Source organism: Centrocercus urophasianus, unplaced genomic scaffold (assembly GCF_019232065.1).
Source record: "Centrocercus urophasianus isolate 14NV4802_14NV808 unplaced genomic scaffold, USGS_Curo_1.0 seq_32, whole genome shotgun sequence".
Taxonomy (NCBI): Eukaryota; Metazoa; Chordata; class Aves; order Galliformes; family Phasianidae; genus Centrocercus; species Centrocercus urophasianus.
Window position 1 is genome coordinate 9,616,779 of NW_024884889.1, and position 53,260 is coordinate 9,670,038.

The following is a 53,260-nucleotide window of genomic DNA, read 5'->3' on the forward strand; positions in this document are numbered from 1 at the left end:
ATGAAAACATGGGCAAGGAGCTTTACGCACTCTTAACTGGCACATTTTTAAGGGACTGGAGAAAGGGTCCAGGTTAAAAACACTAATATCACGATAAAGAGCCTCAGCCACTGGGTGATGGCCATAGGGGCTGGTCCAGACACGTAGCACTGTGACACAGCCACAGGTTTTCAGAAACTCCACTTTAAGTCCTGGCACAGAATCATTCATCTCTCCCTCCTGAAAGCACAAATGTTCCACCTTGAGGCTCCCTCCATCCAGCCCCACTGTCTCAAGGCTCCCTCTTCCCAGAATGGCCAAAGGAGTGCCTGCATGATCTCTGTTGAAGGAAGTGTAATCCTTCAGAGCTACAGTTCAGATCTCTCTCCCACCCAGCACAAGAGAGAGGAAATTCAGCTGAACTCCCTGGCAGAAACAGACATTTCCTAACTAGATCTTTTACTTGGAGACATCCTTTGTCTGCCTTCTTAATATCCACGAGCTTTAATCCCCCAAATCCCCATTTCAAGTCAGGATGAAACTGAAGAAGAATCATCAAGAGACTCAAAGCCTTGCTACAGGGAAGGGTTTCAAAGGAATTAAGGTGACAGGTGTGCCATTATGCAGCGGTCACTTCCTCATCCCCTCATACCAAAGCACTAACAAGCTTTGTCTCTCCCTCCCCCTGAAACCACTCAATTTCAGAGTCTGAAGCCCCAAAGGAACAAGTACAGAAGGCATCACACAGATGGCAGATGTGTGGAACGGCTTCAATCCACACACAACTCACGTACGTGGTGGCAGCAAGTGAAAACCGTCCTGATAATAATACCTTGAAACTGCTGTGAGCAGAACACTCAGTACAACACCACACTCATCTCTGAAATCAACTCTTCACACTTTGGAACGGCAAACCTGCAGGCCATCAATACAGTCAGCCATCTTTTTCAAACTGCCACCAAACAAAACAAAATTTTGGTATGTAATTATTTTTCCCTCTGCTCAAATGGGAAAAGAAAGAACGAAAATCTTTTCGTCAGAGATGGCTAAACTGAAGGCTTACTTTGTGCCTCAAATTAAGCCTCCAATAACTTATTTCCCATCTTCCTGGATCACTTTCGTGTAATAACTTTTAGAACTTTAATAGATTAAATTGCCCCAAAGCTGGCAAGATCACTTTGAAATATTAAATATGATGCAGCAAATGAAGTACTTGTTTGGACTGTTACCTGCTACGGAATAATTATTTCATGGCAGACCCCATGATCTGCTTTTGAGAGCTACAAGAGATGCAGTAATAAAGCTGAAGGAGGTGAAAGAATGCAGCCTCTGTTTTGTATTGCAGATGAGCCACGGCACAAAAAATTCCCAGGTAAGAGGTGTCAGCCAGCTTCCATTACACTGAAAACCCAGCACATTAGATGGGTCCTTACTTTTAGGGTTTGAGTCAGTGCTGTTTCCATCCTGCCCTCACAGCTAACATATGGGAAGAGGCAGGAAAGAAAGGCAGTTGGAAGTGCAAGTTCTTGCCTACATAAGGAACAGCCCTGCTTTGCAGAATGTATTTGGTAACTGAAGTTAAGCCAATGCTAACGGCACACACGCTCACAGATTAACAACCAAATGCAGCTTTAACAAGCTTTCAGGTCAGCTGTGATTGCTGGAACAAAAACAAATTCATGAATTCAGAACACGTTAAGGAGGATAAAATCTTTGGACAGAGATTTCTGAGAGTATCTTCTGCAAGGAAAGCACCCGATGGGCAATGCCATGTGCTTTACACTGAAACATAACGCACAGAAAATGCATTTGTGAGGGATGCATCCAAACGGGGTAATTCCAGAGGTACAAAATAACCCCTTTGTACTCCCATATCCAGTCCCTTTGAAGAGTTCTTTTAAGCAAATTACAGCCTCCTCTGGAGAGCTCTAAGTGCCAAACTCTACAGAAGTGCATTGTTTTGTGATTCTGTGATTTGCTCGTTCCATTTTTGTATCAAACAAAGGCAAAGCACAGAGAAGACAAACTCTGATGGAAGAGGGGAACCAACAAGACAAAGCATGAAACTGCAGGTAAGTGAAACAACCCAAAGCAAAGACTTTTAAGAACTTCTGAAATAAGTATCACAGTTTTCCAGAAGCAGCAGCAACTTAAAATGACTCTAACAAATTTATACTTAGAAATGTATACTTTAATTCCAAAATAGCTGCGTACACATTTACAGTCACTTAAGCAGCACACTGAACAAACTGCATATATTCACCATTGCCTTTCTCATCTCCGCAGGTTTGCTACTGAGGTCTATCAGCTTTTTATTTTTAATTTCCTCTCAATACGTTTGTGTATTTTGCTGGGGTAAAAGGCTTCCAGATTATTAACAACAGTTTTCTAAATGAGCAATGAATGTAAACATGAAAATCAGCAGAAACATATGAAGTTGCACGCTTTTCTGCAACGAAGTAACGATCCATTTCTCAGAACATCTTCCATGAACCGTGTTACACAGGTAGCATCTACAGCTGGCTAATGTGTTGAGATGGATAAAGCTCTTGCTTATAACTTCAAGTTAAAGCCACAGAAAAGGGGGGAACAATTTGTTGTATAATCCTCATTAGCAAGCAAGGGGGCTAGGAAATTAGTAATAATGGTAGCACAGTGTGAGATTTGGGAAAGCAGTTCAGTGAAGTTCATCAAATACTTATTTTCATCATTTTTCTTATACTATTAGTACAGTCTTCCCAAAATAAAAGGGAAGATTCATTTCTGAAATGTTGGAATGTGCAGAGTAATATTTGCATGGCTTCTGCAGAAGAAACAGAGCTAATTTTTGGGCCAGAATTTCTATCCTGACAGTGCCACAGGAACTGACATAGATCTTGGGGGTCTCCGCTTAATCAAGTGAAAAAGTTCTCAGTACCCTAATTTGGATAGACTAGTAATATATTGCAGCAGGGGAAAAGGGTGGATGGGGAAAGGGAAATGCAGAGGTGATAACTGGAGTCGGGACAGAGACAAGAGAGCGCTTCATTGGTTAGTCCTTTTCAACTGATAGATGGACTTGGCAGGGAGGCTGGAGCTCGAGGATCTTGAAGGTCCCTTCCAACCTAAGCCATTCATTAGAAAGATGCTGGAAGTAATAGATAAATCTGTCATTAATTGGACAAAGAGCTGGAAAGTTGATGGATCGCCACCAAAGGGCTGCATTTACTACTGGTCGCTACACAGTAGTCACAATTACTAAACTTCTTCACAGCCCATTAGGGAAAGCTGTTCTCCAGTGCCAGGCAGTGCTAACTTCATGGTGATGCACAGCAGGTTGTCTAGCTTCACTCTACACACAGGGCAAAGACTGCTGAAAGGAGCTCAACTATACTGGTCTATTTAATTTTCAAATAAAGATTTAGAGAAGGAAAAGAGATGAATGGAACAGGAGGTAATTTTCATCTTGGAACAAAGACTGTATCTTGTCTCATAATTAAATGTTACGTTGCAATTTGTTTAATTCTATTTTACAGGAAATAAATTAATTCTCCATCAAATGTTATTAGTCACAGACGGAGCTATAAGTCTGGCATGACTCAAAGCAGTTATTAATTTGTACCATATAGCAAAGCCTCAGAGAGAGAACTGTCGCTGATTTTCTGCGGTGACTTTTAAGTCTGACTCTTGGAAAGGGTAGATAACAGTAGGACAAGGGGAAATGGTTTTAAGAGGGAGGGAAGATTGAGGTTGGATGTCAGAGGGAAGTTCTTTACTATGAGAGCGGTGAGGTGCTGGAACAGCTGCCCAGAGAGGCTGTGGATGCCCCGTCCATCCCTGGAGGTGTTCAAGGCCAGGTTGGATGGGGCCCTGGGCAGCCTGGGCTGGCAATAAATGTGAAGGTTGGTGGCCCTGCATGTGGCAGGGGGGGTGGAGATTCATGATCCTTGGGGTCCCTTCCAACCCCGTCCATTCTGTGATTCTGTGACTCAAAAACCCAGTTCTTCCTTATGACATTTTTATATTACTCAAAAGTGTTACAAAAACATATGTATCAAGCACCTGTTACTCTATCAATGATTTTAAATCAGGAACATTTTTAATCTGGAAATCCAGCAGCATCTGCCCAAGTGCTTTGCCCTGTAAGGAAAAAAAACCAACAACCACTTACTATCTAAATATACAGTCTTTGTAAATTAAAACTGTATAATATGGATATATATAGATCTTTAATCAGTATAAGTTTTATCATCAGTGTAAAAATTGAGCACGGTCAGTATGTTTAATGTGTATCACTATATATCCTTAGAGATTTCAAGTGAGTTTTCAATCAAGATCTGGATCATAGGTTTACTCGAATTGTACTTTTCCATAATTAATATTGCTCTCTTTCATTTAATTGCCTCACTTGTGAATTAATGTAGTCAAGCATGAAAAAACATTTACTCCTAAACAGATTGAGTAGTTTGTTGTATTTGTTACCTACTGGTAAAATAAACTTGAGTTCAGCTCTGCTACCCAATTCATACCTAGCATCATCCTACTCTGTGAACAGTCCCACAGCTAACAACAAATTACTGGGAAAACAGTGGAATATTCAGTTACAAAAGATAAATGCATTACATCAATACATGCCTGTGGGTCACTCCTTAGGGATGCTACACCACCACCACCAAGGGAATTCCTCAAAACAAAATTTAATGCATGGATTCCTGGCAATTCATATCTGTAAGATAAAATACACATTCTTGTTGTTACACCTCTCCACCCGAGATTTTGGACAAAAACTCATTTTTGTCATTTACAGAACAGAAGTAAAAAGACTGTGCAGAAACCAATGTGCTTCTGACAGCAACCTCTACTGGTCAATCAAGCCTAGGAGTTAAACTGAAGGTTAACCTTTCCTACTTTCTTATTTCTCACCCTTACACCCACTTGTCAGCCCTTAATAGTTCTAAAGGAGGATCATAAAGTATAACTCTCCTCCAATGTCAAAATTCATAGATTGCTAATAAGCCACTTTTCTCATTTCCATCACTCCAGCCATTTAGAAAGCTCTATAGGCATTTATTTCAAATCCAGTGTGATTTAAGAAAACACAACAGACAGAGGGAAGTATTTTTAATATTTCCTAGTTCTGATACTGAAAAAAATAATCACATAATCCCCAGAACTCACTTTTGCTGACACTGTCTGCCAGCTGATTTGGAAGTCATGCTCACTATTACTGAGAAATAACCATGACTCACTAGCTCAAACTCTTGCAACTATGGAGAATTTTTAATAAATTACAAGTAAAGCTACATTTCAACACTTCACTGGAGCCATGTGCTTCGTTAAGATAAAACAATTTTATTTTAGTATGACAGACCCATTTTCCTGTTCCACTGCCACTGTATGCTTTTTTTCACCCTTGCTTTTGGCTGCTGCATTTCCAATTTGGAAACTTTTCTGGAAGTCTGGCAAATGGCTTCATGATTTCCTAGCAAAGCTATTTCAAATTCCATAAATAGGTCTATAGCATATTTCCATTTGCCATTCCATAGTTTTCCAGTGCTTTGTCTCCTTCTGTGTACTCTTCCAGTGCTCCTTGGTTTTTTGTTTTCCTCCATTGCTTCCTTTATCTAAGGACTTGATGGCTTTCCTTTTTTTTTTTTTTCCTTCCCTCTTAGGAAAGAATTTCATCACAACATCAGCAAGACACAATGAATAACTGAAAAAGACCTTATTCAGCTCTTGCTGTGTCTCCAGATGTTTCACTGCTACAGTTTAAATCACATTTCCTCCAGCGTTGCCTGTTTCTCTTTAGTCATTTATCTGATCTTCATCTGTTTGCAACAAATTCTTCAAATCTGTTCTCTAAAAAAGCTGGAATTTCTTGCAGTACTCTTCTGTGGTTGAGGTTTATCTTCTCCAGTCCCTTTCAGCATTGTAAAAATGAGGGCTGCTGTTGATACTAATCAGCATTCGACAGGAATGAGTAGAATAAAGTAATTTAAGAAATGTCATCTATGTAACTGACTAATAATGTAATCAGCAAGGATTAGAGAACCTCACAACATTTCCAATTTTTTTTTTTGCAAACTCTGCAAATTCCAAGTGACCACATACCATGTCCATCAATACGCCACACTGCAAGCTTTACCCTAAATGAAATCTCCCAAAACTTCCAGGTAAGAAACAATTTCACCACTGGTACATCCCTGCATCAGAATCAGAATAATGGAACACGTGTTTAGAAGCTAAGACCTTAGCTCCTCAAAGAAGTTCCATGAAAATCAGCCATTCAAATAATCAGGAGAGAACCTGGACAGCAACAAGCAAACGAGGAGTGGAACACTTTAAATTTCACCCTCCTCAACAATTCTGGAAGCACGCAATGTGAGCTGTGGATCTTAATTTAGAACATCAAAGAGAAGCACGTTAGCTTCACACATCTTCAATAACTATTTAGAGTAAGATGTTCTAGCTAGAACTAGATTTACAGAAGCAATATTCAGAGGCAGCATTTTCAATACATTCAGACCTATCCGAAGCATCTGAACATCCTAAATCTTTCTGCACAAAAAATACACTCCTACACAAATATAAAAAACTTTAGCAGAACCATCATAGCAGTCTTAAGCAGCAACAATATATGAATTACATGTGGTCATGCATTTGACCAGCACAATTAAACAATTTATGTTAAACTAAGACCTAAAGTAAGAAAAACTTTCGATTGAACTGCACTAGGTCATGCTTAAGAGCTGCTTTTAAAAGTGCAGAAAACAAATCGACTCTTCAAAGAATATTAAGGCTGTGATGGAAACCAATGAAAGAAGGAAAATTCACTGCTGTAGCTCAACTCCTATGCTTATGCACAATGGGGTGCCTCCTTAACTACTTCCTTAAAGTGCTGTCCATACCTGTTCAAAGAAGCCAGGTTTCCCTGTAAATTTCCTGTTAGAAACGTATGGAAATAATAACGTTATAAAATTTGTTTATCGCGTTGGTATCAAGGAAAAGACAGCATTCTTCCTGTCAAGGGAAAGCAGCTGCTAGAAGAGATGTTTGCAATAAAACACATTGTAGAGAGGTACATGAGTCTGTTTTTTCCCCATAATAAATGTATATGCAAAAGCAATTTAAAAGTTTTGCTATCTGCCAAAAATTCAGTGTTTTGTTCCTCAGTTCTTCACAGCAAGAAATCCTTAAAAAAAATGCCCTCATGGATACAGTTCTAATAGAAATGCAATTCTCTGTTATAGAAATAGGTAACTGCAGAAATAATACTGAAAGATGTTGCAGCAGAAATGCTAAGTCACTTTTTGAACCAGTGGTTGAGCACCTGGTGGGGAGGCAGGGCCAACCCAGGGGAGCTGGGGGGCACACAATGCAACGCAATGCAGTGCAATCCCAGCTCTCATCTAAGGAATCTTTTGCTGCTGTGTTGCCTACATTCTGCAAGCTTCTGAGTTTACAACACTCTCTATTGAGAATAATCCCATCATTTTTTGTTTATTTCATTAGCCTTAAGGAGAAAGAATTAAAAGCAACCAGCTGACAATCTCTGTTATGTATTGAAGCAGAACCACAGTTGGTATGTTTTTAATAGCAAAAATAATGTCTATTGCTTAACAACTCACATTTAAAATGAAGGAAAATAAGACAGCCTTTCTTATGACAGTAAAATCTAAAAATAAATGAGTAATTTAACAGCAATCTGAAGCACACAAGCATAATAATAATCCTAAAGAGTTCCACATATGGATCTATTCTTTTTCCCACAGAGTTTTTTCAGTTGTCTCAAATAGCTCCATTATCACATCATTAAAAGAAACCAAACCCAGGAACAGATAATCTAATTAATCAAATTTAATTGGCTTTACCCAGACACAGCAAATTGGAACTTTTATTTATGAACGTAAACACCGTTAAGGAACCACAATGAATCCATTTCTATAGGTATCATTAGAAGGCCTGACATTTTTTATTTTTTTCCCCCTTTCTCTGGTCTGTTTCAGAGGAAATGTATTTACTTTCTAGATATTAGAATTTCTTAGATCTGTAGATTTGTTAGCACTTATGAAACGGTGGGTTCTGCGTAGATCAGTTCATCACGATGCTCAAAGACCAGGAGTTAAAATAGCTCCAAGTTCTCTGGGCTTTGAGCTGCACCTTTCTGACTCATGCTCTTTGACCAAGCAAAAAGACACTTATTTCTTGGCAGCCACAAAAAGATGTAAAGATTTTGGCAAAATGTCCATTGTGGTGGAACAAATAATGTTATATCAAAACAGGTTCTAGAAGGGTAAAGAGTTTGTTGCAGTATCAAAGCACTTGTTTTTAGTGAGACACAGCAGGCTTAAAACCTCTTATCTGCTTTACTGGGCACACTCAGGAGAATGAGCACTACTTCCTCACTCTGCAAGAACAGGATGTCTCATTTGCCAGGGATTTCCAATTCCTCGTCATGTAGTGACTTGGATGCTTGGGAAGCTTCAGTTACTAAGGCTCCTGCAGTTTCAAGACTAGGAATATGTTTCTCAAAAGTAGACTACAAGTTATTACTGTTTTGTAGACATTCTTCATTAGAACAGAACAAAAAATGCAGTGCAACTTGTTTTTACTTAAAAATGCAAAGAAAGATACATTAAAGAAAAAAAAGTTGAATACAGATAGGTCTGCAATACTCTATTTAGTTTAAAACACCTTCTGACACCATCACAAATCTATCGTACAACTGTACTGCACAAGTTCCTTACTACTCACCTTGATACCAGCTCTTCTTCAGGTTTTTCTCGCTCTAAAAGGTGTTCAAAGTAGTTCTCCAAGGCTTGAGCAGTTAAAGTTTTCTTTAGATATGGATAATACAAAGGATGCCGTGCTATGACACCTGTTAGGTAAAATTAATGATAGTTGAAATATGAGCTATTGAAACCTATTTGTAATTATCCTTTCAAAACTGATTTGAGGTCATCCTCTCAACTGAAAATGTACGTATAGATACTCTTTAATGAACACCTGAATAAAGGAGCAGGACAGCCTTTCCTCTGTCAGTAGAGAGGCAGTGTGGTGCATGACATGGAAGAAGGCTACCGAAGTACATGATATTAACAATTTCATTCTTCTAGCTGCAAGTGGACCCTGCCACTGGAAAACACCTGAAGAAAAACAAAATACCACCCCCCCCCAAAAAAAAACCAAACAAACAAAAAAAAACCAGCAAAAGAAACAATACATGAAGTTATCTTCCCCTAAAGGGTGTGCAGGACTTAGAAAAGTAATTGTAGCTGACCATTAACAAAGCATGATCAGATCAGTAGTGGGTTTGTTTTTGGTTCTAACGCTCACTAACTGCAAGAAATGACAGTTTTTTATTGCTGTAAGTATGCATTGATAAACTCCAGGTAACTTTATGCTGAAGCCAATGTTCCACAGCAGGATCAGGAAAGCAGGTTCATGTCACAGATCTCTTTATCTAGGGACTTAAAATTAATTTCACCTCATAAGTAGTTTGTTGTTCATTTAACAAAGCAATAGTTTCTTTATATCTGAGGAAGCCCACTGGCAGTGCACACACAATTCATGACCTGACAATGCTATATTGTATTAATAGTCAACCACAGATGGAACAAATAAAATAATTTAAAATAATAATAATAATAATAATTAAAAAAAAAAATCAACACCTCTTCACTCTTCAACACAAAGAAAAGCTTCACAAAGAAGGACAAGAAAACCTTTTCCTTAAATATAAACAAAATCCATCAGTCTTAGCACGACAGCTAATAGCAAATCAAATCCCAAACGCACCTTTAATTCATACTGAGCTTTGAACACCACACGCTCTCATCTTCGAACAAGTTAGAGAGCCAATTGTTGCATGCAGAAGTAAGGAACAGAGGGAATTATTAATCAATACAAGAAGCAGCATAATCAACGTAAAGCCTGCACACTGAAACATACCACTTGGATTTACAATATAATTAAAAACATTCTCTTACTTTCAAGAACAACTTTGGTATTTCCTAACAATATTTTAGCCATCTACATGACACAAAATTAACATACAGAAATAGTACACACCTTCAGACAACCAAGAAATTATATTATATAATAGACAGACACGAAGAAGTAATAACAGATGTGCAGAAGAAACCCTAAAAATATGTTTCTTAATTTTGGGGTGCTTACTCTTCGCAACCGTAAACAAAGCTTTATATTATAAGACATTCAAGTGTTTTTCTTAATACCTCAGATTTCAAACAGCTGCTGAACACTGACGTACAGACACTGCATTAGTTAAATACTGTTTCATATGGATTGTTTCATTTGAGAAATAATAAAAGAAATAATCAAGTTATGTTAAGAGATTTCCCAAAAATTAAGGAGAGCATTTGGTGCCTCTTAGCTGGGAGACTTAAACCACCTTGAGAAGAAAGATAAATACCTATGTTTGCAGAGTTGCCTTTGTCTCCACTTCTAGTGTAGGCAAGATCCTCTAGGCGGTAGGTATGGTGACCACTTGGCAGATCTGTGCAAGGTAAAAATGAATGCACTGTAATGACAGCTACACACAATGGTACATTTTGAAGAAGTAACTGTCTTTACAGTCTTCCTGTTTGTCTGTAGTACTCTCACAAACAACGTCAAAATTTTCTTACCACAGATACCAGAGAAGAAGTTGTGAGGGTGGGGGCAAAACCACAAAATTGACTGTTTCTGTCCTGATGTGTATTTATAAAGGCAAATCAGCTTTACTTTTACATAGCTGAATGCTGTGCCACACGTCCCCTGTTCTGCCACCTCTGCATATGAAAATTCATCTCCATCATAGCAGTGCAGTACCTCTGAAGGAGGCTTAGCAGACATGTGGTATTTCTTGACCAGCTGTTTTCCAGTTAACATATAGATTTCTCTGCTTCCAGTGTGGGTAGAAAATACATTTATTTACTGATAATTTGTTGTCCGTAGAAAGCAGATTTAAAACTCTGTTTGAAGACTCTGCATCTCTCTTGCTTTCCTACATGCTGCTATAAGGGTTATTTTTTGCAAATATTTTAGTGTCATCTGGAAAAGGCATTTCATGGTCATAATTGCATTTGCTATCAGAAGCTAGTCAGTTTTTTAACTTGTCTGGAATACTGGATTTTCAAGTCTTCATGAACATTATTACTATTACACTCCATAGAACAAGAAATATTATTTTTATCTACTTATAAATTAAAAAAAAAAAAAAGCAGCCCCACTCCTTCCCAAATCCAGAAGTCCAATCCTGTTGAAGCCACAGAGTTTATAAACAAGGTTGGATTGTTTAGACATACATCACAGACCTCTTGCAATTCTTCAATAGTAAGCAGCAGGCAGCCACCAGCTAGCTGCTCCTCTGAAGGAGAGATGAAGTGCTCACCTTGCCACCACATCTCAGTTATCCAGTGACAGAAGCCTAACACTTAAACTTGAAGTACAATTTATATCCTTTTTTTTTGGGCAGAGAGAATCCAGTCATTTCAAGCCTGTTGTGCTTCTAACCCAACTTCCCTCTGGACATATTAGCTCTCCTAGCATCCCTGGCTTCAGTGCCAGCATCTCAAACTTATCCACCTATCTGCCTTGCATTTAGAATTCCCATCCTTCATCCTTTCCTATAACCCCTTCCTGTGATTTTCTATCTTCCTGCACATGAGTGGGCAGGTTATATCCTCTCTCTGCTCCTTGAACCCAATAAAAGGAACATTCATGGTATAGAAGTGACATTTTTCCTGCTTTCTGGTGTGACACCAGGTGGCATCAGCCACAGGAAACAACTGACAAACAACTGACAAAAAAATTGACAAAAAAAAAAGGTTTGGTTTTTTTTCCCCTTTCTTTTAGAAAAATAATTCAGCCTAGAGCACATTGTCAGTCTAACGTGTTAAAAACTCAAACTTGTATTGAAGAGAAGGTCTTGTAAATCAAATGTCAGATAACCTCCAATAGAGGAAACCATTAGCAGGGAACAATCTGGGGCTGACCACAGCAAACATTTTCCGATCTAGCTGCACCAAAAAAGGACATTACTCACATCCTAAAGGAAAATCTAGAAATTAGTTATGGGTTAGTCTAGTATAATAATACTTCACTGGCAATAAACAGAACTTGAAGTGTGGAAAATACATGACAGAAGAGTTAACATAGCAGATGTGTTTTGAGCTTGATGCTCAGTCTTTTCTACGTTCACTTCCATGAAAAACAGTGTCATAAAACTTGCCAGAAAATATTAAAGGGTATATTTATATAGCTGGGGAATATTTTTTGTGATTAAGCAAGTGAGATCCTCTTCTGATGCAGAAAGAGCCCAGGTAAAGCTCATTCCTCACTTCGGCCAGATCTGCCATACTTTGCACAGTACAGAAACTGCTTTTCTTTTTTCTTTTTTTTTTTTTTTCTTTTTTTAATTTTTATTCGATCTGCAATTCCAAAAGAAAAAATATTTTTCAAAGGTTGAAATGTGGCAGTGTTCAAATTTTAGAAGATGTAGAAGTCATCAACGACGTTTCAGACAGTCTCTGACAGTCTTCATTTAAACAAAACCATTTCGAGACAGCACTCTGCTGTTCTCATTTATTGATTTATTGATTTATCCTTCATGATCTGTTTATCAGGAAGTTGTTTTCATTTAACAAACATCTTAAATCTACAGAAGAATCCTCTTCGAAGCTAGGGCAAACAGTAAATTCAAATTCCATCCTTCCAGAACCACATCTAGCAGAATTTTTGAAATCCACTTTCGCATATTTCTCTTATCTGTTCAAAGACAACCAGCAGTCCCTCACACTTGAGATAACCATGAAACCAAGAAAAAAATACTTCTTTCCTTACTAAATGCTGACAAAATGCTTTAGCAGAGTTTACTGCTTTTACAGTCTAATCCATCTATTTCTCATCTATGTTGTCCATATGTTAAGTCACAGAAGTAGGTAAGTATTTAGTCACATAGAGAAAACATTTCTATTTACAACTAAGGGCAAAAGTTTAGAGGTCCTTCTCAGGGAAAAAAAACAGAGGAGATCTGCTGACCCTCAAAAGTAGAGTTCTGCCTGAATAAAGCCTGAAGAATTCAGTACTTAAAGCTGATCTCAGGCACCTCAGAAAGTCTTCTCGAATGACAAGAAGGCATTTGAAAGCAACAGGAAGCCTAACTGCTTTTTTTTTTTTTCTCCAATATTTATTGTTGCAGTTATGTTGAAATTAAAAAGTAAATAAGTAAATAAATGAATAAATCAGTAACTCTGCTAGCCTCTTCATTAGAGAAACCACGATCTTCTATTCCTTAACTCACTGAGTGTGATGATGATAATCCCCCACTGCCCTCCCTGGAACTCCCATATATCAAAGAGATTCTGCTATGAGCTTTGATTAGCAACAGACATAATCAAGAACTGAACACACTGAAAACTAAAATTTATTTCTGTTTGATGCAAGAAGATTTCCTTGAAGGGATGTCTGAAAGGACAGAGAAAACAAATTCACACATGGCAGATGGATGTTCAGTATCAGTGACTTCCAACACGTAAACACATAGCCACGCATCTATTTGAAAATTTCTCTACATTGTATAGAATATCTTCCATAATTGACAATTTCAGATTCTACTAGTAGTTTTGAGAAATTCCACTCACTGATTTTGGATCCAGATTCAGATGATATGAAGGTACAAAATGTTAAGATGCAGTTTTTTTTGTATATACACACACTCGAAGATCTAAATTTTTCTTTCAGGACTAGTATTACATTTAGAAATAATTTGAACAAATAATCTTTACTTGAAGTTACTTGATTTAGATTTGAAAGGCTCTATCCACAGTTTTAAATTAATTATCACATCTCTCTAGTGAGCAGAAATATAACAATGAAGATTCTGTCTGGATCGAAAGGAAACTATGAAGAAGGCTGTATGTTACAAAATGCAGCATGCAGTTCTGCCATTAGAAGGGATAAGAAAAACTGTAAATACCTAAAAGGTTCTATAATCCTTAATCTAATACCTAGCATCCATGAACAACTCAGACTGAACACTTCACTGCGGACATTCAGACCTACTCATCTTAGCTCACTGGTTCACCCAGGTATCTTCTTTTCCTTCTTCAGACATACGTATTAGAAAAGTGGAATAGAAATGTTCATAAAGAAGCATTATTCTAATATCCTTTCTTCAAAACTTACTAGCTCCAGGTCAGTCCCATTCTTATTCATTTCATGAAGCCCAATGTAATATGGCTGAATTTGTTTATCCAAATTATTAAGGACTCTGTACTTCTGCCTTCCGTTCTGAATGCAAGTACTTTGATTTAATTAAAACCAACTTGTACCAGGATTAATACAATAATCTTTAAATATACTTTCAAACCATGTTTCAATATCAAGTAAAAGTTCAAGTGTGCCTAAGGCTATGGTGTTTTTTTTTAAAGCAATTTGATATAGCCTTGTTTTAGACTCCAGTGTGATACTGTCTGATGCTAATCGCCACCCTTCCTAAGAAAAGTGGCTTACGAGTTTTGCAAAGGAATTCATAATGCATAGTGTAAGGAGGTAAGACCAATTTCTTAGACAAAATTTAGCACGTGATTTTCTTGGACAAAGATGGGAAATGATACACTGCAAGTAGAGGATGATCGTACCTTTCAATTCAGCATTAATCTTGGGTGGATCAAAGGAAACAGCCTCATCTGATGTAAACGTGAGATCCTCCTCAAATGTCTCAACATACTGACCATTTAGAAATAAGTTGATCTGGAAAAAAAAAACAATTCCCAAACTGTCAAATTAGGCCAAGAAATCCAGCACAACACGGGAATATCTTTTTCTAATTAAATATTCATCTCCAACATTTTAAATAAAATCTTTTTGATCATTTTTCTCAACTGCTTAAGATTTTTCTTAGAAAACAGCAAATGGCAACAAAGGCCTCCAGTGGTTATTTAAAGGGAAGACCAAAAAAAAAAAAAGAGAAAATTATTCTTGTTTTCAGAAGGCTTGCTAGGATTCTTGCTCCTAGCACAAGTTTTAGGTTACCCCTTAAACATGAAAAAGCATACATGGAAAATAACTCAGTTTTGCACTGTAAAACCACTCGTGACCTGTGGTAAAATCAGGACAGTTGCGTAAGAGCACTGAAAACAACACATAACCAATGAGGTATTGAAACCTGAAATCCAGAAAAGTGTTATCAAACACAAAACAAAAGAACCCACTGTGGCAATATTAATGTATCTGAAAATCTCCTTATGTAGTATTTTTGGGTTTAGATCAAATTCTAGGTTTATCTCTATGGCAACTGGACTCTTTGTAAATGAAATTCCAATCTAGAAAAGAAGTGAATTCATACCTTATTTACTCTGCAATCTCTATCGAGATCTTTCTTAATACATGGCTAAAACTTTGGCACAGGGACCGAATCACTTAGACCATGCTTTTATATAACCTTTGTTGCTTTTCAACAGTGACAAAGAATATCATTACGAGCGTATTAGCCTGCTCACCAGATCAGTTCCTCAGAGCAAGCATTTTGATTTTCTGTATTGTTAAGAGACAATGCTGTCTTCCCTTGCTAAATGAAATTACTATTTAATCTTAGCAGGCATTTGACCACATTTAGAACACAGTGCTCATTAGTAATTTTACATGTGATTTGATAAAGCAGTAGCCTGAACTTCCATAAAGACAATACTTTAATATTAAAAAAGACAAGCCATCCATCAGCCACTGACAGCAAAATGTCAGTGGCAATAAGAATGGTAAGTACTTCAACATCACAAAGCTGCACCAGGGAAGGTTCAGACCAGATAGCAGGAAAAACTCATTTACTGTGAGGGTGATCAAACACTGGAATGGGCTTCCTAGAAAGGTGGTTCATTCCACACCATCAGTTTAAGAGGCATTTGGTTAATGCCCTTAATAATATGCCCTAACTCCTCTTCATCCCTGAAGCGATCAGGCAGATGGACGTGATCTTTGTAGGTGTCTTCCAACTGAATGTTTCTATTCTAACTTCTTCCAAAGCAAAAAGTGGTTTTGCAATACTTTTCCACTATCCACAGTTTGTCAGTGTGGTTTCAATAACTGCGTGGAATCTCCTCTTAGAATTTAATGTTAAATTCTTTTCCACCGATGTTGAGAAAAATGTAACACTTATTTGTGCTGAGCACTAAACACGTGTCTAAAAATGAAACAGAACAGTCCTTTCAGGAAATCTTCTGAATCCCTAAATTGATTACTGTAATTTATTTACAAAGTTTGTTAGTTAGTTCTGCTGGTTTCTTTAAGTTAACTGTTTTTGGGGTTTCTTCTCTCTTGCTGCCTGTGCTCTTAATGCTTCCCCTCTTCACTTGAAACAGAAGCCTGTCACTGTACTTAGAATCATAGAATCACAAGGTTGGAAACGACCTATAAGATCATCCAGTCCAACTGTTTTCTCATCACCGCTGCTACCACAAGCACTAAGCCGTATCTCACAGCTCCTCATCCAGGCGCCTCTTGAACACTGCCAGGGACAGCAACTCCACCACCGCCCTGTGCAGCCATTCCAGTGCCTGACCACTCTGTGAGAGAAAAAGTTCTTCCTCATGTCCAACCTAAACCTCCTCCGGTACAACTTGCGGCCATTTCCTCGGGTCCTGTTTGTTGCCTTGGAGAAGAGGCCAAACCCCTCCTCAGCACAGCCTCCCTTCAGGAAGTTGTACAGTGCAGTGAGGTCTCCGCTGAGCCTCCTCTTCTCCACACTGAACAATCCCAGCTCCATCAGCCGCTCCTCATAAGACTTGTGCTCCAGACCCCTCACCAGTTTTGTTGCCCTTCTCTGCACACGCTCCAGGGCCTCAATGTCTTTCTTGTAGTGAGGGGCCCAAAACTGAACACAGCACTCGAGGTGCAGCCTCACCAGTGCTGAGTACAGGGGATGCTCACCTCCCTGCTCCTGCTGGCCATTCCTAATGCAGGCCAGGATGCCGCTGGCCCTCTTGGCCACCTGGGCACACTGTCGGCTCCTGTTCAGCCGAGCACCAACCAACACCCCCAGGTCCCTTTCCTCTTCACCGTCATCCAGCTACTCATCCCCAAGCCTGTAGCGCTGCATGGGGCTGTTGTGCAGCACCCGGCACTCAGCCTTGTTGAACCTCATCCCATTCACCTCAGCACAGAGATCCAGCTTATCCAGATCCCTCTGCAGAGCCTCCCTGCCCTCAGGGAGATCCACACCACCTCCCACTCAATGCCCTCATCTAGGTCATTGATAAAGATATTAAACAAGATGGGCCCCAGCACTGACCTCCGGGGGACACCACTTGTAACAGGTTGCCAGCTGGACTTAAGCCATTAACTATTTATTAACTGTTACCAACTGGGCACGGCCCTTAATCCAGCTCTTTTCCAAGAGAACAGTATACCTGTCCAGCCCATGGGCAGCCAGTTTCCCCCACTTAGTGCTGTGGGCCAACACAGAACGACATTCTGGCCTTTGATTGCTTCCTCAGCTGCTGAATGAGAGAGGAAGCTCTCATACCATTATTAGGATTACAATATAATTTGGAATAGAAGACAATAAATCAAATAAAATGAGAAAGAGTGAAAACCTTACTCTAGCGCTGAGCTGAGAATCTAGCCAGGCAGAGCAGAAGAGAAAAGAGAGACAGTCTGTGACTTGCCAGGAGTTTTATCCCCCCTGTGAACACAAAGTCCCCTGGGGTATATAGTTCTTCTCTTCTGGGACTCCAAAAGAAACAGAGCAGGCTTTAAGTGTTAAGTCTTACCTGGACATTGCTCTTTGGATAATGGAAGAAAAATGGCTTCAAAACTGGAGATCTAGGCACACAAAGCAATCATAAATGTATTTAAATACAAATTAATGAAAATCTTCAGATTATTCACATACTTCACAACCACTTGGAAAATTGAAAGCTTTTTACCCATAATTAGCAACAGTTTTCTGAACAATTTCAGAAAGCTCAAGAAATGCAGAAATGCAGAAATTACTTAAATTTAATTACTAATAAAGCAAGATTTTATTTTAAAAATTAACTTACATTCTAGGGCGCCCTCCAATAACTCCAGTGAGGCCAGGTGCTGGCGATGAAAATGAAATTCACAAAATAACTGTTAAATTCACCTTCAGAAATATCAAAGCTCATTGCTTAAGGTAGTTAAAATCATTTTTTAACACAGATTTATTAATACTTGGAAACATTTAGCAAATTACATAAGGTATCAAGTTAATACAACCAGACATTTTATAGAACAGGTAAAATGGCTGAACATGTAAAAAGTACTGTCTTAAAAAAAAGATTTTGTCTCAAGATGTGCAAAGCATAAACTGCTTCGAAAGAAGAACCTGATGATTTTTCTTTATGTATGCCAATGCTGGTCAGGCAATACATTTGGCAGAAGAATAACTAGTCTGAGAGATGGGAGTGCTACTGTTTTTTTTTCACTTTTCAAGAGAGCAGAGAAACAACTCTGACCAGATCCATACACAATTTCCCGCTGCTTTATTAGATTAACCATTTCAGATGCATCTCTCTCAAGCATTTTCACTGGCTAACACAGCTGGTTTTAGGTTCCTCTACACTGCACATCCCATTCTTTCTTTCTCTTTTCCACATAGGTAATTTAGGAGCTTTAATCACTAGCATGACTCAAGATTTGTAGTAAATCAGTACTGTGATTGGATTCTTCTCAACACCTGGTTGTTACACTTTTCTGCCATTAAACTTATCCAACAGATCAGTATTCCTGAAATAAACAGTTCTGCTCTTCCTAGCTTATCTTCTACCCTGTCTGCCTGGCACAGATAGTATACATACACGATACATCTACTATTTCTTTCCTCTGCAGTTCTGTAAAGTGTGTATGTTAAATCAGCCTAGGAATTAAGCTTCCCAAATGGTGTGTTTACCCAAGTTTGTCCTGGCTAACTTTCCTTCATGCTTCTTCCAGGTGTATTTCTCTGACCAAACACCAAGAAACACACTGTCGTGGCAATAAGCTCACACTGGTAACCTCTACCACTCAGCAAGTTGCCTTAGCTTAGGTTTGGTGCCTTGGTAATGCAGACCAAGTGGTAGCACAGGAGCAACATAGCACAGGTCAATGTTACAGTCCAAATCCACGTTCAGTGGAGGAGTGATTTCCCTGAAACAGCATGTAAGCAAGGTGCCTTACTGAAATCTTTCATAAGGCACGCTGTTTCATAAATAAATAAATCTCAAATAAGTTAACCATGAATAATCAACCCTCTACCCACCAAGTTCTGCTGCAAAGGATACGGTTGTGGACAGAATGGAAACTAATCTCTTACAATTACACAGTTTCAAATGATCCAGGGAAGATTAGACTCCAGGAACACTACCTGTATGCTCTTTTAAGCAACAAAAAAAAAATCCATGCAATATTAAAACCAACTGCCATTATTTGCTGACTGAATTATGCTCCTAGTTTATTTAGGTTGTTGGGCAAGGAAGTGGGATATGGTAAGGTCATGTTGAAAATAGGCTCAGAAAGTTAATTTAAAATTATCTGCGGATTGTCACATGGCTCACTTCCCACTAGGCAGCTGAACTGCTCATTAAGGGTACCAGATTTTGCTCCAAAATCTATTTCAACTTCCTGAAAGCTCCTGAAAGCTGTCTGCTCTCATACAGTGAAACTTGGCTTCCAGGTCAAAGCAGTTCTCTGAACACTAACAAGAAAACAATATAAAAATCTAAAAGCATCAAGTACTCACACTCTAAGGCTATGATAGACTTCTATTACTGTTTACAATCACTACTCTTGCAAACTCCTCCAGTGTAAGCTTCTGTAAATGTGGATCTTTCTCAGGACACACTGCAGCTGCCCTGCACATAAATGTAATTGCAAAGCAAACCTATGTTGTTACATGCCAGCTGCAACATCATTCATTTCTATGTTAGAATTATTGAATCCATTGCTTATGTTAACGTACGTAGGACTGAAGCACTTGCAAGTATAATTTAACATATACACAAACAATTCCTGTTTAGACTTCAGGCAGAGAAGATGAACCAGATCTTAAATCGACTGTGGTTTACGACTGGTTATTTGTGTGAACAGATTGCACCAGAGCACAAACCTCACCTCCATCCCAGGGCTCCCTACTGCATTTCTCAGTCAAGACTGAAAGAAGGCAATGAAACGTTAAGCACCACTCTCCAACAGCAGGTCTGACCACAGCAGCAAGCCTGCTTCTAAATCACTCGTGGTCTCCTTAACTCAACCAACACACCTTTGAGATAGAGAGATCTACCTGTGCTGCAATTCACGCTTACTGCACGGTCCTTATGTAAATACCTGTGCAGATGTTTCCCTTCTTTCTTGCTGGAAGAAGGTGTACTTATCTACAACGAAATCTAGCATGAATAATTTGCCATACTTGTGGAGAGTATCAGTCAGACTGTAGCATCAAGTACATAAGGCCATCAGCTAAATCAAAGTTGTTGATCTATTTTCCCAGAAACACTGCATGAACATCTTCTGTTATCAAACTGCATTCATTAGTCCCCCAAGGCAGATAAGCATTGCTAAGAATGATGTCATCCAATCTGCAATCAGTCAGTTTCAGTTGGAGGGACTATCAACTCAGTTCAGTTACTCAGCATCAGTATTTATCAGCTTCTGTGCCTCATCAGAGCAGCACTTGTAAAAAGAATGTGAATGCCTTCAAGTTGATAAAGCATTTTCAGACTTTCTTAATCCACCTATATTCCGTTCATCTGCATGTATAGTACCATCATACTGAATATTCATTTTGTCTCAAGGGTCTGATCCAGTGACTTGCCATTTCCTAGAACAATTTCACTCCCAGGTCTGAGGACACAGCCTGAAATGACAAACTATCAAGGGCATTACAAGCAATGAGTCAGCATTGGAAATGGTGCCACTTCAGTTCTACTGATTTCATTCACTTCTGACTATATGGAAAGACTTGGAGAAACGTCTGGCACTAAGTCCACTAAATTTACTTCTTTCTAGGTGATGGATTTAGTGCCCTTCCATTGGATATCAGGGTTTTAAAAGGTTTGAATCTACAGTCCACCATTTTTGATTCCTTCAAGCATGTTTTCATTCTGCAGCTCAGTGTTTTTCACTTTCTCACCCTACAAAACTCAAACAAGGATGGTCTTGTCAATACTTGGACAGCCCATATCATGTTAGAAAACACACCTAGTAGAGATTTAAAAGCTTTAAGTAGTTTAAATTCAATAGCTGATACTTTCTTTGAAACTTCACTGTGTTCCAAAGTACAACCATGTCTCCTTGTGACGACTGAATTAGCTCAAACAAAATCTGGTTAATGTATTTATCGTATACACTCAGGAATTATATATTTGCTATATATTTACAGTTAGTTCTTACAACGTAGTGTAATAAAAGTACAAACTGTGTACTTTTTTAAACGGTGGTCAATTATACATTCTAATTATTACATATCCTCTGCACGCAGCAGATAAACTATCTTCTGCAGTATTATTCTCAAACAAAAACGGAGACTGCAATAAATAGTCAGAACTGCGACGTTCCTTGAAGTTTCTTCCAGCGCACTTACGAGATCAGTCATAATATTTACATACACTCAAGTACTTTAAAATCTCAAGTTGTATTAACCAGCTGTCATCTTAGTGTCAAACTCTGGTCATTTCAATGTGAAATAAGGGTCAGCACATGATTTAAGCTATTAATAAAACACTTCTTAGCTACTGAACTATTAAACTACAACTAGTGACACTTCCATTCTGCAAGGCACTTCTTGACTCTTCCCCACTAGGCTCTATTCAGAAAAATCTATCCAAATTTAAAAAGTACAGAAAAGCACACTTTGTAGAACAAGAAAACAGCTCTAAAATTGTACTATTAAGTCTGAAAATTAAAGACTAAATTGCTAGCCACTGTTAAATAAACTCACAATTATCAATTTTCAAATTATTGAGAAACCCAGAGAACAAAAAGCATTCTTTCACCAAATGGAAGTTAACCAATCTCAGGTACTAACTGCAAAAAATAAAAAATGATTGGTTTAGTTTTTTAATAGCTTGTATCTCCTTAAGCCCATTAAGCAATCAAACTGAAAACAGACTGTTTAAACTGGTAAACGAGGTATCCAGCTCAACAGCAGTTTACACTACAAATGCTATATTCCAAACACATAATAAAATCCCTCTCTCCTGGATGACATCTACATACAGCAGCATGAAATTCTTCTCTTTGCTTAAGCATCTGCAACTTTAATAATATGAAAATTGTACAGCAGAATGGTAGTGTGCAAGTATGCTCAAGTGCTTCACTGGTGGTCAATAAAAACAAGGGGAATTAAAAACACATTACAGAAATGAGCTAAAAACCACATCTCTGACGTTCTAACAGCCTGAGTTTTAAGTCTCCGCTGTGAAGCACTATGCAGAACACTGCTGCAACACACCTACTAACCACAAGGAAAAAATACTGCTTTTTATCCTGCTCTTGCTCCCTGTAAAGACTGAAAAGCTGAAACTGCCCTCTAAGTTTTACCAGGTAAATAGCTCAAATATATTTGGACTAAAGTGATTAAATTTCACTTAAGTAAAAGACACTGCTCTGATAACATGAGCTGAAAGCTGGCCAGTCACCTTAAGAAACAAATGTTCACATACTATGGAGACTCACTGTTAATACTGTACAGTACTGTGCTACTCAAGTCAAGTAGCAGAGATTTTTTACTGTTTATTCTTATAGACAACAGTAGTGAAAAAAAACTGGACAAAGCACACACTAAGAATTTTGGAGAGACAACTGTGTGTCAACTTCAGATCCTAAAAATAAGCAACTGTTTTAAATCCAACCATCTTTCCTTTGTTGAGAAGGACACTTGCTAGGGGATCATCTATGTACATATAAAATAAAGAACAAGTAGAGATTTTACTTTCAGGAACAGAACACGAGAATGATGAAAAGGGAAAAACACTACTTCAATTGTAAATCCTTAACTAACTTCAGAAATGGTAGCTCAATCTAACCATGAAAACAGTATCATTCATTAACGTAACAGTCTTTGGAAGTAATGCACATCTGTGGTAAATGCTGATCCACTAAGTAACCTTCACAATTGCAAAATATTTTAAAACGAATCTTCCTAATTACTTCTAACTGATTGTATTCTGTTTTGTAGGAGGGAGTAAAAAAAAAAGGGGAAAAAAAAAAGAGGATCAATCCTTCTTTTATAAACAACTAAAAAGAGGTACTATGCTATCTGCAGCTCTGACACCACCTTAAAAACAGAGAACATGCTTAGTTCCAAACAATTTTGAATCCACCAAAAGAAAATGTTGACCAATTGTTTAATTGCACAGCAACATTCAGCCACCACGAATCAGGATTCTAAACGTGTTCTGGAAGTTGACATTCAGGTTAAACAATTTAATTTGAAGATTCATGTAAATCCCCAATACGTTGCTCTATTAATGCAGAGAAGCAATTGCAACGCAGCCGACCTCCAGTCTTCCAGAAGAAGCTCTCCAAATTTTAAATGGATTTTAAAAAGATAAATGAGTGTTCGTAGCGTAAGCAGCAGTCAGATCCCAGCATATAATGTAGACCTTACAATTAAGATGAATACAGTGGTAACACTTAGATTTGATGTGGGTGGAGAAGAGAAAAAAAGAGAGAGAGAAAAAAAAAAAGTGCTCAAAGTGATCAGTTAATAAGTTCTCCTAGAAGCTGTGACAGTGCAATGAAAATTACAGTGAATAAATGCAAAGTTTTTCTTGGAACAAATATCTAATAAAACAAAAGAAGCAGAGACGATTTCACAACAGGTGACCTTTGTGCAAATACTTAAAACTATATACTCTTAAAACCAAGACTGACTTTTAATTAAATCCTGGTGTTTTGTCTTTACTTTGGAGGTCAATGAAGAAAATCCAGTACAACACACTCACTCCCAGTCAAAAGTTAAATACATTAACGTGAGGCTAGACATAATAGTGCAAGATCAGAATTTAAGTTGGGGAGCTAACATGCACAGTGTGAGTAAAGACTCAGATGGGGACCATCAGCATTCTCACTGCAGTATACTATTTAAAACTTTTAAATTAGATCCGAAAGTTTGACTTCTCTACATAAACAGCTAAATTATATTGTTGGAGAAAGATGTGAATGTTTACCCATGCCAGTTCCAGCTGGTGCAATCTCTTTGGAGAAGATTTCTAAAGCTTCTTTTTGCTTATGATGTACTGCAAGCCAAATAACAGCTTCTCGAGGACCCTGCTTTGAAAAAGCAGATTAGCTTAGCAGCATAACACCAGTTATATCTGTCAAATCAAAAAGCAACTGTAGCTCAGCATTCAAAGCAAATGTAATGGACTCATGCTCATTACTAACTACGATTTTCAGTTAGTGGCTTTCCATCCAACATATCTGTAACTTTCAGTTAACATCATCTTTACCAGTACATCAACCACTGGGTACTTCAGACTGCTACAATGCTGTGCATCAAAACATCCTTCAAAATCAAGTACTGTAACAAATACTAATTTGTAAGGAAACTGCTTCACTTAGTGAGATGGGCAAGCACACTGTACTCCTATTTCTAATGGACTGAGAATGCTCTGGGGCCAAGGCTACTTCCCTTAGCATCACAAAGTAAATAGATCTGCTCACAGAAAAGAAGTCAAACCTAATCCTTGGGAGTTTAAAGAGAGAGCAGAACTAAAAGAATACCAGGTTTCCAACAAAAACAATACACACAATAGTTCATCCCAACTTCTTTTAACTAGCAATTTCTGAAGTGTTTGATAGCTTCCCTAATTATGCATAAAATCATGAATATTTCAAAATAGCATTTCTCTTATTAGTGTAAAACATTCAACAGATTTTAGAAAAAAAGCCTATTTCTTTACCTATAGAGAAATTGGTGACATTTCCACAAGAAGATCCACACTCGAGATCCACTGCTGCCAGAAACAAACACCTATGAACACCTACAGCCTCAAAACACAGGAGATGAGGTGTGGAGCAAAAGCGCATGTTTTTATGTCGGTTGAAAAGAATGGAATGACTCCTGCAGGGAGCTTTTTCTGGACCAGGGAACAGCATTACCCTACACTTGACCAAATTTTTCATGACTTAACCCTGAAAAGACAAGAGAGCCTTTGTGCTGGCAGCATTTTTCTCCTAAGAGATGGGAACAGGAGAGAAGATAATATATGCAGGCAGTTGTTAAATGAGCTGACTTCAAGTTGTGGTCAGACAAAACTCACAACTCAGCTTTCCTGTGGTATGGTTAGATGCTTATTCACTGAAGGAAGTTGAATGGGTGCTCCTGATTTCAAGAACTAGAACTCAATAGTTCTATAATGGAGCAACTGCTAATTTGCACAGCTGTCATAGGGAAAACCACTATGCCATCACGCCTAAAAAAATACATTAATTACAATTCATGTAAATTTAACAAGTATCATACAAAAAAAAAAAAAACTTAGCAAGTTTTAAGACTCAAGTAAGCATTTTAAACTTACAAAAATAAATGCTTTCTTCTTCAAAATAACCAAAGAAAACACGGATCCAAACTCCTAAACTGTCTGTTTCTTAATACATCTCCTAACTTTAGTTAGTTTCATTTAGTTTAGTTTATTTTCATTACCCATGTTTCTGTAAAGTTGCATTCTTTAAAAACATGGCATAAAAGTAAATACAGATGTCTCATAAGTCTAATTTGCAAGCATATACACCATACATTTTCACAAAAATAATAACTGTAGAACATGACAACATTAGAAAAATCTCAAGTCAGGAACTTAAGTAACTTCAAAATGTAAGAACACGGTTGCATTTCCTACTGACAGCTGCTGAAATGGTGCTCAGAAGACATGTAGCATACAGTACTGCTATGCCAGTCATTCTGGCTACTGTAAGATCATCCCAAAGAGGTAGTTATTTTAACAGACTACTAAGTGCTGCACTCCAACTCAAATACATACTAAAATCCCAAAATGAACAAATTCACAGCAAGACAAAAAGCTCCCAGCTCTCCAGCTAAAACACAGTAGTGAAGGGCCTTAGAAGAAAAACGTGGCAATGCTACAAATTGAAACTTTCCTCTTTTTTATTTTTAAAGAGCTCACAAAGCTGTCTGAAGATTCACATAAAAATACTCTCACAGAAAGCATGCTTATGTATTCACATCTGCATCTGCTCCTGCTTCTGCACTGCACTACCTCTTCAATACTGCATTTAAGCCCCAACCTCGTGCCCTGTCCAGATGCACGAGAGCATGCAGTGGTCTATGAAAGCAGAGTCCTGACCTCTGTGTGTTCATCCAATACCAAAACTGAAGTTGCAGACCATTTCAGTCACTTCTATTACCATACGATTAAAAAACATACCAAAAAACAGCAAAACAAATTTATCTTTCAAATTCAGAAATGCGGCATAAAAGGGTTTAGAAGAAAACTATTGCATTTTGGTTAATGAAGCATTATTTCTGTACTGTTAAGAATTTGCTCACACCCATGCTCAGCGCTGCTTTTACAAAACCAACTATTAAGTCAGGTACTGTTAATATATAACTTTCACGTGAAACACATCCAGTATTTCTAAATCATGAACTCATTGATACTGTGACATTGCCATAATCCCTTCTTCCTCAAGAACAGAAAAATCAGAGCAGGAAGTATTAGCAATTAAATACCACAGAGTCACTCAGTGCTGACTCGGGTCCACTGTTTCTGCTGATAAAGCAAGCAATCAGAGTGGCAAAGAATAGCTATGGAAACAGGTGGAGAGACTGGAAAGACAGGAAAAGATTTTCGAATTTCTCAAGGCTATCATCCTCTGCTGGGAATATTCAGTGTTATAAATATCATCTCACTCTAGACTAAATGGATCCAACTCTGAGATACACAGCCAGTGCACAGTTTAAATTCAGGCAGATGAATCTTTGAAGCACAGATTGTTTCCCTTGTGTGATAACATACCACTCAGCACAACATGGCTCTGCTTTTGACCACTGTTATTTGCAATCCAAACAAGCACAACTAATTTTGTGCAGAAAGACATAATCAGAAAGAGAATACATCTACCAAAGGGCATGTGTTTCTCTCATGAGTTTACAGCTTTGTTTTAGATGGCAAAGCAACCCTCACTCTTCTCCCACTCCTCTGAAGCTACTGCGACTGCTTTCCAGATGAGAACTATTTGGGTTAGGTTCCTCTGTCAGAGAACCAGTGTGAAGAAGATAAGGTTGCAAAGCAGCTTCCTGTGTTGCAGCTTTAACCTTCCTATTGCAGGCATGTATGGAAAGCACGTACAGAGACACTGCTGCATTTAATTTTATTGTAAGACCTGGAAGCTGAGGCTAAAATACAGGAAATACTGTAAATATTCAACTTGGTTTGGAAAATGTTTTCAGTATAATGTAAGCAAGGCAAACTGAACAGTAAGAACAGAGAAGCTGTTCTTTTCCAAACCATTATTCACTCTAGTGAGCAACACAGAAAACTTCTCATGTAATGATATCATTAAAAAATGAATTACGATGCCTAATTGAAAGGCACTGGTGCAAAGAGAACACTGAAGTTGAATATCTGGAAAATGTGCTCCTATGCTCCAGTATTTTCCTTCTGCAATCTCAGTAACACATTTAATGTAGCAGGGTTTGTCATCCTGAAAAGACCACATCATAGATGGCTCTGCAGGAAGCAACTCTTGCTGCTGCGCAGAACAAAACTGAAGCTCAAGCACTAAAGCACACACAGCTGCAGACACAACTTGTCTCATTTCTAAGAGCAAATAATTTCTATAATAAAAGTTTCACTATCTCTTTTTTTTTTTCTTTTTTCTTTTTCTTTCCTTACACAGACATATTTTCAGCTTTTCACATGCTGGCATTGCCAAGACCAAACTCACAGAGCTGAGTTTTGACAAGTGTATTGTAAGGTTTTTGTAAGGCTTTCATTGACAGAAAAGAATTAGATCCTACTGTTTTGGAACAATCTAAACTGTCTAAATATTTTAAGCGTATGTAAGTGGGGACAAAATTTACAGTCTTCCTCCCAAGGAAAGATCTTCCATTTCTAGATAAGGAAAGCAATCTGGATATCACAGCTGCAGTGGCTGCAGTCATCATTCACATTCTTACAGATGAATGCAACAAGCCACAAAACATGCTACAGGATTATGTAGTTGAGGACTGTTCCACAGATGGGACCCACAGAGCTTTAGCACAAGCAATAACAACTCTGCCTTTTCTTTTATACTGCTATCTTCTAGACTTGTGCCCTAACGCAATGAAAGTCTACACCGTAAGAACATTTCAGGTATTTCTTCAGATGAACAGATCAGAACAACATTTCTGTAAGATTCCTTATCTTCTGCAAGACCCAACACAAAGACCCTGTCAGTAATTCTGTACACTAAGTACGACACTGAACTCTCTGCAAGATGGCGGGGTGAAATTCCAGGATGACAGTGACTTTCTTTAAAGTTAGGGAACAAGATAATGATATGGAGAGATTAAGAAGAGGAGGTCAGTACAAGTTTAAGAACACTGCACTGCATACTTACACCATCTATACTCCTTCTAGCGTGCGGCCCATATGTATCTTCAGACCCTAAAACTTGTATGTTAACTGCACTGTAATCTTCGTACCCAAGCTGACTGAAAATGAGACGTGTCCTGCAACAAATGATTGTTTTTTTAATTAGTAAACTGTCTCAAAGTAATTGTCTGTAGTATCCCTGTGTGGTCACAGGAATTAGCTCTGCAATGTAAGCTGGTTACTGATAGTTTTTACTACACAAACAAACAGAAATATTGCATCCAAAGTGATACAGGCAAAGTACCTCTGAATTTATCCCTCCGTTTCAGTTTGAGCCTTTTCTTTAATCAAATTCTACGACAGATGATGAGCAAAGCCAGACAGAAGGTCTTTTATATTAAAAAAAAATAACTGCTTGAAAGAGTATTACAGTACGTGCAGCCTTCCTGGTTTTCACATCAGTAATTCAGTTCTTACCTCTGTTTCTCCAGCATGACATTATGACCCAGCAATAAATACAAGCAGCTACCTCACTACACCACAGCCATCAGTGCAGAAAAATATCACTGGAGGACGAACTTTTATTCAAACGTACAGATATTGAGTTCCAACTAATGAACATACAACTCCAATGCCAAGAATTTGACAAAACTTTTAAGAACTCTTTGTCACTACTCACGCCTGTCTATTCCGGCCCCGTGAATTTCCTCACAGTAATTCTGTAAGGTTATTTCGACCAAAAGCACGCTGTTTCAAGAATGCTACGTTTGGCCAATGGTGATTAATAATGGAAATCAACTTTTTTTTTTTTAAATACACCATAAAAACACATGCTGCTTTGAGAGAAACAGCAACTGACATTTCTGGGGGCAGGGTCAACAACTAAGTCGGTATTCCTAAAGGCTCTCATCAAAAGGCAGCCTAACTTTCAAGCATTGAACAAACCAAGAATGATCTTCATCTTTTAATTTTTTAACAGTAGTAAGAAGTCCAAAGACCGAAAACTCACAGTAAAAAATATGAGAGGAAAAATGCTTTAACATAATAAAACTATTAGAAGTAGTCCAAAATTTTAACATGTTGCAGACTGGAAAAATAAGTTACATTCTGAATCAACTAAACTGTTTTTCCTTTCCTTCTTTGTCTGGCAACTTTCTAGCTGCTTGAGAGATTTAATCAGCTGAAACACTGGAATTATGTTACGATGAGAAAAACATTTTCCATCAATTGACTACTGTGAAGACACCAGCAGTATCACCACTGTTGTGAATATTAAACAAGGCACCTGGAACATGACAGGGGCTTAAATATAAAGTGAGATTCTCGTTGATATAAAAAAAAAGAAGATGGTCAGTATATTACCACTGAGGCCATTTCTCTTCCAATGAGCCTGGGAAAAAAAAATAATACTTGATTTACGTGATTTCTAAAAGGTGCCTAGCCCAGAGAGCTTGTTCCACAGGTGTATAATTTGATGGATTGACAGAGAAGTCTTATATAAAACTGAGAGGAAAGCAGTAGCTCACATAACTGGAAAGTTTGGGTGCTATTGGAATAAATGGTCCAAGACTTCTGCAAGTACAATTATATTTAAGAGGAATCCCTCTTACAAATATCCTGGCGTGACAACATGACCAGAGGTCTGTCAGGCTGCTTTCCAACAAGAGAATTGTTCCAGCAAAAATAAATATTAGTCCCAATTTCAAGGTAATAAGGTATTTTGTCTAAAACAATTTTATTAAACTGCCTACATTTCATAGCTTCCAAGTTTTTGATAATAAGTTCTGTGGAAAAGAAATCAAATAAAAATCTGTCTGAAATGGGTCTCTCCTGTTCATTTTGAACAGTACTTTCTAACCTTTTCCTCTCTGTCAAACAGCTTAAAAGTGTAGTTACAGGTTGTGTAGGAAACCTCATTTCAGTTAACTGAAGTCTTGAAACATCCTCCGACTCCTGTCTTCTATGGTTCTTAAAGGTTAATGTGATACCATCATGTCACCGTTCTATTTTCATTATCTCCGAATATCAAATAACCAAAACCCCTTTCGAGCAACAAATACTAACCTTTTGAGAATACTTTCTGCAGTGAGTTTTCCCTTTTGTACAGCCTTCGGACCTCCCACCGGACAGACAGCAGTAGCTCTGAAACCATCAAGGTAAGTGGCACTTACCTAACAAGAAAGGGATTAAAAATCACGCGTGATTCAATAATGATATACTATAAATGCTCTCTAACAGTTACATTTTTTACAATCTCAGTAGTGGAGTGGTAAGAAAGCACGATAATCAGTAAACTTACTCTACTACTTCAGATGTGAAATGGTATCACAAGAAAAGACAAACCTGTAGAACTGTAAAACTCAGAATCACTTCTCACTGTCATCTTAAATTATCTCCTATACCTCTACATATCTCCTGTACCTACACATTTTGGTACATGAGATGCATTCTGGAGCTGAAAAGCTGAGTAATCTATCACAATTTATTATTAAAAAAATCCATTTCAGCCTTTTCTGGCTATATGTGGATTTTCCTGTTACATAAATAATCACGTTTCTATACATCCAGTAATGTTCGTTTGGTCTTTTTCATGTGTGCACTGATGCGTGTCTGTGTAAAGACATTAAAGAGGCAACAATTTCTGGCAGAAAATATTTTTATTTTCTCCAAAATATCTAATTTTATATAGATGTAAGGTACTCCTTACTTAGGAAGAAAGTAATACCTTATAAAACGCTGAAGGAGGGGATCCTTTCGCTCCATGAACTTTCACTGCACCACCTTCAAAACCTGGAGTGGTTAAAAAAAAAAAATCAATACTGAAGCTTCTTCAGAATAACTTCAAAGACATGCTTTATGTTAACCAAATGCATTCTATCAGAAAAACAAATCACTGATAGCTGTACTTCCGCAGAAGAGAGAACCTTCTACAAAACAGTCCTCTCTGCCTTCTGAACTGAAACATGATGGCTATAATTCTAACTTCAACGTGTCTTTTAACAAAATGCTTGAAATGTTTATGTCAACATTATAATTACTTAACACAGAAAGAAACCTTATAAGTTCAGATCCAGTAGTTATTTTCCACTTAACAACCAATTAACCAGCTCACACACACAAAGCACATCATTTACTGCAGCTTGCTGGAGTGGACAGCGGTCCCTCACACTTGGCAAAGAAACAGAACCAGAACTATGTGAAAACTTATTTGCTGATAGCTCAAAAGTGAAGGGATCGTTTAACTTCAGCATTCTTCTTGATCATAGAAACAGAACAATCTGAATATATGCTCTTGTGCAACTCCTTTGTTCAGTATCAGGTATATTAATAACAAGAAGAAATGAGAAAATGCTGCCATGTCATCAGGTTCAAACTTCAAGTTTGAACTGGAATAAGTAGGTGAAGTCCCTCAAAAATCAGCAGTGCAGGATCAGCATCTCATGTCAAACCAAGAGCATTACACAGCAGCTAATCTGTGCTTGCAGATATTTAGGAAACAGTTTCGAGCTTTACAGAAATACTCTGATGTGATCCAAACAAAAAATCCCTTCAGAACACATCTGAAAAACGGAATCAGACTGACCTTAGTTTTATGTATCACGCATAAATATAATCACTCTCTGCAAGGCTGAAATAAGGTTTGTTCAACAGAAGAAACTGTTTTCTTTGTCAACAGAAAACAATATCTCTACGGTCAGTAAAAATCTGGAAGACTTTCATATAGCTGGTTAAGGAGTAACATAAACAAAACAAAATGCATGACATCCATTGACTAAAAGAAAACAGAAGCACCTCTCAGTTCAAACATTGTCACTAATCCAGCAGGACAATAAAATCAGCAATGTAAACAGCAAAACCAGATAGCATGCCCTGCTTTTACTGGTGTACGTGTCAAAGCACTTCAAACTAAAAATATTTAAGAAATCTGTCCATTTTCCATCTGCTATATTTCTAAGAAGACTAACTGAAAGTTCATGTGAAAGTTCATTTTAAGTTCAAACATGTCATATCGGGTCATTTGTAAGCTGAGAGTTCATAGGAAGGTTAGGGTGCTCTTTTTCTTTTTTCTTAAAAAAAAAAAGACAAAACTAGTGACTACGAGCAATAAACTGCTCTTATCAGAGTGCCGTTCAGTTATGCTGCATGAGCACAAGGTTCACTGTACGGTTTTACAGTACTTTTATTATTGAAGCAATGTATTTTTCCCAGGAAGTTCTTAATTTGAAATTTCAGCTGTTGTAAGTCTTACAAAGGCACTCAGCATACTGTCACAGGTCCAGTTCCATTAGAATGAAAATGAATATACGTGTCACAGGTGGAGTAAGACTTTATCACACGCTCTAATCCAATCAGCAAATCTCGCAGTTCAGGGCTTTTTGAGTTTTGTTTTGTTGCTTTGCCTTCAAGTCCAAACTTGAAACAAGTGTTATATGCACCTTTAGCCTGTTGGCTGTTCATGTGACTGTTGTAGGTTTGAGGATGGAAATCTACCTCTCCTAATACATGTCTTCCAGTGGATGTCTTCTACCTAAGCAAGCTTCTACCACTGTGATCCAACTAATTATGCCTAGGGAAAACACTATGATTAAGTGATGCTTAGAACAACACAGCTGCTCATTGTTACATTTCTACTGATTTTTTTTAATTAAATACACCTTTTCGAGCAAATAAACTGAGCTGGAGTTTAAAAAAAAATACAAAATCACAGTGGAGCACAGTTCAAAGTCTTGGCTGGTGTTAGATATGCCTTAAAAGTGAAGCAGTAAGAGCAGTGATCAAAGACTTAGATTACCAGTAAGAACACTAGGAGTATGGTTACAATTCCTAAGCCAATTTCTAACAAAGTTCCTTGGAAAAAATGAACTCAGTCCTTGCAAGGAACTTTGTTTCTACGAAAAAAATCAGTTGGTTACAATATGATGCCTTAAGGAATTGATATGGCAAGGAATACACAGATAAAACATGGAAATTAAAGCAATAGCTTTAGTTGGATCATCTAGCTTACACATCTCTTAACATACAGGCAGACTAACCTGGAATTTCAGTGATGGAAACTTGAGAAAAGTCACAGGTGACATCTGGTAAAAGGTAGCGCTGAGGATTGCCCACTTCATACACCAGCTGTTCAGCCACAGTGCCAAAGGAGATCAGCCCCCCTGTGTCCGGTGGTTTGGAAATAATGAAGTCTCCTTCAGAAGAGCACTCTACAATGGGAAAGCCTATGTTGTGCCTAAAATAATGAAAACATTGAAAGAAACCATGATAAATATGAGGTGAAAAGAGGAACGACGTAGCAGAATTTCATGGTAATTACTAATTAAGTAAACTTGATCAAGATTTAGAATGTAGCTTGGCGCTTCTGCAGAAGCAAAGGAAAAGCACTAAATAAGTTAACCAAAATAAGAGGATGCATTTTATTGCCCATCGAAGAATGACACATGGAACACCAAACACCAACTGCAAGCAGACAGGAGTGGAGAATGACACTGCTAACTACATTACTAATGTAACCACCAAAAGCAGAGCAGAAGCTGGAAGATTTAGATGACTTTCATTAAGGAAGTAAATTCAGCAGAAAAACATGATGGCTAATTCTAGCCCAGCTGGCTACAGCAGCACACCCAGCATCAAGGGTGAACGCAAGGAAATGTATTCTGCAGTCTGAAATTGTAAAAAGGATGCCAAAGCACAAAGGGAGTAGGAAACAGAAATAATCAGAAACACATGGAGGACAATATTTCCTTTTTTCTGATAAGTTTTCACAGAAAAGTTATAATCAGAAGACAGGAACACGTGAAAATAAGATGTCTAGCCCAAAACAATAATAAAAGCAGGAATTAACAGAAATTTACAAGGCGTAACTAAGACAAAAGCAGTAAAATAGAAAACTACATCTCTCTATAGATGAACGTACAGAAAGCAATCAAATAGCTCATAGTAATGAGCTCGTGCTGATTTATATAGTAGCAGAGTAGATTTTTCAAGGTTATGTGGAAGATATCCAGGTATTTGCTTTCCATGTTATAAAGCTTTTCCTTTACAGATCATTTCTCGGAGCAAAAGAAATAACCTAGAATTAAAAAGCTGAAAATTAAAGCAGTCTTTACACTCTCACAGAAGGGCTACCTGGCTCACTTCCCCTCCAAAGAAGTTAGAAATCTGTGGAAATCAATGTTAGAGAGAGAAAAAGAATCCAAATAAAGGAGATAAAGCCCCCTGAAAAAGCAAAACTCTTCTCAAATAAAAAGGTGCTTACTATCACCATTCCCATTACAGTCAGTGATCTTCAGGTCCTTCGTACATAATTAAAATGAAATTAATTATGTTTGGGTGCTGGAGGGAACCATGCGCTGAACGTACAACCAAACTGGCTATTAGCAAAGGTTACAAGAACATAGTTTGCATAACATGCATTCACAAACTTTTAAAGGAAGTAAGCAAAGAAAGCAGTGAACTCTGAAATGACATTAGCAAAAGTTCATGGGAGTTTGGACAGATTCCTTATCTTGGGAAGCTTAAAACATAATCCTTTTTTAAAATAATGGAGTTAAGAGAGAAGATTTGTTACCAGAGATCAGCAACTTTAATACTGCTAGCATACAAAACTTGGAAAGTACAGTAGCTGGAGGACACCTAGAAAAGCCCACCAGGAATCAGCAAGGATTATACTTCATTTGTCTCATCTTTGAAACTATCTAAACCATGAACGAGATAGAGGGTATTAAAAAAGGAAAGAAAAGAAGAAAAAGAGGGAAAAAGAGAAAAAACATAAACTGAACCCTGTGAATACAACAAAGAATATATAAATCTGATTCTAAATGATTACAATATAGGGTTGGGTTTTTTTTGTCTATTTGCTCGGAGGGAAAGAAAGGGATGAAAGTTGGCAGCAGGATGTAACATTCTCCATTTTAAAGTGACAAGAAAATATCCAAGAAACATCCATCAGACAAGAAATATCATCCATCATCCAAGAAATATCCATCAAACCTCTTAAGTCAAGACCAATCATCTTTTATCTATTCTGTAATATCTATTAAAGGTCTGTAACTATCCCAACTTTACAGGTAATGAGACACATGCAGGAAGCAAAGTAACTCACACACAGCCTATGATCACAGACTGAACAAGATGAGAATTAAAGAGCTGTCAACTGCTCAGTGCTATTCTCCTATCCCTTATCTGCCTGCATCAGGTGCCTTGCTAGCAGGTTGAATGCAGCTTATTCAAATCACTTACCCAATGTGAAATTGCTTCTGCTGAGACAGATAATGCAGTCTGCCCTGCTGCACCAGGAGCAGACATCCCTACCTGTAACCTACTTTAAGTCGCCGTCACAGACAGGATGTTCATGCACCCATTGGAATTGCATGTCCCCAGTGAAATTGTTCCGAAGGAAAAAGAGGTAAACTGCAGACACCTTCCCACCACTGCTTCTGAACTACTAACACAGACTGAACTTCAGTTTAACCAAGCCTTACCCTCAGAAGACTTGATTCACTACACAAAACATGACTGCGAAAATCCACGTGTTCTATATTACCTCAGAGATGTCAGTAACAATTCATATTAAAGCATGCCTTCTTAAAATAAAAACCTATTTTTATGCTGCTGCAAGATAATACTTCATTTTAATTTTTATCTTGGAAACAAACAGAGCTAAGCCACCCCTATGACATGATTCAGTCAAGTGACAGCTATTTAATCCTGGAGTTACAGCCACCTAGCAGCAAACACCTGCACGAGGTCTTCTAGTACATACCATATCTACCTTCCACTGGAAGAAGAAATTCCTTCCCCAGCTTACCACTATGCTGAATGACTATGGAGCATATGACACTTGCTCTGTAGCATGCCAGCACAAACCAACACAACCCACAGCCAAGCTGTAATTTAGCACAGTACAGCAAGATCACAAAACTGAACCTGAACGTTGCTAGTAGTCAACAACAGTTACAGTACCCAAAGTGGCAGAGAGTCAGGTGGCACTGCAGTTCTTTCTTCAATAAGAGAACTACAGCAGTTTAGTGACAGAACCATAGAATGGCTGGTGTTGGAAGGGACCTTAAGGACCATTTCATTCCAACCCTCTTCGATAGGCAGGAACACCTTCCACTAGGACAGGTTGCTCACAGCCCCATCCTGCCTGGCCTTGAACATGGCTGGGGAGGGGGCATCCACAGCTTCTCTGGGCAACCTATTCCACTGCCTCATCACCCTTCTCAGGGAAGAATATCTTCCTAATACCTGATGTAAATCTCTACTCTTTTAGTTTAAAGTTGTTATTTCCTTGTCCTGTCATTATACTCCCAATAGAATCCTTCTCCAGCTTTCTTTACTGGAGGAGATAAAATTCCTCAGTGGGATGAGGCAATATAAATGACTCTGAAAAGAAACTCCTGAAATGAACTCTAATTGCTATATCATCTTGTAATTAATACAATACTCAAGATAAATATGAAAGTACTACTCTGGAAACATTTTGAGCAGTTCTTTAATAGTTAAAATGCAGAAGGAATAATAAACATGAGTTTGTGAAAGGAGAGAATAACAAACATCACTTCATCCAAAATGTGTTTTGAGTTGCATTTTTGGTATTTAACATTTAAATTGTATGTATCAGTAAACCACAGAACTGAATAAATCCAAGCTAAGACTAATCCTCAGAATCTCATTCCAATTGGTTAGAGGAGGAGTTACCAGTTAAAGTGGGTCCTCACTGACTACAGTGGTAACAAAGGCCCCAAACTGGTCTTGCTGAAGAAGCCATCTTCTGATTATTGGCAACAGAAGATGGGACAGCATACTGTTGTACATTCACTAGCAGAAGATCACAAGAAAGAAAAAGAACCCACAATATTGCATACGACATGTAGGCAGACCAAAGTCCAGTCTGGTTGTGATATCAACTTTTAGCTTTATAGATAATGCAGTTTCCTGGGCGACACAACAAACATTATGCTGAGGAGAACTCTAAACCACGTGTCCCAACTCCCTGGGCACCTATTTTAGACAGAATGTTATTGGGCAAAAAGTAAGAATTGCTATCACTTCCAGCAATGTTTTTATAACCCATTCAAAACTATTTATCTGTGGCCAGCAAGGTCAGCACATGCTTTTGGATAGGTAACACACATGCATACCTACATGTAGGTATCAACACATATCCAAGCTCTGCTGCAACTCCTGTTGTGCACTGTTGTGTACTGATCATAACACCTACCTCCTCTAACTAGGGAATTTCACAGGATACACAGCATGCATACTCTAAATGCCTTGAGAATTTCAGGCCAAACAAGCTGCCAGGCAGCTTCAGCTGCGTGCAATAGGTGGTGCACACCACATTGAGAGAAAAAGGCACACCACACTGCTTCATCTGGGACTGGAACAGAATCCAGTATGCAAGTGCCCACAGCAATCTGGATCCAGCCCTTAAGAGACTACAACTACTGACTTACCCTTTTGGTCATCCCAGGCCAGAGGATTATGCAGTCTCAACCACTGTACACTCTTGGCTTAGGGCAAAATTTCAGTGTTTATCATCTCCTCAAAATGATTATTTTACTGATCAGCATTAGCTTATTCTCTCCTGCATTTCAAAACAAAACAGAACAGTGTACTAGTCACCCACTGACACTAAATAATAATGAGACAGCAACGTCTGGGGTTAATCAAAGTGAAATACAAAGCTGTGCATTATCAATATACCTCTGACATCACAGTCCATTCTGACACTGCCATGAATTCCCTGAGTGCCATGCCACTAGGGATCAAACAGGGAGCAGTGACGTGTTGCTTGCTTCTTTTCTTCACCTAATATATATATCACTGCACAAATAACAGAAAAGGAGTAGGTGTCTTCTTTGACAGCATTTACTTATAATCAGTAATTTAAGAATGCTGATTAGTCTTCTACAAACTCAATGATTTCTTCAATTTTCTCCGCTAAGCATCAGAGAATCCACACAAGGAACGACTCAAGCAGCTTTTGCCTAACTGGGAACAACAAATAGTTGAGTTTCATAGGCCTAAAGTTTGATTTTCTTTTGTATTTTTTTCCTGTTCAAAACTCAGAAAAGCCAGTAGTCTTTCTTAACAGTGCACTCAGATCTGCCTCAGCAACTGAAGACTGAACAGCAACTTGACTACTGTTCAAAACCAAACCTACCTTCTGCAATGAAATGTGAGGGAACAAGAGAGATTGCCTTCTAGCATTCACTGGAGAACAATGTAAGTATTGTGAAAATATCCTTAAGCTCTAATGTAAAGGTCCAGTAACTGCTCACAGACATGAATGCTAAGCATTCTCAGCCACAAGACCACACTCACAAAGGTGAGAAATTAACGTGCCTTTGACATAACATACTACTGAGAACAGACATTTCGACCTGGCTTCTTCTTCCCACATTTAATGACTTCACTGAGCTGGTTTTGATATAAACTTGCATATCTGATTTATTGAGTTAGATTACACAGATTACTTCAGAAGGCTTAAAAATGTAGCTCTTTTTAAAGTAAGTACAAATCACTAACAGACTATACTCAAGTGAATTCTGCAAGCCCTGAGCCAGCAGGCCTCCAACTTCTATCATTAGTGAAGAAATGAATTTGATTATATAGATTTGCACACACTGAAAACTGATTCAGGATGTCCAAATAATCAGAAGAATTCATACCAAGTTTCCTGAACTTACAGACAGACTACTACTAACTATGCTATCAAATGGAAAATTCATTTACTTATAAACCAAGAGCTTTCATAGCACTTGGGGCACTCTCAAAGTAATGCCTCCTATTTATTCCTACGCAGACTACAACAGATACAAAGAACAGAATAATATTTTCTGATAGAACAAATTCCCAGCTACAAAACACTGTTTTTCAACACAGTCATCACTATCAACCATGCATTCTCAGCAGCAACGAACAAGAGCCTGCGACTGCCATTTCTGATTGAAAAATACTCAAAAATACAGAGCTGCCAAGATTTTTAATAGGAAAATGTATCCTGTGGGTCCCCGCAGGACCAGAGCCAAACAAAAACCATCCTTTTCTCTTGTATCTTTCCCACAGTTCTTTAGCTCTCCATCATGTAAAGGCAGTGTTGACTTCGATGGACAACACATGAGTCAAGACTCCTTCCTTTCATCCCAAGGAAAACAGGAATAAAATGCAACTGGAGAATCACTTACTGCGTGCCAAATATGCCCCACAACTGCTTTTAAGCTACTCTTAAAAACAAGTTCATCAAAAGCAGATTACATGAGCCTTTTCTCATGGCAGTTCTCAGCAGGCAGAAACACCTACCTACAAGAAGGTCTCACCTAGTACATCTGAACACAAGTAATGCATGCAACACTTTTTCAAAGATCAGTAATGTATATGCAGACACCAACAGTTCAAAACTGGGAGACTTGGACATACAGAAAAGGAGGACGGTGGAATACGTAGCAGGAGAGGACTTTGGCATCCCTGACAAAGCAAGCTGTGTAAGCCTGGACAATGCACAACTCTGATCTAACTCAACATCTAAAGTATTCTTATTGTCTTTTCCAGTACACACACACACTCCTCCCATGGCAGGGGGTTGGAAGCAGATGATCTTTCAAACCAAGCAGCTCTATTGGTAGAATGAATTAGAAACTGATTTTTATAACAGATGACGTTATATTCGGCCCCACCTGCAGAAGAAGGGTTGGAACTCGATGATTCTACCAACCCAAGCCATTCTATGATTCTATGATTTGGTCTACTACAAACACACATGCTGTTGTCAGAGTTACTTACCAGTCTGGTACCAAATGCCAGTCAGTGAATATTCCACCAGTACACTGAGCACCACATTCAATAAGATGACCTGCAAGGCTGGGAAAACAGCAAGTGCTCAAACAACAAAATATTCTGTAAAAGGACGCATCACAAATCCAGTCTGAAAATGTAATCATACAATGGAAATAAAGCTAAATATCAGAACATGCTCATTTTTTTTCTTCCTTAGAATTTTGTTTATAAACTGCATTAAACATAAGTAGGAATTCTGAAAGATGACTAAGAAGACTTTAAAAGAGCAATGTTTCACATAAAAAACATTTGGCACATTCCACCAAAAGTCAAGTTCCGTTACTCTTTTCAGAAAGCATTGATCTAAAGTCAGTATTTTAGCTTTTCACTTTGCCTGTAACTGAAAACATGCAAGGCCCATTTTTAATCAAGAGGTGTACAATCTCACACAGCATGAAGGATATCTCTGAACAGAACACACTGCAATTTTCAAATCTTTAACTGTGGTATTTCATAAATGTGTGAGTGAACTACAGGCAAGATCTTGATCTCTCAAAACTGATTACTAACTTCAATCCCCAGTCAGCAGAGCTGGAGTTTCTTTCTGCAATAATTCTCTAGCAATAGGAGGTCTAATGCCACTACTACTAGATGCAATCAGCCTAATTAAGTAGCCACCCATTTTAATGGGCTTCTGTGTAGTACGATGAGCTGCAGAAAAATGAAATTAGATGACAGGATTTCACCTAGTACTTTCCACAACAGATTCATAATCTTAGGATTTACAGCTAGGGTTTGCAAGTGGGGCTATTCATATTCAGCTTCTGCAACACCAGGTAAGCATGCTGACCTATGACCAGGACTCCTTTGGCCTATCTTTGAAGACAATAGTTGCTGTCAACCTCAACTACTCAAACTGATGGACAAACAGAAAAAGCTGGAGTCACTGTTCTGTACCATGAGACGTCACAGGAAGCTAACCTGTTCAATCATTAATTTTCTCCTTTTATTTTACTGAATTGGTTCCAAAACAATAGTTTTTAAATTTCAGTTTCAAACATAATAGGATTAAGTGAGCCTTAAAGAACCATAACCAAAATCTTTATTTTGAATAACTTTCTAATAGTGAGCTCAGTAATAATATCCAAATTCCCAAAATGCTTCAAAAATCATTATCCTGGCATTATACAAACGAAATACAGATTTACCCATTGCTTCTTATATCATTTACCTTCCTGCAGCTAGCAAGTCAAATTCATCCCTATTCCAGCCAAACTAGAAGAGAAATACAAACATATTATTTATATAGAAGTCTTACACAGTACAGGAGACTGACTTGATTAACAATATATTTATCATATTTTTACTTAACTGCAAAAAGAACAATCTAGTTAACTGGCAAGAGCTGTAGGTGGATCTGAGGTGCTAAGCAGTAAATCCCTGGAAGTAGTCTGATGTGTTTCAGTTTTCACTGAAATTTTTTATCACCCCTCAAAAATTTAAATTCTTAAAGTCAAACCCTCTTCAAAAAAGTCTAGCACCTTTTTTTTTTTTACATGTAAGCAAAGCACTGTATTTTTCCAACCTCTGAAAATTATCAGTTCCTAGACTACCAACAAGCAGTATGCCTTCTCTTTAACTAAAGACTTCAACAGAAAGCAAGAGATAAATAAAAAACAATCAGTGTAACAGAAACTTCCCTGATGTATTTTTTTCTTGGACCTTGTTCTCATTTACTAGGAGAGTCTGACTGAAGTGGCGAAGACTGAGGGCAGCCTCGATTGCAGCGACCATGAGATGGTAGAGTTCAGGAACTCACGTGGCAGGAACAGAATACTGAGTAGAATCACAACCCTGGACTTCAGGAAGGTCAACAATTGCTAGGGGAAATCCCATGGGATAGGGTACTTGAAGGTAAAGGGACCCAAGATGGTTAGTTAGCATTCAAGCACCACCTCTTCCAAGCTCAAGATGAGAGCATCCCAACAGGTCAAGAAAGGGAGTCAGGAGACCTGCACGGTTCAACAGGGAACTGCTGGGCAAACTCAAGTGGAAGAGGAGAGTCTACAAACCATGGAAGGAGGGGCTGGTCACATGGGAGGAATACAAGACTGTTGTCAGAGGATGCAGGGAGGAAAGCTAAGGCCTCCTTAGAATTAAAACTTGCATGAAGAGTCAAGGAAAACAGAAAGGACTTCTTCAAATACACTGCAGATAAAACTTAACACCAGAGACAATGTCGGGCTGCTAATGAATGAGGTGGGTGCTCTGGTGACAGAAGATACGCAGCAGGATGAGTTACTGAATGCCTTCTTTGTCTCTGTCTACACTGCTGGAGGCTGTCCTGAGCAGCTCCGTACCCCTGAGGCTCCAGAGGAAGTCATAATCAAGGAGTTTGCCTCAGTTGATGAGGACTGGGTTAAGGACCAATTAAGCAACCTGGACATCCATAAATCCATGGGTTCTGATGGGACGCACCCACAAGTGCTGAAGGAGCTGGCAGAAGTCATTACTAGGCCACTCCATTATCTTTGGTAAGTCATGGGGAATGGGAGAGGTGCCTGAGGACTGGAGGAAAGCAACTGTCACTCCGGTCTTCAAAAGGGCCAAGAAGAACCCAGGTAACTATAGACACGTCAGGCTCACCTCCATCCCTGGCAAGGTGATGGAACAACTTATCCTAGGCACTGTCTCCAGGCATATCAAGGACAAGAGGATCATTAGGGGCCATCAACATGACTTCACCAAGGGCAAGTCATGCTTAACCAACCTGGTAGCCTTTTATGAAGACATAATCAGGGGGATAGATGACAGTAAAGCAGTGGACATGGTCTACCTTGATTTTAATAAGACATCTGACACCATCTCCCCACATCTCCTGCAGTTAAACTAAGGAAATGCGGTCTGACTGGGTAGCGAGGTGGACTACTGTGAACTGGCTGAAGGATGATTCCTGGCTGATCTAATCTAGGAGTTCTTGCTCCAGCAGGGAGATTGGAATAGATAATCTTTGAGGTTCCTTCTAACCCCTGACATTCTGTGATTTTTAAAATATGCATCAAAAGAAAGCCTCTATTTTCCATAGTAAGTGGTCATTAACAAAACCACAGAATAGTCTGTGTTGGAAGAGACCTTTAAGACCACCTAGTTCCAACCCCACTGCTGTAGGCAGGGATACCTCCCACCAGACCAGGTTGCTCACAGCCCCATCCAGCCTGGCCTTGAATGCCTCCAGGGAGGGGGCATCCACAGCCTAACTGGGCAGCCTGTTCCAGTGTCCCTTCACCCTCACAGTAAAGAACTGCTTCCCAATATCTAGTCTAAATCTACCCTCTTCCAGTTTAAAACCCCTTCCCCTTGTTCTGTCGCTACCTGCCCTTATAAAAAGACCCTCCTCAGTTTTCCTGCAGGCCCCTTCAGGTACTGGAAAGCTGCTATAAGGACCCCTTGGAGCCTTCTCTTCTCCAGGCTGAAGAGCCCCAGCTCTCTTAGCCTGTTCCCACAGAGGAGGTTCTCCAGCCCTCTGATCATCTTCATGGCCTTCTCTGGACCCACTCCAATAGCTCCACGTCTTTTTTGTGTTGGGGGCCAGAACTGGACACAGAACTCCAGGTGGGGCCTCATGAAGGCAGAACAGAGTGGTAGAATCAGCTCCCTCGACCTGCTGTATTTACAGCCTATTCAAAGCAGTTCAGAAATCCACATATCCTGCTCGTATTATTTGAGGAAACTTGGTGAATTTGAGATACATTGTTCAACTACTTAAAATAAAACTGCTTACCCACTGAACAAGACCATACACCACCACTGCACAAAACCAGATCTACTACTGCCACCTTGCGGTACTGAAATACATTTCTTCTTTAACCTTACGTTGAATTTTAAAGCTGGAGAAAAATAAAAAGCAACCCAAAACCAAGAGCAAAATGCTGGTGAAACGTGGCAAAGTTCCCTCCACTTCACTGAATTTTTTTCAAATTTCACTGTACTTAAGAACATAAGTATCCCTGTTATAGATTTAGCTGAAGTGAAACGGCAGTAAAAACTTTCATACGTGCATGCCAAAAAAATGAAACAAAAATGAAAGAGCTCATCATTTTTCAATTAAAATTTCCAAAGTAGCAAAAAAACCTTAACGATTTCCAAATAGTCATTCACTTCTGTTCATCATCACCTTGTAAATAGCTTGTACTTACAGAATGAATGAGCGGCCCTAATACAATCCCGCTGTCGACGCATCTACCAGTGATTACAACGTCAGCCCCAAGGTCAAGAGCTCTGCTTACTGGTCTTGCCCTACAGGTAAAAAGCAATATGTATTCTTACTTTTTGACACACCATCACAAACAAAACAAGAATCACTTAATGAGTCTGCATGAAATCAGCTTTGTTCACACAACAACTAAGTGTTGTTAATATTTTTAAAAGCAAGCATCGAACATCCAATCAATTTCATGACAACTGAAAGACTTGTCTTGACATTCATTCAAAATATCCTGAAACACAGTGTATCTTGTTTTACCATGAGTAATAGGAAATACAAAGTGTTTTGAGAGAAAATAATAACTACTCCTATTTCATTTGTAGATGAGTGTATAAAGACCAACAGCAGGGACACCAACACTAAAATTTGACCAGATGACTTCCAGAGGCCCCTTCCAACTTAATCTATTCTGTAATTTGATATTATTCACAAAGACAGGCTGCTGACTTGGTCCTCCAAGCTTAAACCCTTCACGTCAATCTCAATTAAGTATTACTGGAACTTAAAGAATCAGCCAACTTCAAGTAAAGTGTCGTGCAGTTGTTACTTCTGAAGAAACTCAAGCAACAGGTTTTCCAGATTGGTCGAGTAAAAATTTTAGCCCAGTCAGAATTAGCCAGGCTTGAACTTAACTGCTTGGGCTTGCAGAGGTTGGTAAATGTGAGGGTAATGCCATGTCATGGCCTGAACTGAGCACTGGGAAAGGGGTGGCTGGCCCAGGAAGCACAGGTGCAAGTAACTCACCCGTGCTTCCTGCATGACCCTGGGTCCAACCTCTCCATGGGCCATTTGAGGGTTAGCCTCCAACTCACAAACCTCTTCTGGATGAAGGCTGCTTTCCAAAGAGTGCTCTGTAGCCACAGAACCCTATCACCAACTGTCATCAACTTCTTATACGTGATTACTGATATCCTCAGTGATACTTTGTCTCGTATCTCAAATAATTTATTAGAAACAATTTCACTGCTTCCAAGGACAAACAGTGAGAAAGCATGGGTTTAGAACCCCAGAGCCACGTGCTCTGGTCAAAGCTATCTAATGATTCTGCCACTGCTTGTGGATTGAAAAACACAAACCATAATCTGGGTGTCTTTAAAAACTAAGAATGCTCTTCTTTGACAGATTCAATAGACCTACTCCTACTTTTTTTTTTAAGGAAAAAGGTAATGCACAGAAGTTCTTAATGATGTAAGCAAAAATACGTATTTACTGACATTTTAATATTAAAAAATTAAGGATACTGATTAGAGAGACAATAAAATACACAGTGTACAACAACTCATGCACTGGGCACAGTGTCATATAATGGTCATGTGAGAAATGCAAATAGATTTCTATGGGATACTAATAAAGCCATGTAACTACATCTAAAAAGCAGTCAATTAGTAAGCTTGCATCTTACTGAAAAAAAAAACCAAACAAACACATGAATTCAATCCACAGAACATAAATCAGGAGGGACAGAAGAAATATTTCATAATCTATAACAATGATAATGTTTCAGCTGTAGTTCATGTACTGAACCAAGAATCAAACTGTAAACACAACTAAGTTTATGGACTTTAAAAAGTTATTGTAAGTGTCTACAGGACTTCTTGATTTTATCCTGTACACTATGAAGTTGAATTGTGTATATATACCTACATACACATATACAAACCAAAAGAGACATTTATATGATTAAGCATCTAATGCAGATGCTATAGAAGAAAAATGTACATGATGAAACTGCTGATTTAAGAAGCTTGTTCATAGCTTTACATTTCAATGCATCCCAGAGAAGGGGCCCATAAAGAAATACTGTTTCTCTGAAACAAATAAAAAAATAAAGCAACATTAAGACTCACTTGTTTTAGCTTCCATTAGTGAAGCAGAGCCATACACAATGGATTTTTAAACTGCATCTTCCTCATACTAGTCTGCTTTTGTCCTCTCTGCTATGAGTTGCCTTTCCTAAAATTGTGAATCATGAATCACCTGAACTGGAATTAACACCTTCTCAATATTATAAACATTAACCACTGTTTATTAGATTTCATTTACATTACTCATGGTCTGTAATCTTGCAAGGCAAAGATTAACAGAAGGTTAAAAAGAAAATCTAGCAACAACTATAACAGAAAACCCTGAATACAAATGTAAAGAGCAATTTCTTTAAATATTCTCATTTCTGAGGAACAAATATATGCTGTCTTAAGCACAGCCAAACCCCTGCTGTCTTGCCTGGACACATTTCTGCAAAGTGCAATAGAATGGTACAATATAATGGTACAAGCCAGAACAGCAGCCCGTCATAATGATTCATTATTTCAATAGAAGGGCTGTGCATTACTCCAGCAATGGCAATCCTTAACAATTCCACCATGCAGTGACAGAATGCTCCACTTTTGGAATAAACAGTCTTAATAACTGTAATTATGGCAACTTGGTGTTGAATCAAACCTGAGGATTCTCAGAAGATGTAATGCTAAAGTCACAACTGGCAAGGTTCTAAATTAAAAATTTTTTTTACAGCTTAAAAGGAGAAAATATTTTCTAGTTTCTTAAATCTTACAAAGGTGAACCTTAAGTGCCTAGGTGGTTATGTTTGCAAATCAAAACAGGTTCATGTAGTCAATATACTAAAAATTATTTTTCCATTCAAAAAACAACTTGTTAAAGTAACTCACCCAAGATACACGTTCATGCTATGAACACTCTCTGGAAATGGTTTGCCACTCTCCAAATCAATGATGCCAGCTCCTCTTAGGTTCTCTTTCTGTCAGAAGACAGACCACCAAATTTATGAGTATTTTGTAGCATCTACTGTAAAACTTCCATTAGCATCAGACAACAGATTCATTTCACAGCAACTCTAAGAAGTATAATCATTAAAATTAACAACAAATGCAAATCAGCTGAATGACTAAAAGCTCTAGACACTTATTTTTCTTAGTGCTGGAAAATAAAGATTAAGTCAGTTGTTAAAGAATGCTTTTCCTTTCAAAGATGACCGACAACCATGACGTAATATACTCCTTAGGCTTTCAAATCATCTTTAATTCCTGTAAGACCGAGCAAGTCAATCCTTGCCAGCAGAAATGTTCACTGTAACAGCAATGGTGACATGGCCAGAAAACAAGGATAATTCTGCAGCTCCAGGCAGTTAATTTCAGAGCACATTAAGTTCCCAGAGAGGCATATGTGTACTTTGCAAATAAGGAGTTGAACTTAACCTTCTTCACCACACTCTGTGCATTAAAAAAAACAAGAGTGATTGTTTTAAATGCTTTTAAAAGGGAATGCTCCCTCCGTAGAAGCATTTGAGGCCAGGCTGGATGGGCTGTGAACAACCCAGTCTAGAGGGAGGTGTGCCTGCCCATAGCAGAGGGGCTGGAACTATACGATCTTAAAGGTCCCTTCCAACTTAAACCATTCTCTGATTCATGCTATGAATAAAGATAATACAGAAAGATGCAAAAAATTCGGGCTAATTTTTTTCTCAATACGGAATAACTCGCACAGTCCTACTAAGCCTAAAGGCAAAGTGCCATACCTCACTCATTAGGTCATCTCCAGTAATAACAGCTATTTTCAAATCAACGTCTGCCTTCTCTGCCACCTCCTGCAGAGCGGCCGCACAAGCCAGAGGGTTGATCCCACCCGCGTTACTGATGACACGAACACCTTTGCAAAAAGAACAAGCACAGAAGCATTAACAGTCACTTCCATTTCTACAACTCAAAGCAAGCTGAAAGACAAGCAAGACATAACCTCTGCGAGGTATGAGGCATCTAATCACGTGAAATACTAAGTCTTGAGCCCCATTAAGTTCGTAAAACAAAAGATCAGACTATGCCAATGAGGGACTGCTTTCAGAAAAGTTAATTGTTGCAGGTAGGCCTTATGATGTGGATGACCCCACCGCTCCTGGAGGAGTTCAGCAACGTTTAGATGCTGTACGAGGGATGCAGTTTAGTGGGAAATACTGGTGATAGGAGGATGGTTGGACTGGATGACCTCAGAGGTATTTTCCATCCTTGGTGACTCTATGATTCTACAATTATCTTCTTCCCTTCCTGCAAGAAAGGTGAAAGTGACCACCGAGACAGACACTATGAGGAAATGACAGCATCATACCAGTTCCTACAGGTACAACAGGGGACAGCGACCTTTTAAAGCACTCATACTTTCCAAACAATGTCACTTAAGCAGAAACATCTATTTCTCTGAATTCCAGAGTACATTAGCATGGTATTGGGTGCTCAGAGGAAATGCTTTCTCTCTTCCACCCGAACTCAGCAAGCTGTAAAGATGTAGTCATGTAAACAAAAACAACTGCATTAGGAAAAACCAAAGTATTAGAACTGCTTTGGAATGCTGACAAAGATTGTGTTAAACCACGAGATTTACATATTTTAACAAGAGATTTTCAGGCAACTCTCCATTCTCAAACTAAAGCTACAAACAGAATTACCCAGAGGCATGCATACACGTTCACAATCGCAGGCAAGCATTTCACTCGTGCCCTACACATCCCCCCCCCCCCCACCAGATGCGCACTTCTTGTCGCGTCTTTTGAGCTCACGTCCATAGGGCAGCACAGCACCGGTGCGACAAACAGGAACACAGCCTACACAGAGCTCATTTCGCAACCGCGCTTCATGAAGGTGCGAACACGGAGAGGAGCGCACCTTTCCTGTGAATATCTTTTATGTACGGAGCCATGGCAGCGGAGATGAAATCCGGAGCGTAACCCAGCACCTGCAACGGCAAACACGGGGCTCGGAAGGGGCACAGCGGAGCCGTAGCCAAGTCCAAAGCTGGCTGTACGCCGACAGCCGCTACTCACGGGAGAGCGGGCTTTGGCAGCCGCCAGCAGCGACATGGTGATCTCGGAGAGGTAATCGAAGACGAGGAAGTCCAGCTTCCCGCCGTACAGCAGCTGCGGCACTGCAGGGAGGAACTCCGTCAGCCCCGCTCCCCGCCGGGCCGCGTCCCCGCCCGGCCCGGCTCCCCGTGCCCGCCAGCCCCTCCCGCCGCCTACCCGCGGCCGCCGTGTCCCCCCAGAAGCCCGAGGCGCAGCCGATGCGCACCGCGGCGCCCGCCGGAGGCTCGCAGCCGCCGCCGCTCCGCCGGCTCCAGCGCTGCGGGTGGAGGACGGCCCGGAGCAGCCGCGGCCCGCGGAGCCGCAGCAGCGCGGCGAAGCTCATGGTGGCGGCGGCAGCGCGGGGCTGGAGGGCACCGCCCGTCATCCGGCTCGAGCCCCGGCCCGCCGCGAACGGCCAGCAGGTGGCGCCGTCTGCCCGCGAGTCCGGCGGAGGAGCTCGCGCGTTCTTCGCCGTTTGGTTAAAGACGATTTTCCTTCAGTCGAGACAAGGAGCTTCGGAGCACCCTTTCTTTCTGCAGTTCCGCCGCTGAAGCAGGTCCCAGCCGCGACTGTCCTTGCTGCCTGTTGCTGGGCCCTCTCCAGTTTCAACGGCAACATTTTGGTGTGCAGGGACAAGAAGCACAAGGCGCAGATGAACAGGAGACGCACCTACGGTGTCCTCTGCTTTGTTCCGTGCTGCCCTTCTTGCAGTTCCAGCGCAATATTTGGGGGGTTTCATACTGCTGAGCACTGATACAACGTTTGCACAGAGTTCCCGGCCAGCGGCTCCATCAGGAGCAGCAACGATTGACTCTGAGATCGTCGCTTCATGCACGAGATGTTAGGGTTATTTTGATGAAAGCTGAGGCAAGTCATTCCAACGACCCTTTCTGTAGCAGACGTGGGAAGCAATGTCCCGTAATGTTGAGGTTTTGGCTTCTCCGTGGCTTCACAAATAGTAGAAAACAATTGTAGAAATTGTTGCTCTTTGAGGACGTCAGGCGGCGCTGTGTGACTTGGAGTGAAGCTGACAGCAACAAGTCTGTGTGCAACGCGAGCACGGAGGTGCAAGTAAGAACCTCTTGCTGGATGAGGGAAGAAGCTTAATACTAATAAATGCCATCGTTCTAAGGTGTGGCAAGGACCTACATCCACTTGCCCCATTGCTTAATGCGCAGCTTGTGAGGCACATTTTGCTCTCAGAAATTGAGAGAAGGAAAATAACTTGGCTTTAGTTTTTGTGTTGAAGAAAGATAAAAGATCTGATTTTAAAAAAATAAATAAATGTATAACTGTTTTCCTGATCGTAGTTCGAACATTCATTGTTTCATTCGGTGACTCTAAATGCTTGTATCTACTTCTACTGTGTGAGTGCTGTTAGTGGCTCAGATTTAGGCCTGTGCTTCCTTCTCTGTAAACAGATTTGTGCATCAGCATGAGGCACAGCTGATGTGTAAAGGAAATGTGAGCTTAATCCTTCTCCCACCGTCATCCTGAATTACTAGCAAGATGTCAGGGTAGGCAATGCAGACTACATCATTCCTGAGGAAATAAGCTTTTTGCAGGATTTCTCTGGCAGTCAAGTTTCTGCTGCCTGCAAGAAAGTACAAGCAGTGCATTTCACAGGCTACATTTTTATTGTGAAACCTATTACCTTTTTGCTATGTGTCTGTTAATGCCACTGCAAATAAGTTCCTCTCCAAAACAAAGCTATTGGCAGATACCAACAAATTTTTCGGTTTATAAAGGAAGTTCTATTTAATTTATTGAGGTTCTGTCCTCTAAACAAATTACAAAATATTCCGCAAATATTTGAATTTATTACTTATCTTATTCCCACAAATTAGTGGATGCTTTTGTTTAACAAATGGAGTTCACTGCTCTTCCCTTCAAGGTAAAGCATACATTGCAATCTCTCTTTTGCAGATAGTCTAAAAGCCAACCTTTCCTAAGGTATCAGCAGCTGAAAACGGTCTTTGTAAATGAGTAAAGGGACAGAATTTGCAGTGTTGCACCTAATAACCCTTATTTAAGGTACAAGCTGCTCAGGGCCCAATAATGATTTTTAACTGATCCCAGCTCATGGTTTAGGGGCTTTCAGGATGTTTGCTGGATTTTTAGTGTGTTGAAATAAAACATCCTGTGCTCTGGAACTTGGAAATACCCGAAAGCAAGAAAACACAAGCATCGTTCCTGTATCCATGGTGTGCATGCAGCAAATTATCTTCTGCACTCTTTCCAAAGTACTCCAAGTGAAACCATACCATGAATGATGTGGATTTTATATTTTTCCTTGCTCAGCTTGCAGGGAACAGAACTCTTTTCAGCCTCATTTCAGCAGAAGCATAGCCCATGTCTGTGCTGACTTCATAAGTGAAAAGAAATAAGAGCTTCTCCCATGCGGAGCAACTGGCAGCTGATATTTACGGACCCAAACCTCTAGGCATTTCTCTTCAGGAAGGTTGAAAGAGTACCTGATGCACAGAGTGGACTGTTGAATCAGCGAGAAATGTGGCCATTTGCCTTTTGCCTAAGACTCAGATATCGAAAGAGAAAGATGACTTACTGAACCTTCTCCTTTTCTTCATTTTCACTTTGCTATTTGTAAAGCAGGGTGTTTCTTAACATACCAGAAGCATAACATCAGCTGTAGACAGCTTCTTAACTATCTCTGTTTCTCATCCTGATTATCACTTGCTCATCAGTTGACCTAGCAGAGGAGCATATTAGTAGTAGAAGTGGAGCAGTGCATATTTGTGATAGGTTGCAAAGCAAAATGGGCTTTTTCTTTTTCGATACTTACTTTTTCGAGGTTTTTATCATTTATTTTTTGTATTTATTTTGACATTCAAGTTTCCATTAGAACAATAACAAAAATGTACCAAATCACCGTAGTGTTTCTGAAATTTCATGAGCTGAAATCTCACATTAGATTCTTAAGTCATGTATGAGTCATACATTTGGAAAACTTTTATTTTCCGAAGGCAGTCATAACAATAGTCTGCTATTATTGGTTTACAAATACATGTGTATTTGTTCTGTACTTCTGTGATTTACTGTGAGTAATGGGAAGGCTCTGGATACTCTTCCAGTGTCTGTTTGACAAAAATACTGATCAAACACCAGTTGAATTGAACAAGGCACTTTTAAGCAAATACTGATGTGATTTTACCACTCGCTCAAAAAATAAACTGTGAGGAAAAGTTAAACCGAAGTTGAGGACTCTTTATTCTGCCTGTGTGGCATTAATCAATCCTCATTTGTTAGCAAATCAGCAAACAAGCTTACCGGAAAGAAAAAAAAAAGGTGAACAGAAGAACAGCAGAGCTTACACATGTTGGGCAGTCTGAAGGGTGAAATCAGGTCTCTAACACGTTTGTTTTGTAAATGGGTCAGCTTCATGCAGCCTGAATTAAATGAGAAAATGGTACGAAAGGGAGGAGAAGACTACCCTGATGTTTCACGTTAGAACATGTACTGTTTTGGATTTAATGAAAAGTGGGAAAAAGTCGTTTCAAAACCGTGCAATGTGAATTCATGGAAGGAAGGAGAAGGGGGCGATGATATGAAAGGATTCATTATTCAAGGCTACAACACAACTGTGTAATCAGTAAAGCAAACGAAGATGTTGTGAGGTTTAAATATTTACATCTTCTGCTAAGAAGTACAACTGGTTACAACCAAAAATATAACTGGACAACTCTTGTGAGAGCAGCGTAAAGATATTTGGAAACCATTAAGTGTTTGCTTAGGTTGATTCCTTCATTAATGTAGATCCATTTGGTGATAGTTTTATGTAAGACAAGAACCACACTGAAAATTCATAATGATCCTCCTTTTTTTCAGACCCAATTAACCAGCTAT

The 53,260-nt window shown here is 39.1% G+C and overlaps 1 protein-coding gene across 1 annotated transcript; it reads right to left on the bottom strand.

The window, feature by feature from the left end:
- Window positions 1–3,959: 3,959 nt before the first annotated feature.
- LOC122166139 lies at window positions 3,960–49,781 on the bottom strand. Its single transcript, XM_042829683.1, has 20 exons — window positions 49,574–49,781; window positions 49,379–49,479; window positions 49,221–49,290; window positions 48,083–48,213; window positions 47,217–47,305; window positions 44,480–44,579; window positions 41,515–41,558; window positions 40,290–40,367; window positions 33,536–33,732; window positions 31,228–31,292; window positions 30,567–30,673; window positions 28,528–28,639; window positions 24,129–24,228; window positions 18,003–18,042; window positions 17,730–17,781; window positions 14,604–14,715; window positions 10,394–10,477; window positions 8,713–8,836; window positions 4,582–4,684; window positions 3,960–4,098 (listed from the first exon to the last, which is right to left on the bottom strand). Exons 1-20 carry the CDS (start codon window positions 49,779–49,781, stop codon window positions 4,024–4,026), a joined length of 1,992 nt encoding a protein of 663 aa, XP_042685617.1. The 3' UTR covers window positions 3,960–4,023.
- Between the last annotated feature and the right edge of the window lie 3,479 nt (window positions 49,782–53,260).

Bases quoted from the DNA above. Each gene is read 5' to 3' on its own strand.
- LOC122166139 (XM_042829683.1), bottom strand. From the start codon at position 49,781: ATGACGGGCGGTGCCCTCCAGCCCCGCGCTGCCGCCGCCACCATGAGC. The intron at 40,368-41,514 runs GTAAATGATATA...CTGTTTTCCCAG, and splicing joins GACTTGCTAGCTGCAGGAAG to CCTTGCAGGTCATCTTATTG. The intron at 33,733-40,289 runs GTAAGTAACTCT...TCATTATTTTAG, and splicing joins TGGCATTTGGTACCAGACTG to GCACAACATAGGCTTTCCCA.